Source organism: Apium graveolens, chromosome 9, assembly GCF_009905375.1.
Source record: "Apium graveolens cultivar Ventura chromosome 9, ASM990537v1, whole genome shotgun sequence".
Classification (NCBI taxonomy): Eukaryota; Viridiplantae; Streptophyta; class Magnoliopsida; order Apiales; family Apiaceae; genus Apium; species Apium graveolens.
Window position 1 is genome coordinate 261,056,733 of NC_133655.1, and position 72,089 is coordinate 261,128,821.

The 72,089-nt window shown below is 36.5% G+C and overlaps 1 non-coding gene and 1 pseudogene across 1 annotated transcript; both read left to right on the forward strand.

Moving 5' to 3' along the window:
• The first annotated feature begins 22,465 nt into the window (after positions 1-22,465).
• On the forward strand, positions 22,466-22,572 carry LOC141688548 (small nucleolar RNA R71). The gene has a single exon (XR_012561983.1). It is a non-coding gene; the product is annotated as a small nucleolar RNA R71 (small nucleolar RNA).
• A 9,893-nt stretch (positions 22,573-32,465) lies between these two features.
• LOC141687688 (small nucleolar RNA R71) lies at positions 32,466-32,566 on the forward strand (annotated as a pseudogene).
• The last annotated feature ends 39,523 nt before the right edge of the window (positions 32,567-72,089 follow it).

The following is a 72,089-nucleotide window of genomic DNA, read 5'->3' on the forward strand; positions in this document are numbered from 1 at the left end:
TATACGTATACCCTACCACTCAGCATCCACTAATTAGATAGAAGCTGGAAGACACCAATTACGCTAAGACCCTATATATTTGTAAGATTTGAAAACATAACGGTTTAAGAGCAAGTTATCCATTGAGATCACATAGGGCAGCGTAAGATGGTTAAAATTACACTACAAATCATGCATGTCAAAAAATCCATAAACCTATGCTAGCATGGAAAGTTCTTGTTATTCCCTAACAATCTAACAAAGAATTACAGAAGGGGGGGTTAAATATAATTCTGGCAACTTTTTCAATTTTAAGAACAGTTCTAGTATGAATATATAACTGTGTTTGATTTGGCTATGGTGCAGAATGAAAGTATTGATGAAATCAAAACACAAAGCAATCAAATACAAGTATTTAAAAACTTTCTGGTGGATTGAACTTTTTCCACCAGAGATATATATTTATATGAGAGCTCTGTGATGTAATGTTTGCACACAGCTGCTTACAAGTTGAACTTACAAAGAACAGAGAAATTCTTTATAGATGTAGCTTTTTCTATTTCTCTGGTAATTGCTTAATTACTTCTATTATTGTTCTACTTGCTACAATTGGTTTATATATCACCATGTTACATAATAAAAAGACAAAACAAATAGAACAAAATGTTTCTAGTCTAATTTCATGCTTCTTTATTTATCTATCCAACATCTTTGAATATCTTTAGTTTAGCATGGAAATGGAAATGCTTCTTTGTTCTCTAAAACCTGCAAACAGGCTGCCACATTCCATTTGCATACACTCAACGCATGTGACTGTCAAGTCACTATCAACTGCTCTTTTGAATTTGTTCATCCGTTGAAACTCTAGTTGATCATCTGTTGAAACTCTGTGGGATCATCCGTTGAGACTTTGTTGGATCATCCGTTGAGAGTCTGGTTGATCATCCGTTGAGACTCTAGTTGATCACCCGTTGAAGCCTTGTGGAATATCCGTTGAGACTATCTTTATAGCTGTTAACTCCATTTCACTTATACAAGATTACAAGACATCTAATATTTACAGTTAGCCCCTATCTTGCATATCAATCTAGTAGTCAACATGACTTAAGAAATTCTACAAAATCTAATTTTTTAAGGCATTATAATATACATAAATGTGCTACTAAACTTATTATTACATAAGCTACACTTTCAACGGATGTTAAAGTGATCATCCGTTGAAAGCTACAAAATTACTAAATAAAATCTAATAAGTGTTTTGTTTAACTAATTATCAAGTACACAACATATTCCTAACAGTTCTAAACCTATATATCCACTTTCGCATTCAATAGAGATTAACAATACAACTTAGATGTTAGCTACGCATCCAAGAAGATTAAGCACAACCATACGAGGAAATCAACAATTCATCACACACTGAAAACCTTAAGGCATCAACTACTAAAATCCATAAATAAATCCGTGAGAATCCCACGATAACGATCAGTTCATAATCGAACGACTCGTCATGGTTTCTAATGAAAACATGATTGTAAAAAGGTTCTGAATACTACAAGAGAATATTAAAGTATTAAAGTTTAGAAAACAAATCCGAAACGAGCATCCAAAGTATCTCCTAATTAGAAGAATACAAAAATAAGATATAGAACTAGATCTTCTTCTTCTTAGCCGTCTTGTGCTCTCCACTTTTGGTTTTTCCAGAGTTCTTTTCTTCTTCTGATTGATATCTTATAGTATTTATACTTCCAGATTACTTTGACTGCACAAAACTTCAAATCAGAATCAAAACATGATTTCTTTCTGCTCGACCTAGCACGGGCGCGTTGAGTAACTGCCCAAGGCAGCGCGGGCACACTGGAATAGAGCGCGGGCGCGCTTGCTCTCTTCCGAAAATTTCCCGCTTTCTTTATTTCTCACTCTGCTCCTTTATCAAGCTTTCACCCTTCATTTCCTAATCTCATTCCACCATGGAAGCATAGAAAAGCCCAATCCTGCCTCCAATTATAGCTCTGCAAAGAGTCAACAAAAATGCATAAAAAACACCACATACTTGAGGTCAAGTCATCAACTTAAGCCGATATGAATCATTCTAAATAGATATAAAATCCACTTATCATACCCCCAAAATTAAATCGATGCTTGTCCTCAAGCATAAACAACTTGACAATTACTATCACAATGCATGAATGCAACTAAATGACAATGCTAGGATCCCCTCGGAGTAACCATCACCAGAACAATAAGTCAGTATCTTTAAAAATGCAATAACTTTAAACAGAGCTCGACTAAATCCCATATACTAACTTACAAGCACAGAAGCGTGAGTGTGTGCTTTTCTTATCAATATATACTCCCAACAATAGATCACAACCATATCCTATTCTTCACTGAAACAGTCACAAGCTTATAAGTAGAATGAATGCTAAACACATCACGACTCAAAAACACTTCCATCATCACTGGAGTTAGATAAGGATTCATGCTACAACACTAACACATCAACACCAATGCTTATTTAACCATTCAATGGATGAGGCCCCGAAAGACTTATGCAATAATATTCATGTAGCGAGCGTTATGTTAGCGGATCCTGGACTGAACAAGCCTTAGGTCACTATGCACAAAGTCCCCTAGAACTTAATTTCTCGAGTATTAAAGAGCTCACCTATGGTAAATTCTGCATAATCAGATACTAACACAAAATTTCCCCCCTTTTTTTTTTCTTCTGGAATGAGTGTGTTTCGCTCCATCGCATCCAACCCTAGACTACTCATAAATATGAGCGGCTACTAGCCTTTTTATGGCTAACTTTTATTAGCAACTAGCAATGAAATCCATGGTTTCCCCAAATTTATATTTTAGTGCTCCTTCGTCATCAAGGGAATAGCAAACATTCTAAATGTAAACAAATGATTGAATTTCAACAACCAAACCAGTATGGCCCTGATCTAGTCCAAAAGCAACCGATGAGACTTGTGAATAGGCTTTGCTTCTGGACATGCAAGTCAATTCATAAGAACTTAATCATCCCTCTATTTATTATCATCACACCCAAATCAACACCGACCTACCAACTGGAAATCGATCATCCTACGTGATCATGCTATATGCTATGCAAATGCAACTAATGGACTCACATAATATACATGAACAATTATGCAAACAATTATGGTCTATATGAATAGTAATGCAAGACTATGAATGAACTACCACTACACATGCAATATGATTCCTATATGAACACGACTCTACTACTAATAATCCTTAAATTACCATCCCTAAACTTAAAATATTCAATGACCCCATTGAAGGCAATATTAAGGATAGCAAGAGCATACCTAGCTATCGGCAGGATCACCTTCTTCGGGTGGAGAATCAGGCGGAAGATACACCAGTGGCTCCAAAAGCTGGCCAATAAACCTTGACACCACTGTCTCGAAAAGCATTACCTAGAGCCTGTGTTAAGCCCTCTGCAAAACAGCGGTGGATGTCATGCATGGCATCAATACACCGAGTCAACCGTCTATACTGAGCATCACCAAAAGCAGACCTATAAACTTCCTGCTGTGCACGAGAGGGATCCTATGTAGGAACAGGAGGATTTGGTCGACCACCCTCTATATCATCATACATGTATCCCAACCCCTTGTCATGGGGCACACTGCCGTACCATTCCTCCATCCTAGAAATCGTAGAGTGATCAATAGGAGCACTCGGCATATGCAACTGCTTATCCTCAAACCACCTAACTTCCACAGCTATGCACAATTTAGTAACAATAGAGGCATGAGGAATCGCCCCTATCATCCCACCTCACAGAAATCGAAGCATGTTCTGATGAATGAAATAACCAAGATCAATGTACTCCTTATTCAAAATCCCCCACAAGAGTATGGCTCGGTCCATATTGAACTCATGCAAATGCGAAGAAGGCAGAATATTAGCACATAAAAACAAATTTCATGCCCTCGCATACCTGTTCATGGCAGAAGCAGGGAAGGTGAGCGGCTCAGTTGTTCCAACCTTATATTTCTATGCCGTACCCGGAACACATAGATCCTCTAAGATATAGTCCAAATCCAAATCAACCCGAGTCTTGAGCGCCCAATCTTCAGCACCCCTAGCTTCGCAGGTTGATGCAAAATCCTACGAATAGCAGCTGGCCGATAATCCACAGTCAAACCCCGAACCATAGAAAATCCATTCTTCTCAGTCTTAGCATTGGCATAGAACTCCCGCACAATGCTTAATGGAACCGCATATGGTGCCTCACAAAAATCTCCCAACCTCTATCAACAATCATTTCCACTAACTTCCCATCCAGAGCCGTATACAAGAATCCCCTCTCCTTTGCCACCGATTTAGACATCAATCGAATAAATTCAACTTGTGCCTCCGGCGAAGTGAATTTGTTATCACCACCATCCATACTAGAGTCCTCTGTAGAAGAGGGATGCGTGCTACTACTACCAGCACATCTTGCTCTCTTAGGTGCCATAATCAAGCTATTAGTTGTGAATTGGGTGCAAAGAGTGGATGTAGAGCAAGGGTTTGTATGTATATAATGATGGGTAAGTATATAAGAATGTGTATATGTAGTAGAGATATGAAGGGAGGTTGCTGTAAAATATTGGGTAGGGTTAGGGTAAAATTTCGGGTAAAATGGGTAGCAATTGTTTGGTTTTTTTGTTTTTTTGTTTTTTTTTCTGAACAGCGGGCAGGCGCGGGCGCGCTGTAATAGGGCGCGGGCAAGCTGATCTTTTGCCAAATTTTTTTTCTTCACTTTTTTTATAAGCTATAATAATACAGAAATGCGTGGGTTGCCTCCCACGATGCGCTTGTTTTCCGTCTTTAGCTTGACATGACACTTCCAAAATCAAGTCGTACAAATAACGGCGATCACCTCTTCACGGTTCACTGTATCATCAAATTAATGCTTCAACCTCTGACCATTAACCTTAAATTCTTGGTCCGGAAGTTTATCAAAACTCTCCACTGTACCATGCAGAAACACAGTTTTGACTATGAACGGACCTGACCACCTTGACTTAAGCTTTTCTGGAAAAAGTCTGAGACGAGAATTGAAAAGTAGGACTTGCTGACCAGGCACAAATGACTTGTGCACTAACCTCCTATCATGCCATCTCTTAACCTTCTCCTTGTATAACTTATTGTTCTCGTAATCCTGAAGATGAAACTCATCGAGCTCATTAATTTGGAGCATTCTCCTTTCTCCAGTAGTCGACATGTCAAGATTTAGTTTCTTCAAAGCCCAGTACGCTTTATGTTCTAACTCAGTAGACAGATGACACGTCTTACCATACACCAACTGGAAAGGGACATACCTAAAGGTGTCTTGTATGCTGCTTTATAGGCCCAAATGGCTTCATCTAGCTTCAATAACCAATCCTTCCTTGACGGACTCACCACCTTCTCCAATATTTGCTTGATTTCTCGATTAGAAACTTCAGCCTGTCCATTGGTCTGAGGATGATAAGCTGTGGCAACACGATGATTTACATGATACCTTTCCATTAATGCAGTAAATTTGTGATTGCAGAAATACATTCCCTCGTCACTGATTATTACTCGTGGAGTACCGAAACGTGTGAATATATTCTTATAGAGATAATTTATCACCACCTTAACATCATTGGTTGGCAAGGCCTTAACCTCAACCCATTTAGACACATAATCCACTGCTAGAAGAATATATTGATTGTTGCATGATGATATAAATGGTCCCATAAAGTCTATTCCCCACACGTCAAAAATCTCAACTTCAAGAAGCACGTTAAGAGGCATCTCATCCCTCTTGGACATATTCCCAACCCGTTGACAGCGATCACATCTCAAAATAAACTGATGAGCATCTTTAAATAAGGCAGGCCAGAAAATCCCCGCTTGAAGGATACGGGCAACGGTCTTCTCTCCACCATAATGGCCACCATACGCAGTGATGTGACAATCGCGCAAAATACCCTCCATTTCACTATACGGGATGCACCTCCTGATTATCTGATCTACCCCCTGTATGAACAAGAATGGCTCATCCCATCGATACCACTTCACTTCATGTAAAAACTTCTTCCTCTGAGCATAAGAAAATTCTGAGGGAATAACATTACTCACAAGATAGTTCACAATATCTGCAAACCACGATTCTTCTTTTTGCACCCCAAAAAGTTACTCATCGGGAAAAGATTCGTTGATTAATGTGTTATATGGTGAAACTTTACCTTGATTTTCCAAATATGATAGATGATCCGCTACCTGGTTTTCCGTACCTTTCATATCTTTGATTTCCAACTCGAATTCCTGAAGCAAGAGAATCCATCGAATCAAATGAGGTTTTAAATCTTTATTTGAGACCAAATATTTAATAGCTGCATGATCAGTGTAAACCGTCACTTTTGTCCCAAGCAAGTAGGATCTGAATTTCTCAAACCCGTAAACAACTGCCAAAATCTCTTTATCCGTAGTAGTGTAATTCAGCTGAGCATCATTGAAGGTTTTACTAGCATAGTAAACCATATGGAAAATATTCTTCTTTCTCTGATCGAGAACAGCTCTAAGTGTAAAGTCACTAGCATCACACATCATCTCAAAAGGCTCACCCCAATTAGGTGCAGTAATAATGGGTGCTGTTGTCAACTTCCTTTTTAAAATCTTGAAAGCAGCTAAACATTCTTCATCAAATTTGAAAGGAAAGTCCTTCTCCAACAAATTTCACAAGGGTTTAGAAATTTTGGAGAAGTCTTTAATAAATCGGCGATAAAAACCCGCATGACGAAGAAAACTATGGATTCCTTTAACCGAGATTGGTGGAGGAAGATTTTCAATAGTCTCCACTTTCGCCTTATCCACTTCCAGCTCTTTACTAGATACCTTGTGCCCAAGAATATTACCTTGTTGGACCATGAAGTAACATTTTTCCCAGTTAAGTATCAGATTGGTCTCAACACACCTTTTTAGCACCAAGCCCAGATTATGCAAATACTCATTATACGAAGATAAAAAATGGAAAAATCATCCATGAATAGCTCAACATTTATACCAATCATGTCAGAGAATATGACCATAATGCATCTCTGAAAAGTAGCAGGTGCACCACAGAGCCCAAAAGAAACTCGGTGGAAAGCGAAAGTGCCAAAATGACAAGTAAAAGTGGTCTTTTCTGATCTTCTGAGGCAATACAAATCTGATTATAACGTGAGTACCCATCCATAAGGCAATAATACTCATGACCAACCAACCTGTCAAGCATTTCATCGATGAATGGAAGCGGAAAATGATCTTTTCTGGTGGCTTTATTCAACTTCCGATAATTCATACATATTCTCCACCCTGTGACTGTCCGAGTAGGGATGAGCTCATTCTTCTCATTAGCTACAACTGTAATGCCTCCTTTCTTAGGCACACAGTGCACCGAGCTCACCCGTAAACTATCTGAAATAGGATAAATGATCCCTACATCCAGCCATTTAAGAATTTCTTTTTTCACCACCTCTTTGATGATAGGATTGAGTCTTCTCTGATGTTCAATGGTAGGTTTACTTCCTTCCTCAAGCAGAATTTTATGCTGGCAATAAAAAGGGCTGATTCCCTTGATATCTGCTATAGTCCATCTGATTGCTTATTTAAACTCTCATAAAATTCACAAAAGCTTGTCTTCATCACTAACTGACAGGTTAGACACAATAATAACAGGTAATGTAGATGCATCACCTAAAAATGCATACCTCAAGTGATCCGGCAGTGGTTTGAGCTCAAGTGTGGGAGATTCTTCAATAGACGGTTGAAGACGCTCCTGAGAATTTTTTAGTTCTGCTAATCCAAGAGACTAGAATGGCATATCCAACTTCCTCTTCCACGGAGATGCATTCAACTACTGAAGTTGCTCTGCTCCTTCTTCGTCTTCAATACCAGATTCCCTTGTTAAGGTTCCCTCTAAGGTTACTGACCTTAGAAATTGCTCAATCTCAGAATTCACTACAAAGTCGACTAGCTCTACCTTATAGCACTTCTCTTCATCTGTTGGGAATTTCATTGCATTGAACATATTAAAAGCGATATCCTGATCTTGAACCATCATTGTAAGCTATCTTTTTTACACATCGATCAAAGTTTGACCTGTACCTAAGAATTATCTTCCCAAGATAATAAGGATTTTCTTATCCTCCTCAAAGTCTAGAATGGCAAAGTTAGCAGGGAAGATGAGTTTATCCACTTTAACCAAGACATACTCCACTATACCTCTCAGATAAGTGACGGGCCGATCAACCAGTTGTAAGGAAATGTTTGTAGGTTTTGGATCAGGTAGACCAAGTTGCATGAATACAAATAATGGCATCAGATTGATATTAGCTCCCAAGTCGCACAAGCACTTGTCAAAAGATAACTTGCCAATAGTGCATGGTATCATGAAACTTCCCAGATATTTAAGTTTAGGAGGCAATTTCTGTTGCAGCACCGCACTACACTCTTCCGTTAAAGCAATGGTTTCCAGCTCCTCAATTTTAAACTTCCGAGATAGAATACCCTTCATGAACTTAGCATAGCTCGGCATCTGTTCTAGAGCTTCCACAAAAGGTATGTTAATACGTAATTTCTTGAAAACCTCCAGAAACTTGACAAACTGCTTGTCGATCTTCTGCTTATGAAGTCTTTTTGGATATGGCGGAGGCGGATATACCTGTTTGTTTTCCATATTCTGCTCAGGAGTATATTGTTCAGTAGAATTTTTGTTCGTATCCACTTCGCCATCCTTCTGATAAGCCTTATCCTCAAAATTTTCACTTTCTGGTTCGGGGAGAGCGCGGGCGTGCTGAGAGGTAGCACATATAACGACTCATGTATTTTTATATAATTTAAATGTGTAATTGTGGAAATTATTAAATAAATAAAATATGTGTATTGGTTTTGACCGCTATATGTTGTTTGATTATTGATGTGTGAATTATAATGTACCAGGTTATTCGTGTGATTAATTATGGAGTCGCATTGGATTGTGGTCATTTTCAAAAGTGAATTTGGTGCAAATTTATTTGCGTAAATACTTGGAGTGTCTCTAAAATTGTTTTTATGATTTTATAATTACATTAATTATTTTTAGAATTTTATAAAATTGAGAAATCAATATTTTATTAATTATTTATCTTTAAATGATTTTCTGATTACTTTTATTTGTAAAATCCATATTTAGTTCTAAAATTCTTCAAAAAATTATGAAACTCATATTTATTTAAGTTTGGAATATTCTGAGAATTTTAATTTTTTTTTGGAAATTTTCGGGATTAATTTTACCCGCGCGTTGTTTCATTTATTTGTTAAAAGCGGGTATAAAGTGCATTTTAGAAATTATTTTAAAATTACGAAATTTATGTTTCATTTAACTTCGGGATATTTATAATATTTTAAGACTACTTTCGTGATTTGCTGATTCTGTTTTAAGTGCAGCTCGATTCGTTATTTATGAAATGCGGGTATCTTGTGCGATAAAAAAAAATTATTATGAAAATTTTGGATTATCTACGATATTTTAAAACTAATTTGGTAATTTCTCAGATTAATTAACCCACAGAATTTGATCGTTAAATTGTAATTGTCGTGTTATTTACTGGATTTTTTTTAGATTAAGTAGTATCAGTCAAAATAGGAAATAAAAAGGGGATAACTATGTTTATTCTTATCCCTGTTCTTGCTTCTCTCGGGAACTCTCTCGAAAAATCTCCTTTTTCTTTTATCAAACTCTCTCTCGGCTTCATCAGAAATGGGAAGGGGGGGGAATTAATCTCTCCTGTGTTCTCAATTTTATCTCCCCATTTCTTTATTTCCCTGTGCTGCGATTACTGTGTTGCCCTGTTATTCTGGTGAGTTGTCGCCGATATGGCTTGGTGGCTTCCCTGGTGGTTTGATGTGTATGTATATACTTTTAAGTATATGTATTTGCGGTTCGTGAGTGCGGGTCTTCTGCTTGGTCTTTGCTGTTATGTGTTTTCTGCCATTGTTTTTCCGGTACCCTGTTCTGTTCCGGCCGTCACGGCCCTGGTTTAGTCGGGTGTTATTGTTTTACGCATGTGGTTGTGCTACTGTTGCCTTGCCTGGTTGCTCTCTGTTGATTTCTTTCCGGCCGCCGCCGGATTCTTTTCCGGTTAGGTGGCCCGTGGCTGTCGATATTGTACTATTGTTCGGTTGGGGATTGTTTTTATTTTAATTCCCTGCATACTAGTGATTAATTGATTTTCTTTGTGAAATAATAAAATTAATATTGTGCGGGAAATTAATGTTTAATCGGTGAAATTTATTTGGAAACCCGACGCGTATCGGGCACCGATAAATTTTACCGCCGTCAGCGATGAACATCGTTGAGCTGACGGTGGACAGTGATGATTTTGATCTGAGTCCTATTTTTATAAAACAAATAAATTTAAGTTGTAAAGTTATTTTCAGAATGAAGATATTTGATTAAAATGTAGCGGTTGTATCGAGGATTGAGATGCATAACTGGATTGCTTGTTTTGGTTGTGATTCGGTAGGATTGTAATTCTGGATTATTGTGGATTGTGGTGTATTGACGTCGATGATGTGTCGACGGATAGTCCGATAAACAAAGGGAACGCTGTCCGATTTCCAGAAAATCGAACTCCGTAAATTCAGGAACGTATCCGATGAATATCGGGACGTTGAGAAACTATATATGTATATGTGTATGTTTTATATACGAAACTTGATTGTACGATGTAATGAGATATTTTTCCAAATCGATAACCCTGATTTCGTAAAATAAAGAGTATATATATTTTCCGAAAATGAACACCGAACCGATCTTCGAGATTGTGAACCCTATTTGTTACATGTGTTGTTATTATATTCATAATTACGAGTCGTGTTTGAATATCATTGGGTAAGAATTAGTATCGAGGATATGTCAAAGCATACCTAGACATCTAACATAGGGTATTTCAACCCTGTAGGTTATAATCCGAAACCTAAAAGTGGACGATGGACTAGAGATGACCTAGTAGTCAGTCGACAAGGTCAGTAGAGTTTCAACAGAAAAACCTGAGTGTCGAAGTCGAATCTAATATGGACTAGTGATGGGACGATAAAGCCTGAGTGGCAGAGTCGGCTCAGAGTCGGTCGGTAATGGTTATAAAGCCCTGTAAGGCAAGTACTTCCGAACTTTTCTTCAAGATATATCGCAATTATTTTCGAACTATTTCATAACATGTCACTATTATTCAAAACAACTCCTGTTTTATACTGTAAGTGCTTTAAACTATTAAACCTTGAATCCTGATTTTCTTGATCTTGAGTCGTAAGCCTTATTCTTTGTAAACCATCCTTTGTTGATCCTCAGATACCAAATCACACAAATATGATACTACTCCCCAAATGTATAACTACCAAACACCAAACACTGAAACAAAATTTGTTTGAAAACACAGAAACTTTTATACTCCAACCACTCTTTAAAATATCAAAGAGTTATACCTTGAAAAACCATTATTTGTCTAATACCTGATCCTTTTACAGGCTGAAAACCGTTTCTCGTACATACCTTGATATACCCTTATGACACTTATGAATCGCATTACCCTTTTGTACAAATGCTTTATCAATGTTGATTATGATCTTGCTTATTGAATCACATTGTTTATTACGCTGAATTATTTTTGAATTGGATAGTTTACTTATGTGGACCAGATTCGTGGTCAGACCAGATTCGTGGTCGAATTAGGCCAATGTGTGCCTTGGATCCAGTTATTAGAGCAGTGTTGTGTGCTTTGCTCGGGGTTAGTGCATGACTGATCAACAGCCTAACCTTGGTTTTAAAACTTAAATCGAATATCCAATTCTAACGATTAGTTTAAAAGAAACTTGATTCATCTGAATTACATCCCTTGATCATTGTTTAACCTCAGTTATCATTATTATAACTTGTTGAGCTAGTTAGCTCACTCTTGCGAATATTTTTATGTACTCTACAGTTAAGAATGATACGGTTGATAGCGAGGTTTCCCAATTCAATGTATGAGCTAGGATTCCAGATTGAGTTGGATCGAGCTAGCTGGAGCTTATGGCGGTAGTGAGATTGTAAGATTGTAAGAATAATTTTATTATTAGTTGTAAGTTAAATTAGTTGGGATTTGGTACGTTGTAAGAAAAGTTAAAGTTGTGGCTTGTTTTCATACTGTAACCTATTGAGATCCTTGGTTATGTAAAGCAGGGTCATTGCAAATAATGTTTCTTATACAGGTTTATATATTGTGTATGTGTTGTGGACCCCAGACTTCTGACCCGGGTTTGGAGGACGCCACAGGTTGGTATCAGAGCTACATGTTATAAGTCACTGAAACAAGCCTAGATTGTCGGGATTGGGTAGAGGGTTAAGATTAGGAATAGGAAATAGAAAGATAAGACGTTGTGAGGTTGAGTGCGATGGTATAGTAGGTCTCCGGCACGGTTCGTGTTGCGATTCGGGATTCTCAGCTTGCGACGTGATTTCCAGACAACGGCAATGACAGATTTTGATTTCCCGGTGTTATTTGATCGTTTGGAGCTTTCCGTTTGAGGATCGTCATATTCTCTCAGATTGGATTTGCACCTTGTTCCTCCATCAGTATTAATGGCACTACCTTCCGTTATGACAGTTGCACCTCTTCAAGCTATTCTACACTATTCTACCACCTCTTGATCTGAGACTACCTATTTAAGAACCTCCATTCGTTTATTCTTATTTTACTGGACATTCGGTTGTGAGTGTATCTCTTCAGTTTACCCTACACCCTGTTCTATACCCTCAGTTTAAAACTTGTCCTATGAAGCAATTGTACCTATGAGGATGGATGTGGGAGTCGCAGTAAATGGTGAGTATGGAGATACAAATAAAGGTGAGAAGAAGTTTAGAAAGAAGATTCAAGTGTTTCGGAGGATAGCTGTTACCTGGTTACAAGAAGCTATTAGTGATTAGGCCACCCATGACTAGCCTGTGGAATAGAGTAAATAAGTGTTGAAAATAGTGAGTTAGAGAAGATTATGGATCTGGAGATTTCTTGGAATTAGATAATGGCGTTATGATAATGTGATATATATTTTAGTAAGATGATGTGACATTAGTTAACTTGTTGACTATTGGATAGTCTGTTCCACTTAACGATTGCAAAATTGTTAACGAGAGTATTACGAGTATGGGAGCCTTGATGTGAAGCTACGAATAAGATAACGTGCAACGACAATTGAAGTTTCGTCGATTAAGGAAGGTAAATGGACACGATGAAGGAGAAAAGGTAGATAGTAGTGAACGGACCTTTATGTGAATGTTTTTTTTAATTTGGTACCTTGTTATAGGTCGGAAGGACAACAACCAACTCAAATAGTAAGGACAACCAGAATTATGATCAAAATTTTTAACAAGTTTTCGAAAAAGATTTTTTTTCCCCTTATAAAATTTCTAAAAGTCTTTTTGAATAAAATAAGTTTTAAACCTTGGTTTTCAAGTTACTACTTGAGTTTCTTGTTTGTTAAAAGACTCGGATTACCCGGAAGGATGTTTGTTTCAGACCTAATATTGTTTATTTAGAGAACAAAGTAACCCATGATTATGAAGAAGCTGATTATTTCCAACGGTTTGACAAGGTTAATAACAGAATCCGCGTACGGAGTAATTATTCATCCAGTTGCAGAGACCATTAAAGCCTCAAGAATTCATTTATTTAAAAAGAGCCTGAGTGTGATCGAAGAAGATTGGGAAGATTTCCAGACTTTTCTAAAAGAAGAACATTATTAACAAAAGGATCGTTATGTTGAATGGTTCATGGTTATTCTAAATTAAAAAGAGGAAACCCGAAGTTATTTGATGAGAACGCTATTATGATCGAATTGTTAAAGTATTATACGTGTAGGTGCTATGTTAAAGATGCAAGACTTAGCAAGTAAGAATATACCATAATGCTTAATTTGCGAAGGCATTTCAACGTAATTTCTAAAGTTATTGTATAGAACAATGGGAATATGATCGAACAAGCTCGAAAGATGAATACAAGTGAAATGTGGATGGTGACAAATGGTATCGTTCCTGTCTTTAATATTACAGTGTATATTCCTTTTTGATTCTTAAATAAGTATGAACTTCTTTTCTTAAATAAACTCCTTATGATGATATCAAAAAGGAGGATATTGCATTCCTTTAAAATTTAATTGTTTCCCTCAAGTTTTGCTTTCTAATTGGGACAAACAGTGTTATGGTGAGACACTTTGTCAGAATGACGAAGAGTCGGGTGGGACGCCACCTAATCATGTGCTGTATGCCATATGGTATGAAAGACTGGCCATCTTAAGTACCAATGTGGTTGTCTTATTCATATTCAAATCCTTATTTCTTCTTTCTTTTCAACTCTAAATTTTGTTGAATGGTGAATCCTTCTAGTTGCTTTGTTGTACTGTCATTCTTTTCCAGAGTTTTTCAAACAAGAAATCAATGTATTATGGACCAAGCGGGCAAAGTTCCATCTACCTCTCACGCATGGAAAACAAACAAGGGCATATGGAAAGGATTGCAATCACTAGCCCCGGTAAAGGATCCACTAAGAGCCAAGGGAATCTACTCCAATAAGGAATGTGTCTCCGAGAATGAGAGTTTACGAATTGTCTGTAAAATATGTTATTCAGAATACAGACGTGATGACATGGATGATTATTGTGAATACCTTATAAATTAAAGTATTGAAAGATGTGAAAACAACTTGATTGTTTATTCCCCAAGGTATTGTTGATAAGATGATGTACCTCATTGAACTGATAAGATTATGATTAAAGGACTAGCAAATTCAAGAACATGTATTTGTTAAGTAAATGAGTACCAATGGTGAAAGTGAGATTTATGACAATAAGATGTAAGGATTTGATAATATTCTAAAGAATGGATTAACTATGGAAGCATGATGCCCAGACGAACCGTCGTGATAAAGAGATAGTCCTGAAGACGTTAAATGAGAATATGATGAGGCATAAAGGAAAATGAGGGGTAAGAATTCGTTAACGATAATTATGGTGATCAAGATGTGAGCACTATGGTGATTATGAGATAAATAAAAGTCAGAAGCAAACAAAATTTAAAGATTTCATAGCAATTAAGGAGTTTTAAGATATGTTTCCAGATGAGTTATCAATATTTCCTCCCAATAGAGAAATGAAGCTCGCCAAGTTTACCATTAAAGAGCAAGTATCTGTTGCCTCAAACCAATGATTTGTTTGATCAAACGAAGGAAGCAAAATACTTTTATAAGATTGATTTAAGACTTGGTATTTAACCAATTGAAGATTAAACCTATGGACATATCAAAGATAATTTTCAGAATTAAGTACTGTTGTTATAAAATGCTAGTAAGGTCACTTGGATTAATCAATATACCAGTAATATTTAAACTTGATGAACAGAAGCTTAAAGGAAGATCCGAATAAGTTGTATTTATGTTCCTTAAAGTCAAAGGAGAACCATGCAAAGTATTTAATGATAGCTGAGAAGTAAAAGAATAAAGAAGTTGTATGAAAAGTGTACAAGGTGAAAGTTTTGAGGGTAGAAAGCATAAATAGTCAGTGAGGAGGAGATCAAAGGAGATCCAGTAGAAATTAAGGTTACTATGAATAAAGAAAGACCAAAAGCACCAACAAAAGCAAGAAGTTTTATTATTGAAAGGTTATTATCAGAAATTTGTTTAAGATTCTTGAAGATTGCGATACCTTTGACGAAGCTTACTAGGAAAAGCGGGACGTTTATAGGAAATAGAGGAGTTTGAAGAAAGTTTTGTGAAGATAAAGGAGGGAATGGTTACAACACCAGCCTTATCACTTTGAAAGTATCAAGGAGATTTTGTAGTTTATAGTGACACTTCTCATAAGGGAATATGATGTGTGTTGATGCAGCACAATAAAGTTATTGTATATGCATCCAGATAACCGAAACCTTATGAGCAGAAGTATCCTACTCATCATTGGGACTAACAGTAATAATATTTGTTTTGAAAGATTGGGAGACATGATATGTATGAAGAAATGTGTAAGATCTATATGGACCATAAGAGTTTGAATTAGGTATTCATGAGGAAAAGCAAATTTAGTGGCAAGCGATAAGCAAAAAGGAAAGAACGAACATAGAGACTATACCTGAAGAATTAACTATAGGATTCTGGAAGTTGGAATTGGAAGTTAAAGTTCATAATCCAAAAGGAAGAAAAATGGACAGTGTGACCTTTCAGTTGAAGTTGTGAAGGGAAAGACAAGATGTCAAGAGAAGATATTGGATCACGATGTTAGTAGTTAGAAAAAGGAAATTTATGCGCCTAGGAGAATGATCACGATATCTCCAGATTTTTCTTCCAGCACTTGGATGCTACAAGTAGAAGAATTAAGAAATGAGACCCCACAGGGAATTCACAATATTAAGTATTTAAGTTATTGAAGAGATGCCAAGATATATGGAAATTTAAAGAAAAATAGTGATAACCAGGTATAAGAAGCGGATTTCAAAATAGATTGGGAAGTGTTAGACATGCCAAAGAATTAAAGCGAAGTATCGAAAACCTAATAAACAAGGCAGACCAAGGAGTGGTTTTATAAGAAGCGAATCATAAAATGTATTAGTGATGTTGTTGGAGAAAAGAAATAAAATTATGAGATTATGTACGAATTAGCGGGAGTTCAATGAATAAGAAGAAGTGAGACCCTATAAAATAATTGACTACTTACGAGACCTAATTCAAGCAATATATTATATCTCGAGGATTAACTTAATATCTGACCTGAGAAAATATCAGAGATTACGATTAAAGTGAGTTAAGAGCATTGCAAGCTCTGGTGATATTATGTGAAATGACAAGTGTATCAGGTGGCTATAAGGAATTAAGGAACATGGTGTATAAGGAGTACTTGGATAAGCAAACTGTATTTATTGATAACTTTCTCAGTTAATCAAAGAATAAGAAGGTCTGCGTGGAACGCCCAAGGATTTTTCTCCAAAGATCAGAAGGAAAGCAACTATACGTTGAGTCTTCAAGAATGAAATTTTGACTAAGGTTAACAAAAGATTCTGAAGTAATCCATTAACAACTACCTAAGCAAAGCCGTATGGTAACAGATGCCTTATGTCGACTGAAAGGATTGGATGTAATTAGGACCACCGAGGAGTTAATAAACAAATTGGAAAGAGTGAAGTTTGGAGTTTAAAATATTTAAAGGTAATAATACGTAAATATATGAGATTACTTTTCAGCCTTAACTGATGGAAAAGAGTAAGAGATATTTAAATGTTTAGAAACCAAGTTGAAAACGAGCACCGCCTATCATCCTTAAACGGAGAGTCAAAGTACGGAAGTGATTCAGGAAATATAAGATATGTTGAGAGATTTAGTTTTAAGGAAACACTGGAATGATCATTTATCATCAATGTCAGCTTTGGAATGCCATTTTATCAAGCCTCATGTGAACGCAAGTATAGGTCCCCATTTTATTGAGGTAAAGTGGGAGAAAGAAAGTTGTTAAATTCTAAGTTAATTCAGCACACCAAGAGCGTAGGGATATTGATTAAAGCAGCTCGGAGTAGACAAAGAAAGAAGGCGAAATTGTATCGAGAGAGAGTATGAGCATAGAAATAGAACCAGTAGTGTTAGTACAAGTTTCATCTTCAAAGAGACTAGATAAGTCTAAGTAGAAGGGACAGGTTAAGTCCTAAAAGTAGTGAACCATTCTCGAAGAATTGATAAATATAGATAAAGTTGTTCATGAATTGATGTTACCGTCGCAATAGTGTGTACATATAAGGTGTTTGGCCTGTCAAAGTTAAAGCGATAAGTATTTGATTTGAATTACGCGATTGGTTAGGAGCCAATGGGCTCTTGTCTAAGCTTATTCTGCATATAGTAATCGATCTACATTCTTGATCGTTAAAGACAAGTTATGAGAAATGAGTGTATATCTATAGCAAGTACGTTTGAAATCCTCAAGTAAAAGAGTCTATTTGGAAACTATAGTCAGATATGCTTGACAAATATCCTCACTTATTTAGCTAAACCATATTCTGAGGACATAATCTTTTTAAGGGGGGAAGGATATAACGACTCATGTATTTTTATATAATTTAAATATGTAATTGTGGAAATTATTAAATAAATAAAATATGTGTATTGGTTTTGACCGCTATGTATTGTTTGATTATTGACGTGTGAATTATAATGTACCGGGTTGTTCGTGTGATTAACTATGGAGTCGCATTGGATTGTGGTCATTTTTAAAAGTGAATTTGGTGCAAATTTATTTGCGTAAATACTTGGAGTGTCTTTAAAATTGTTTTTATGATTTTATAATTACATTAATTATTTTTAGAATTTTATAAAATTGAGAAATCAATATTTTACTAATTATTTATCTTTAAATGATTTTCTGATTACTTTTATTTGTAAAATCCATATTTAATTCTAAAATTATTCAAAAATTATGAAACTCATATTTATTTAAGTTTGGAATATTCTGAGAATTTTAATTTTTTTTGGAAATTTTCGGGATTAATTTTACCCGCGCGTTATTTCGTTTATCTGTTAAAAGCGGGTATAAAGTGCATTTTAGAAATTATTTTAAAATTATGAAATTTATGTTTGATTTAACTTCGGGATATTTATAATATTTTAAGACTACTTTCGTGATTTACTGATTCTGTTTTAAGTGCAGCTCGATTCGTTATTTGTGAAATGCGGGTATCTTGTGCGATAAAAAAAATTATTATGAAAAACTTTGGATTATCTACGATATTTTAAAACCAATTTGGCAATTTCTCAGATTAATTAACCCGCAGAATTTGATCGTTAAATTGTAATTGTCGTGTTATTTACTGGATTTTTTTAGATTAAGTAGTATCAGTCAAAATAGGAAATAAAAAGGGGATAACTATGTTTATTCTTATCCCTGTTCTTGCTTCTCTCGGGAACTCTCCCGAAAAATCTCCTTTTTCTTTTATCAAACTCTCTCTCGGCTTCATCAGAAATGGGAAAAGGGGGGGGGGAATTAATCTCTCCTGTGTTCTCAATTTCATCTCTCCATTTCTTTGTTTCCCTGTGCTGCGATTACTGTGTTGCCCTGTTATTCCGGCGAGTTGCCGCCGGTTTGTCTTGGTGGCATCCCTGGTGGTTTGATGTGTATGTATATACTTGTAAGTATATGTATATGCGGTTCGTGAGTGCAGGTCTTCTGCTTGGTCTTTGCTGTTAAGTGTTTTCTGCCATTGTTTTTCCGGTACCCTGTTCAGTTCCGGCCGTCACGGCCGTGGTTTAGTCGGGTGTTATTGTTTTACGCATGTGGTTGTGCTACTGTTGCCTTGCCCGGTTGCTGTATGTGGATTTCTTTCCGGCCGTCGCCAGATTCTTTTCCGGTTAGGTGGCCCGTGGCTGTCGATATTGTACTATTGTTCGGTTGGGGATTGTTTTTATTTTAATTCCCTGCATACTAGTGATTAATTGATTTTTTTGTGAAATAATAAAATTAATAATGTGCGGGAAATTAATGTTTAACGGTGAAATTTATTTGGAAACCCGACGCGTATCGGGCACCGATAAATTTTACCGCCGTCAGCGATGAACATCGTTGAGCTGACGGTGGACAGTGATGATTTTGATCTGAGTCCTATTTTTATAAAACAAATAAATTTAAGTTGTAAAGTTATTTTCAGAATGAAGATATTTGATTAAAACGTAGCGGTTGTATCGATAATTGAGATGCATAACTCGATTGCTTGTTTTGGTTGTGATTCGGTAGGATTGTGATTCTGGATTATTGTGGATTGTAGTGTATTGACGTCGATGATGTGTCGACGGGTATTCCGATAAACAAAGGGAACGCTGTCCGATTTCCAGAAAATCGAACTCCGTAAATTCAGGAACGTATCCGATGAATATCGGGATGTCGAGAAACTATATATGTATATGTGTATGTTTTATATACGAAACTTGATTGTACGATATAATGAGATATTTTTCCAAATTGATAACCCTGATTTCGTAAAATAAAGAGTATATATATTTTCCAAAAATGAACACCGAACCGATCTTCGAGATTGTGAACCCTATTTGTTACGTGTGTTGTTATAATATTCATAATTATGAGTCGGGTTTGAATATCGTTGGGTAAGAATTAGTATCGAGGATATGTCAAGCATACCTAGACATCTAATATAGGGTATTTCAACCCTGTAGGTTATAATCAGAAACCTGAAAGTGGACGATGGACTAGAGATGACCTAGTAGTCAGTCGACGAGCTCAGTAGAGTTTCTACAGAAAAACCTGAGTGTCGAAGTCGAATCTAATATGGACTAGTGATGGGACGATAAAGCCTGAGCGGCAGAGTCGGCTCAGAGTCGGTCGGTAATGGTTATAAAGCCCTGTAAGGCAAGTACTTCCGAACTTTTCTTCAAGATATATCGTAATTATTTTCAAACTGTTTCATAACATGTCACTATTATTCAAAACAACTCCTATTTTATACTGTAAGTGCTTTAAACTATTAAACCTTAAATCGTGATTTTCTTGATCTTGAGTCGTAAGCCTTATTCTTTGTAAACCATCCTTTGTTGATCCTCAGATACCAAATCACACAAATATGATACTACTCCCCAAATGTATAACTACCAAACACCAAACACTGAAACAAAATTTGTTTGAAAACACAGAAACTTTTATACTCCAATCACTTTTTAAAACATCAAAGAGTTATACCTTGAAAAACCATTATTTGTCTAATACCTGATCCTTTTACAGGCTGAAAACCGTTTCTCGTACATACCTTGATATACCCTTATGACACTCATGAATCGCATTACGCTTTTGTACAAATGCTTTATCAATGTTGATTATGATCTTGCTTATTGAATTACATTATTTATTACACTGAATTATTTTAGAATTGGATATTTTTCTTATGTGGACCAGATTCGTGGTTAGACCAGATTCGTGGTTGAATTAGGCCAATGTGTGCCTTGGATCCAGTAATTAGAGCAGTGTTGTGTGCTTTGCTCGGGATTAGTGCATGACTGATCAGCAGCCTAACCTTGGTTTTAAAGCTTAAAATGAATATCCAATTCTAATGATTAGTAAAGAAACTTGATTCATCTGAATTACATCCCTTGATCATTATTTAATCTCAGTTATCGTTATTATAACTTGCTGAGCTAGTTAGCTCACTCTTGCGAATATTTTTATGTACTCTACAGTTAAGAAGGATACGGTTGATAGCGAGGTTTCCCAGTTCATTGTACGAGCTAGGATTCCAGATTGAGTTGGATCGAGCTAGCAGGAGCTTATGGCGGTAGTGAGATTGTAAGATTGTAAGAATAATTTTATTATTAGTTGTAAGTTAAATTAGTTGGGATTTGGTACGTTGTAAGAAAAGTTAAAGTTGTGGCTTGTTTTCATACTTTAACCTGTTGAGATCCTTGGTTATGTAAAGCAGGGTCATTGCAAATAATGTTTCTTATACAGGTTTATATATTGTGTATGTGTTGTGGACCCCAAACTTCTGACCCGGGTTTGGAGGACGGCACAGCACGGGGCTGAGAGGTAGCACGGGCGCGCTGACCTTCTGCCCGTGCATTTCTCCGTTTTGCTCAGCTGATGATTTTTGATGGTTAACGACTTTTACAGATCTCAAAGTGATTGCTTTCAACTTTTCTTTGACTTCCCTCTTGCCTGGGTTAGCCTCCGTATCACTAGGAAGAGTTCCTTGTGGTCTATTCAACAATGCATTAACAATTTGTCCTATTTGACTCTCCAAAGTTTTGATCAAAACCGCTTGGCTTTTACACATTAGCCTCAATTCTTCCAATTCTGATTTTTCATTAGCAGACTGACTAGCACTTCCATGAGATTGTTGTTGCATTCCCGGTGGCTGAATTTGTTGCCATGGTGCATACTATTATTGAAAACTAGGGGGGTTGAATGACTTGGCTCCAAACTGCTGGTAAGGCTGTTGTGGATGTTGCATACCACTCTGATTATTGCTCCAGCTGAAATTAGGATGGTTTCAGTTATTGGGATGATAAGTGGCATGATTTTGTTGCTGTGGTCTCCGAAAATTTCTCACAAGCCTTGTAGACTCACTAGTTATAGCACATTGATCCGTCGCATGTGCACCCGCACAAAGCTCACAAAAACTTTTATCTGATGAACTCTATAGTTGGTTAGAGAATCCAGTTTCATAGTTAATGCCTTTAGTTGAGCTGCTATAGCCGTAGCTGTATCCACTTCCAGAATTCCTACTACCTTGCCTTGTGGTAGTCTTTGAGTTGGATTCTGATATTCATTAGCAGCCATCATTTCAATTAGCTCATAAGCTTCCTCATAGCTCTTAGCCCATAAGGCTCCACCTGATGCTGCATCTAGCATGGGTCTTGACTGTGCTCCCAACCTATTATAGAAGCAATTGATTACCATCCAATCAGGCATTCCATGATGAAGACACTTCCTAAGCATCTCCTTGTAGCGCTCCCAAGCTTCACATAAAGATTCTCCCGACATCTGTGCAAATTGAGTAAGAGCATTCCTGATTGCAGCTGTTTTTGCCATATGGAAGAATTTAGTAAGAAACTTTTGAGAAAGATCCTCCCATGTTGCAATCAAACCTGATGGTAGAGAGTGCAACCAGCTCTTAGATTTATCCCTCAGAGAAAATAGGAAAAGTCTCAGTTTTGCAGCATCCTCAGAAACACCGTTGAACTTGAAGGTGTCGCAGATCTCGATGAAATCCCTAATGTGCATATTGGGATCTTCCGTTGGAGCACCCCTAACTGGACTAAATTATGTACCATCTGAATCATGCCAGCTTGATTTCAAAGGTATTAGCTATAATGGTTGCTCTAACAATGCTAGACTGAATGTCATTGATTTTCGATTGAGAATAATCCTTCAATGCTTTCGTTTCTGCTGCTGGTTCTCCCATTGCAATGATCACTTCCGTTTCCACTTCTTCTAGTATGTCCTTACGAGATTGAGAACATGTTCGCATACACGCTCGCTCGAATACCTTAAACACATAAGCAAAGTAAAATTGGTAAGAGAAATAATCCGAGTCAGTGAACTTTAACGACCACTGATGACAAGCACATAAACTAAATTTAACATCGAGTCCCCGACAGCGGCGCCAAAAACTTGTTCGCATAAAAACACGCAAGCGTACGCGGTCATAAGTAGTATAAGATTAAGTTTAGTTCATTCCCACAAAGACTAGTTTAATTCAGAATGTGCACTTATGCAACAATGTGTGATTATTATTCACTGCTAAGACATGTATCAAGTTGAGTTTAATTATCTAATAAGAATTATGCTAGAATGAATTAACTAAGAGATTAAAATCAAGTTACTTATGTGAAATAAAACATGGGATTCCAACTTCATTAAATACTTTATTAAGAGTTTATGCCTTTAATTATAGTATATGACGGTTATGATAACTAATCAGACAACATAAAATTAGTACACACTATCTTTCGATATACGTATACCCTACCCCACAACACCCACTAATTAGATAGAAGCTAGAAGACACCAATTATGCTAAGACCCTATATGTCTATAAGATTTGAAAATATAACGGTTTAAGAGCAATTTATCCATTGAGATCACACAGGAAAGCGTAAGATGGTTAAAATTACACTACAAATCATGCATGTCAAAACATCCATAAACCTATGCTAGCATGGCAAGTTCTAAACCTCTATATCCACTTTCGCATTCAATAGAGATTAATAATATAACTTAGATGTTAGCTACGCAACCAAGAAGATTAAGCACAACCATACGAGGAAATCAACAATTCATCACACACCGAAAACCTTAAGGCAATCAACTACTAAAATCCATAAATAAATCCGTTAGAATCCCACAATAACGATTAGTTAATAATCGAACGGCTCGTCATCATGGGTTCTAATGGAAACATGATAGTAAAAAGTTCTGAATACTACAAGAGAATATTAAAGTATTAAAGTTTAGAAAACAAATCCGAAACGAGCATCCAAAGTATCGCCTAATTAGAAGAATATAAAAATAAGATGTAGAACTAGATCTTCTTCTTCTTAGATATCTTGTGCTCTCCATTTTTGGTTTTTCCAGAGTTCTTTTTTTCTTCTGATTGATATCTTATGGTATTTATACTACCATTTTACTTTGACAGCATAAAACTTCAAATCAGAATCAAAATAGGATTTCTTTTTGCACGACCTAGCGCGGGCGCGCTGAGTAACTACCCAAGGCAGCACGGCCGTGCTGGAATAGAGCGCGGGCGCGCTGGAATAGAGCGCGGGCGCGCTGGAATAGAGCGCGGGCGCGCTGGAATAGAGCGCGGGCGCGCTGGAATAGAGCGCGGGCGCGCTGGAATAGAGCGCGGGCGCGCTGGAATAGAGCGCGGGCGCGCTGGAATAGAGCGCGGGCGCGCTTGCTCTCTGCCGAAAATTTTCTGCTTTCTTTATTTCTCGTTCTGCTCCTTTGGCACACTTTCTCCCTTCATTTCCTGATCTCATTCCACCATAGAAGCATAGAAAAGCCCAATCTTGCCTCCAATTATAGCTCTGCAAAGACTCAATAAAAATGCATCAAAAACACCACATACTTGAGGTCAAGTCATCAACTTAAGCCGATATGAAGCGTTCTAAATAGATATAAAATCCACTTATCAATTATTCAGATTTTTTATAAACTTTTGATATATTTTGAAGCATTTTCAATTTTAATTATCGAGAATTTGAATAGCTAATAATTAATTATTTGAGCCTTGTCTTAAACATTAACCATGCATAAATCAGATTCTCAAATGGAATGTTATTTGTTTTTTCAAGACAAGTCAAAGATGATTTTTGGTTTTCATGATATCATATATAACTTTTTTTGGTCATTTTTTTATTATTTTGGAAATTGAGAGAGAAAAATAAAAGTAAGGTAGATTATATACATGGATCGATGGTTACGTGGTAGCTTTCTTATTCAAAGCTTTCACAAAAATTTTGAAGATTTCTTATTTAAGGCTTTCACAAAACCTTCGAATTAAGATGCTAAACTAAAATGGCAAATTGGGAGAGATAGGAGAGAGAGAGATAGAGTTGAGAACCAATGGGAGTTGAGACAGGTTTTGTCACTACAAGGTTTTGTGACTGCATAAGTTGCTTCAACTCTGTAGTTTAAGGATGAGCCAATAATACTAGTATGTTGATTGCGTGACACTCTTGGCAAATTACTAGGTTGAAGAAATTGGGGTATTTTGGAATGAAGAGTTCTGAACTTCTGAGTACTATCATATATATCAAGAAGCTTTTATGATCAAATTATTTTGGGATACATGCAGTACACCCACTTTTACAAACACTTTTACTAATATCTCTTGGGGCATGATCCGGCCTACGAATCAGTTCTGCATGGGTCATCAACCTACAAAATCCCATGCATACATACTAAAAAATTCTTTTAATTTTGAACCACCAACTCGCGAATACTGTACCTTGGGTAAATTAAATAAAAAAAATAAAATTTTACGATCAATATTTACAAAGTAAGATTAAGTTACATGTGTGTGTCACCATGTAAATTATCGCACATTGCATTTCTTATTAAATTACGATGGTTTCAATTATTTATATGATAAATATCTGATTTATGTACATGTATAATCATTATCAACATCTACTGATACACTTGATTACTTAAATACATGTATTTATAATTATTCAAAAATTAAAATTATGTACTAAATAAATTGCAATAATTTATACATGGTATTCACATTATCACTGACAAACAATCCATATCAATTTTTTATGCAACCGAGTATCAATCATGGTTGTAACATAAAAATAAATTATATTGTATAGACTTATTATTGATATTTTATGATGTTAGGAGCAATTGATGGTATCAAGCAGAAACTATCAGAAGTTCACATCAGAACTTATATCAACGGATGATGATGATGTCAACGGATGATGTAATCAGTATTTATCATATTAGTTGATCTTCGATAAGGAAAAGGAAACAGGAACTCAAGGCGGTGAAGGACTTTATCTCAGAAGCATTGTATTAGGTTTCCTTGTTGTTAATAGAATATGATTCCTTCTACATTGTGTAGTTGTGCTCTATATAAAGCACATATTAGGTTCATGCTATATGCATTGTGACATTGTTATATCTTTCGCATAACCTAGCAGCTCTCAAGGATAATTGTTCATCCTTTCGAGAGAGTACGTTTGTAACAAGTTTTTATCTATAAATTTAAAAACCGTTGATTCTGTTGAAGCCTTTTGAATTGATTGTAATAACTGTATTCACCCCCCTCTACAGTTGATTAAGGGCTTAACAACTGGTATCAGAGTTTGCTGTTAACATATAAACAATTTAAGATCTGAAAATCAATCTACAATGGGAGACAAAGAAGAAGAAACACAGAATCTAAAACCACCACCCCAGCCACATCACAGATAAATAACAACATGAGTAGGTATGAAGCAATCAAGGTGCCTATCCTGAAGATACATGAATATCCAATCTGGAAAGTCGGGATGGCCATGTGTTTGGAAGCCACAAATCCTGAATATCTAAACAGGATCTATGATGGTCCTCATAAACCAATGAAAGCAGCTGTTTCACTTGCAGGAGAACCAGAGAAGATGATAGACAAAGACAAGAAGGACTATACTCCTGAAAATCTCTCATTTATCATGAAGGAGGCTAAGGTCAGACACATCCTGCACATCAGTCTTGATAGTGTTATGTCCAATAGAGTTATTGGATATAAGACTGCCAAAAAGATATGAGATGCTTTTGAAGTAAAGTTTCAAGGTACAACTGCTATCAAGAAGAACATAAGGACACTACTTACTCAAGAATATGAGCACTTTGACTCAAGGGACATTGAGTCCTTAACTGAGATCTATGACATATTTCAGAAGTTGCTGAATGACTTATCCCTTGTCAACAAAGAATATGATTTGGAGGACTCAAACTTGAAGTTCCAACTTGCTCTCCCTGAAAAGTGGGACTTTAAAGTCACATCATAAGGGATAACTATGAACTTGATGACACACCTCTAGATAAGATCTATGTAATTATGAAAACTCATGAACTAGAGATAGAACAAAGAAGCAAGATGAAAGGATCTAAATATAGACCAATTGCACTCAAGGTTGAAGAGAAGCCAAAGGAGAAAGATAGGAGAAAAAGCTACTCCAAAGGGAAAGCCATGATTGCAAAGTCAGATACTGAATCATCAAATTCTGATGATGACTCAAATACTGATAATAAATCAGATACTGACAGCGATCATAACAACAATGAAGACATAGATCAAATGGCTGCCCTACTGGTTAAAAGCTTTAAGAAGATTGTCAGAATTGACCAAATCCACCTTAAAGCACTTTTCCTTATCAGTAGGGAACTTCATGGCATTGAAAATATTGAATGTTACATCCTAATCCAGCACTCGCATAGTGAGTTCACCTTTCTGCACATCAATCAAGGTATGACCAGTAGCCAAGAAAGGTCTTGCCAAGATTGTGGCGCCCTCCAAACCCGGGTCAGAAGTTTGGGGTCCACTCACACACACACCTTATTTATAACCTGCTAATAACAATAATAAAGATAATAGTAATATGTAGTGACCCTACTTATCGACAACCACAGATCGCAACAGGTTAAAGTATGTACAAGCCACACACACACACTTTATATTACAACGTCCAAATCCCAACTATTCAAACTCAGAACTGAATATTAAATATTAATACAAACTTTTACAAACTTAAACTATCTCAAAAGCTGTCTGCTAGCTTAACTCGATCAACCTGGACCCCTAGCTCTCACACTGGATTGGGGATCCTCGCTACCAACTGGTTCCTTCTTAACTGGAAAAGAACATAAACAATATCGCACAAATGAGCTAACTAGCTCATCAAGTCACAATGACAAGACTGAGAATAATGATCATCAAGTGAAAAGAATTAAGGTATCAAGTGAACAATGATTAATGATTTAGAATTGGATATTATATTTTTATTTTAAGAACCAAGGTTAGGCTGCTGATCAGTCACGCACTAACCCCGAGCAAGGCACACATCTCTGCTCTAATTACTGGATCCAAGGCACACATTGGCCTAACTTGACCACCAATCTGGTATGACCATGAATCTGGTCCACAATTTTATAAAATAATCCAATTCTAACATAATAACAGAATAATTAATGTAAAGCAATAAGCAAAATCATAAGCAATGTTGGATGTTCAATAACGAGATGGTTTTAATCTTCACAAAGGAACAGTATGGTAATTTCAAAGAATGGCTGTTAGGTAATGAAAGAATTGGATAACAAAGGAATCAACATTTCAAGGTTACAAGGATTTGGTCTTTCAAAGCATAAGGTACAATGGTTTGAGTATGTAAACAATTTGATTCAGTGTTTAACATTTAGTTTGTATGTATTTGTGGAGTAGTATCGTATATCTGTGATTCATATTCGGGTATACAACAATCAATGGTTCAGAAAGAATAAGGTTTAGGGTTCAGTGCTTCAAAGCACTTGCAATATAAAACAAGACTATTAATCATCTACAATATATCTCGAGAAAGTTCAGAACACTTGCCTGGCACTAGCTTGCTAAACTGCACTAATTTCCAATCACAACTGTCTTACTCCTTGACTATCTGCTTCCCTTTCCTAAGCCTTGCCTCTTCTGCTCACATATTATAAACATCTATCAATACTCACCTTGCACGATTCTATTCGGTATACAGTTCTATCTATCCTTCGTTTTACCCAAATCCGATTAATGGACTGAAAGTTACGCTATGAACAAGTAAACACCGAACATATAGACCGACAGTTAAACAACAAGTCACATATAACACGTAACACGTCAAACAATCAATGATATATCATTTATAAAGGAGTCTCGGGTTATACACAGGCTTTTGGGTATTTAATATGATTTTTAAAACATTTTTCGGAATTAAAACGGGTCACTGGATTAATTTCGAAGCAATAAACAAGGTTTGGTTGGCCAAATCTGGCTTCAAAACAATTTTATAATAATTATCGAGCCTTGAAAACAATTTAAAACAATATTTTAAGGCTCAAAACTATTTTTCAGAATTTTTAAATTATTTTTAAATAATTAAATCTAATTAAATAATTAATTAACATCAATTAATAATTAATTAAATCAATTAATCAATTATTTTTTGAATTAATTGACCAAATAATCAATTAATTATTAACTAAAATTAATTATCTAATTAATTCATATTTATTTTTGAATTAAAAATAATATTTGGAATTAATATAATAATTTTTGGAATTTTCAGAAATAAAAAAATGAATTTTTATAATTATAATAAATAGGAAATATGATTTTTAAACATTTTATAAACAGGAATCCTTTTTTTTGAAAACTTTGCAAACTACAGGGACTAAACTTCACCATCTTCAAAAATACAGGGACCTAACTGCAATTTTACCACCCCTCGCCGGAAAACAGTCGGGGTTCGCCGGAGAATTCGTTCCCGGAATCCTCCCATCATCAAAAACTCCAGAATTAATCTACAATTCACAAGGAATTTAACCATACCATTCAGTCACACAGATAACCCCTGAGTTGGCCGGAAAATGGCCAGGAACTTCGTCGGTTTCCGGCGAGCTCGACATAAACTTAAAAACACAACTCCCTTCAATTCAGGAATCCTCTGTTAACGAGCTATACACCAATCGATTGCAAATTTCATAAGGAACACAACCCACTATATTTCAACAGCTAATAACCCCTAGAACAAAAAACCCTAATTTTCAATTAAGAACATTCATACGGGTCATAAACCCTAATTTTAAAATTCGAAAATTAAACTCAATTTTGAACATGTTATTGAACTCCAAATCAGTCATATGACATATGAAAATCATCAGGAAAACAAGCTCTACAACATGCAAGCATCAAATCATTCAAACAATCATCCGAACAAAAATTCATATTTTTTATCAAAATAATTCAAATATAAATAAAATTACAAAAAATAAACCTTTGATACTGTAGTGATATGAAGCACAGATTCTGATAGTACATTTTAAGAGCTTTGATTTGAGTACTCGAGCTTCACCAACGGATTCCGGTAACACCTTGAAATTGAGGTTTGATTCTTGGTAGGTTTTATGAAATTAGGGTTTTTCTCTGGAAAATTCTATAATTACTGTTTGCAAATGATTTTTGGTACGAAATAAAATACGGTAAAGGCTATTTATAATTACGGAAAATTAGTATCCCGTTGGATCATTCCGGATACAAAATGGTACGTTTATTTATAAAAACCGATCCAAACGGTATCGGTTTTCAGGATAATTATCCAAATCAGTACAATTTGTACTGCGGTCTTGGTCTCAGCGCCTGGTTACACGTATTACGAGGTGATAATTGTAATAGTTTAATAAAAAGATCCCGTTTATCAGAAATACGAGTTTTATTGATTTACCGAAACGAATAATGTATCGAAAATATTGCGCCGGGACCCACGCAGGACAAATCGTACGCCGGATCGAAAAAGTCGAAACATGGAAAATGCTCTGAATATTGCAATTAGGTTAGGAAGGAGTTCTCGGAAGAGTTTCGGGTTATAAAAACGTAAAAACGGGTGACGTCGGTGGTTCCCGATTATATAAAATAGTTTATAAATACTCGGAAAAAGATTTTATAAAATCCATATATTTCCTATCAAATCATAAATCAACATAAAAATAAATAAGAAGATATGACAATTATCTATACTTTATTTTGGACATATAAAATTAAAATACTCAATTGATATTATTTTTAAACATCCAAATACATATACCACTTAACAATTAATTCACAGAATAAATACTGAACATGCATAATATTTATTTATTAGTAAAAATAATTACACGATATATCCCAGATATTAAAAAGATTATGGTAATCTTCATATCCTCCTCGAAATCAAGAATTACAAAGTCAGTAGGAAATATGAGTTTATCAACCTTGACCAAGACATCCTCCACAATGCCTCATGGATATGTAATAGATCGATCGGCCAACTACAAGGTCATATAAGTAGGCTTTGTATCAGGTAAATCCAACTTTTTGAAGGTAGATAAAGGCATCAGATTGATGCTAGCTCCCAAATCATATAAACACTTGTCGAATGACAAGTTTCCAATAGTGCAAGAAAATAGTGAAGCTTCCAGGATCCTTAAGCTTTGGAGGCAACTTCTGTTGCAGCACATCACTACATTCCTCCGTTAGAGCTACGGTCTCTAAAGCATCAAGCTTCACCTTCCGAGAGAGAATACCTTTCATAAACTTCGCATAACTAGGCATTTGATCAAGAGCTTCAGCGAAAGGTATGTTGATATGAAGTTTCTTGAACACCTCCGAAAACTTCTCAAATTGCTTATCCAGCTTTTTCTTCTATAGCCTCTTAGGAAAAGGGGGTGGAGGACAGATCTGTTTCTCCCCTGTATTACCCTCAGGACGAGTGTGTTCCATAGTAGTCTTCCTTGGTTCCACTTCTACTTCCTTCTGCACTTTTTCTTCAGTTACAACTTCAGGTTTAGGAACTTGAGTTGTCTCAGGAGTTACAACTTTCCCAGACCTTAAGGTGATTGCCTTGACTTGCTCCTTAACTTCCCTCTTACCAACTTTCCCAGACTTTAAGGTGATTGCCTTGACTTGCTCCTTAACTTCCCTCTTACCTGGCACTTCAGTGTCACTAGGGAGTGTACCAGGTTGACAATTTTGCAAGGCATTGACAATCTGCCCAATTTGATTCTCTAAGGTCTTGATCAAGACTGTTTGGATGTTGCACATGAGGCTCAACTCCTCCAATTCAGATTTTTCATTAGATTATTACAGCTGGAGTTGTTGTATTGCATATTAAAGTTGCTAAAAACCAGGAGGGTTGTATTGCCTTGCTGCATGCTGCTGATACGACTGATGTACCGCATTCTGAGTATTGCTCCAACTGAAGTTAGGATGATTGCGGTTGTTGGGATGATAGGTGGCTGGAATAGGCTGCTGCGACCTCTAAAAGTTGCTCACAAATTGAACTGATTCACTAGAAATAACACACTGCTCCGTCTCATGGGCACTAGCACAAAGCTCATAGACACTAGTGATCTGATTAACTCCATGATTAGCCAAAGAATCCACCTTCATCATCAAAGCCTTAAGCTGGGTAGCTATAGTAGTAGTTGCATCCACTTCCAGAATTCCTGCTACTTTGCCCTGAGTCATCCTCTGAGTTGGGTTCTAGTATTCATTAGCAGCCATCAGTTCAATCAATTCATAAGCTTCATCATAGCTTTTATCCCATAAGGCTCCTCCTGATGTTGCATCAAGTATAAGTCTAGAAATAGGACCCAACCCATTATAGAAGCAGTTAATGACCATCCAGTCAGGCATTCCGTGATGAGGACACTTCCTTAGCATCTCTTTGTAACGATCCCAAGCTTCACACAAAGATTCTCCCGATTGCTGCGAGAATTAAGAGCATTCTGAATTGTAGCAGTCTTGGCCATATGAAAGAACTTAGTACAGAATTTTTGAGCGAGTTCTTCCCAAGTAGTAATAGAGCCTGGTGGCAGAGAATGTAGCCAACACTTAGCTTTATCCATCAGAGAGAATGGGAAAAGCCTCAGTTTGATAGCATCTTCAGTAACGCCATTGAACTTAAAGGAGTCACAGATCTCGATGAAATCCCTAATATGCATGTTGGGATCTTCCATAGCAGAACCCCTAAACAGAACTGAATTCTGTATCATCTGAATCGTGTTCGACTTGATTTCAAAGGTGTTAGCCGAGATGGCTGGCCTGATAATGCTGGACTGAATATTATTGATCTTTGGCTTAGAATAGTCCATCAAAGCCTTAGGATTCACTACTTGATCTCCCATTATGACTAGAGCTTCTTCTTCAACTTTTTCCTCAAAAACTTCTTTAACCTTTTCTTCAGCAAGAACTTCTTCAACTTCTTCCTCAACAAGAACTTCTTCAACTTCTTCCTCTACTTTATCCAGTGTTCTCTTACGAGATCGAGAACGCGTAAGCATACACGCTCTCTAGAGTACCTGAAAAAGCAACAAGTAAATAATAAGTATAATGTCCTAGTCAGTGAACTTTAACGACTACTGATGATAAGCACGTAAACTAAAAATTAACACCGAGTCCCCGGCAGCGGCGCCAAAAACTTGTTAGGACGAAAACACGCGCTAATAATACACGCCAGTATACGCGTTCGTAAGTAATATATAATTTTTTCTATTTCATTCCCACAGAGACTGGTTTAGGTTAAATTCAATTTATGCGCTTATGCAACAATGATATGGTTATTATTCAATGCTAAGACGATTAACAATTTGGTTTTGTTTTATAACTAAGATTTAACTAACATGTAAATGACTAAGAGAATAAATATTGATTTACTATATGAGATAAACAAGGGATTCTAACTACATTACTACTTCATTCAAAATTATTTTTGTTAACCTTAGCATGCAATGGTGATGACACTAATCAGATAACACGAAACTAGTAATCGCCAACTTTAGTTGCATGAATACCCTACTACCAGACATCCACAAAAGAGAAAGAAGCTGAATAGACACCAAATATGTTGAGACCCTATATATCTATAGAATTTGACAATATAAAGATTTAATGAGCAAGTTATCTATCAAGATTACATAGGGCAAGCAAGATGGTTAAAACTACCTACGAATCATGCATAACAAATACATGAACCTATGCTAGCATGGCAAGTTCTAAACCTCTAAATTCACTTTTGCTTCAAAAGAGATTAACACGCTATCTTATAAGTTCGCGACACTCATAAGACGAATAAGCACAACCATGACTAGGTTATCAGACAATCACCACTTACTAAGATATCGAGCAAGTTAACTAATGAATTCCATAAGTAAATCTGCTAGAACCCCATGATAACGATTAGCCCATAATCGGACTCATCATCAACGTGAGTTCCGATGAAAGCATGGTATAATAAATGTAGTCTTTATACTGAATAAATAATAAAACAAAGTATGTAACAATAGTATAGGTTCAACAAACAAGAAAAGAGCATCCAAGATTACAACTTAGAACAAAGAATCACAAGAATAAACTAGGGTTTTCTTCGTCTTAGTTGAATTGTGCTATAAGTCTTCTTGTCGTCTTCTCCTTAAGCTCTGGTATGTCTTCTATTTCAAAAACGAGCATAAGTTATGTTTATATAGCTGTAGAATCAACCAGGGCTTCAAACTCTCAGAATCCAAGTAGAAACAGAATTCTGCCTTCCCGACCTGGCGCGAGCGCGCGCTTCACCAGCGCGAGCGCGCGCTTCACCAGCGCGGGCACGCGCTACTACAGTGTGGGCGCGCTAAGCTTCGCCAAAAATTCTGACTTTTATTTTCTTGCTGATTTGAGTTGGTCTTTCAAGGAGCAATGTTCTTGGACACACTCTTAGTAACAATTTAGCACCAAAACAATGCTAAATCTCCTGATTCCTTTATTTAAGCCTGAAATGCAAAAACACTACAAAACACATCAAATACACAAAATACTCGAGTACAAAACACCAATTTAAGCCTTTATAGGACATAATAAGTGGACATAAATGCCACTTAACATACACAAGGGGACTAAACAGATTTTTGAAACATCCACTCAACATGGTGTTTCTATTGAAAAGAGTATTCTCCCCAATGCATCCTGTAAAGAGTCTGCACAACCAACACTTGATCAAATTCAAGTGTATGGTAGAATAAATAAGGATGACACACACAGTGAGAGCACATCTATTGAAGCTCCCTCATCCATTCAGGGGGAGCTGCTAACACTCACTACTTAACAACAAATCTTAATCTCTCAAATTTCTTCTTCACATATAGCACTTGAATCCATTTCTCAAGTGCAAGCTCATTCAAGTGACTTGGTTCAAGAAACCTTGTTCACCACCCAGAAACTACAATTAGTTGGTGAGAGGCTACATGCTGGGGTAGACCTTGATGACACAAACACAAACATGGGGGATTCATCAGTTTTTATTGAAGTCCCCATGGAGATCCCAAATGCACCTTCATGTGCAAATTAATCTTCACAGACTGTTCCAGGAACAACTCCCCTCAAAATCATGGTTGAAATTGCTTTGACAAATGAAGCTGGGAGTACAATTTCCAATGATCCTGTCATAGAGGAGGCAAGAATAGCACGTTCAGGTGACAGTGTGGTGCAAGACACACAAGGGTTTGAGACTGGTGCACATGACAATAACCCAGTCAAATCCCCTCCAATTCAATTGGAGGTTCCACAACTTGTGTAGAACAACAACTTGTCATAACCACAGTTCCTACTGTGATTCAAACTGTGACTTCTGTGATAGGTGGTTCTGATCCAACTCCACAACCCTCAACCTCTCAATCTTAACAATCACACCTCATCTCCAACTAGCTACATCAAGCTGCACCCCAATCAAATCTTGAAGACTTCAGGGTGGATCAGCTTGTAGAACTTGCACAAATCTCTCAACAGTTGCTGACCTCAGATATGTCTAACCAGGACTATCAAGCCATTATGCTCTCCTATCAAACAGATGTCCAAGAGCAACAAGATAAGATTGTTAATGAAGATGAACAGGATGGCAACTGTGATGCTTGGCTGAAAAAGGACTACAATCTGGAGATGGAGGGTGTTTTAGCTAAGTTCAGGGAAGACTATTTGATTATTCTGGGCAGCAATGCTAAAACACTAACTCCTGGTGAAGTTTATGATGCTATTAATGAAGTTTACAAGGCTCAACTCAAAGCTTTCCATCTCTTTAGAAAAGCACTAAAACTCAAGCTGGTTGGTCATGAAGACAAAATAAGGATACTGCTACAAGAGCATGGAGATCAGTTTTGGCAGAATGGTTGATTGCAAGGGAGGAAAGAAGAGCAAGAAATGAAGCTGAATATGCGGAGAAAATGAGGAAGCATGATGAGGAGATTGATATGTACATTAAAAGATCATAAGAACTCAAGGCAAAAGGGATGAGCAGAATTTCCAAGGATGGAAGATTTCTAAATATCAAAGCTGGCACATTCTCAAGGTTTAGAATTGAGTTGTTAGATAATTATCCAAAGCATAACAGACTTGCACTTGTGGAAGCTCTAAGAGGGACACCAATTATAGAATAACTTGAAATTCTTGTTTTCTTAAAGGACCTCATTAGAAAAGAAAAAGAAGCACAAACAGTCTATGTCTGATGTATGTAATTATTTAAACTCAAAAAATCACCTGATGTATAAATGTTGTAATTATGTCATTTTTGTTATTAATTTTATATTCCTTTGTAACTTGGGGTTAGTCTTGTTAACAAGCATGAATTTGTGTTAAGCAATCTTCTCACAAATTGGGGGAGATTGTTGTGCAAGACATGCCTGAACAATAACAAGACTAATTCAAATTGACAACCCTAAGTAAGTTGTATGATAATCTATGTTTATATTATGTATTGAAATTCTTAATTCTATAAAAATGTTAAAGGGCATACTGGAGTTTTTTTCTGTAAACAGTGTCAAGCCTAAGAATTCTATCTGGAAGAAGATCAAGAAGATCATGCCTCAGAAGAATTATGAAGAAGCTTGGAGTTGAATAAATCTGTTTTAGGAAAAATATTCTAAGTCAAGATCTCTACAAGTCACATATTAAGTATTATAGAGAAGTCATTCGAGAACTTCAGAATGACTTATCACGAAGTCAGAAAAGCTACTAGAGAACTCAGAGATATCGACAAGCCAAATTGAAGACATGAAGATTGGAAATATCGACAAGCCATTCCTTCACTAGAGAACTCTAGAGATATCGATATATCAAAGTATCACTAGAGATCTTTGAGATATCGATAAGTCAAAATATCACTAGAGATCTCTGAGATATCGATAAGTCTATCTACCACTAGATAAATGAGAGATATCGATAAGACAAAGTGAAGACATGAAGTGAGAGATCTCAACAAGCTAAATTCTCTTATAGAGAACTCAAAGACTTCTACAAGTCAAAACAACTATAGAGTAATGAGATATCTCGATAAGCCATTATACTTATCGAGATGTCAAGTTTTCTATATACCAAACTGGAGATCTCGAGGTAAAACTCAAAGTACAAATTACAGACCAGTTCAATATCCAAGATTATCAATCAACAAACAATCCAATCAGTGTAATTGATAGGTCTACAAAAAGCAGCTTCGAGAGTACAAGATCAAAGGCCAAGATTAACTGACAAAGTAAAGACATAGGCGTGCAAGATTAGCAAAATACACTAAGCCAAAAATAGAAAGATTTGATTATCTAAAAATAGGGTTTAGTACATGCTGTTGCATGTTGTGTAATAACCAGTGTTTACTGGTCTATAAAGTAAACACTAGATGCTTTGTTATATGTAACAATTTAAATAAGAAAAATCTTATATTCTCTCAAGAAAAAAGCTAAGCTCTTTATCAACAAAGAGCCTATAATTTTGTAGCAAAACATTCCTTAATTTTAATATAAAATTAAGTGAGTTTTGAAAGATATGTGTTCTTTACTGTTACTTATTTAATTCCAGTTTTAACACATTTCACTACAAGGTTTAATTTACTTTGTTCACAACCATAAACAAATCAAGAAAAGCAGAAAAACACTAAAACACATTCACCCCCTCTATGTGTTACTCATTATCTAAAAACAAGTTAATGTAACTACTGACAAGAAGCTTAAAGGAAAAGAGTGAAGGGTTTTGAGCACGTAAATGCAATGGAAACAATAATTAAAAACATAAAAAACCAGAATTACCAAAATTTTTGAAATCCACCGCAGGATCTATGCGAAAATCAGATATTTAATTCGTAGATCAGAATATTTACCTTAAGAAGCTTTACAAATTGGTTGAATAATGAAGATCCAAAGATTGTTCAATTACCATGCATCCCGCTCTCGCGATCTACGCTCTATCGGTAGAGAACGGGAATTGAACTCTATGAGATCTAATCTCTCGTTATTCCTCAGTATTCACACGAATGCTTGAACTCAAGGATTGGATGTGTACTAGCACAAACTCGTTTCTTCTTGCCCTCTCCATCTTCTCTCTTGGTGGCTAGGGTTTTAATAAAAGTCTTTTCTTAAAAACCAGCCACGAGAGATATTATATAAGGAGTAAAAAAATTAATTATAACTCTTAACTAATTAGGAGTTCTTATTAATTCAAAATTTATATTTGTATAATAATTAAGTCACACATAATTATTTAACAACTGAATTTCATAATTAATATTAGTAAATTCGAATATCATTATTTATCTAATTAATCAAGTCATACTTAATTAATATTATAAATAATTCGAATTACTTTAATATAATTTAAATCCAATTTAAATTAAATAATTCTTGAAAGATTCTTTGTGTGTGACCCTATAGGTTATTATTACGTTGGCAATGAATTTTAAATCTAATTTAAAATCGTAAATAATGAGCGGCATCTAGTAATACATCATTACTACCCAAGTAATAATAATTCAATCGGTGATCGATTTAACCTTTCATGAATAATGTACACTATAATATAATCCCTTTAACCACATATTCTAGATTAAACTAGAAGCATGTAATGTGTCATCCTCATCATAGTTTAATCCAAGTTTTCTTAATCATTGAGTAGACTATCATATCAAATCAACATTTGAGCGTGGCCACGCATATCATAGTCTAGCTCACACAAGAGGCCAATAATATCACTCATAAAATTAGGAGGGTTAAATCCTTTGTAGATCATTCATATCTTTCATACGATTCATAATATACCCGAAATACACTTTTATCATTACCCGACAAATGTAACTTTTAATTTTATCAAAGTACATTATTTCTCGTATAAAAATATAATGATTTCTAGTCTAAGGACCATTACATCATTATCACAGTGAGAATTACTTATGACACAACAGATATGTAGAATCACATCGGGTCTGTCCAGCACCATGTACATTTACATCTTCCTGTGTTTTTGACTTTATTATCACTATACTTATGATCAATGAGATGTGATCATCAGTCAAAAAATACATCAATCTTAATGCATTATTATTGTCCCTTAATAATTATACTCGACCATGGACCTTTAGGAATATTGATACTATTCTCATAATCTCATTTCTAAGTCACGTACTTAGAGATATATAATTTATATCATATTCCAAGGACATTTATTAAGCTATCATTCATATCGCAGTAAATTAAGACACAATAAATTGTAAAGGGAATCACCGATAGAACATAAATATTAATAATCAAATGTCTTCAACTAAAACATTATATTGTTGTGTCTAGGGCACAAACACTAACAATCTCCCACTTGCACTAGATCCAATCACCCATATATTTAATACTCATAGAACTAGTACGACCATCGTGCTTCTGCTGCGACAAAGCCTTGGTCAGTGGGTCTGCAACATTATTAATAATATGGACATAATTCATGCATTTAGCGTGTTATTTTCAGTATTTCTAAACATGCTTAACAACTCAGTGAGTGTTCTGTCTATCTCATTCCTTTTGTTCTTAACAAACTAAGAATAGAAGTTGTTCAAAGATTGTTTGATCAAATCAAGCTGAGTCTCTAGATTATTCTTGAAACCCAAAATATCAAGGTATATATACCTATCATCTTTAAAACATCTGGTCCAACCGGATATCATTCTCCCATTAATGCAAAAGTATGGTGCCTTATTATTGTCAAATCTTTCTGACGAGCCTATCCTTTAAATATCCTTTGAAGGTGCTTAATCATATAATAAGCATCATTCTGCTGTTGTTGCTTCTAAAGCTCGGCACTCATAATTACAAGCATGAGACATGAAACATCAGTTACATAATCAATTTGCTTCTGGTAAGCATTTTGTTCAACACATATTTTATTCTCAGCTAGAAGAAATAAGGGAGGGGTTTGAGTGACATCCTTGAACCTGAGGATAATCATCAAGTTCCCATGTCAATTGAGGAAATTATTTCATGTCATCTTGTCCTTCTCAAGGACTATTACTTAGAGAAGTTATTTGTGTTATTTGTCATTTGATATCTACAATATTAAAGTGCATAAAATGACTTAATCTACAGATGATCATTAAATTATGTTCAAGTGATTATCCATAAATATATATTCACAGTATATATCTCCCACTATTTTTATCAAATTAATAGCCCTAACTATTAATTCGGAAAGAATATCTTCTATATCATTTCTAGTGAGCCAAGATCCGTATTTCACCATGCGTTAGGTCAGCTTTGGCTTTTCTCCTAAAATGTGATTATTTAGGTAGACAATATTAGTCAATTATATCAACTATATAGCTCTTGGATAGCTTGGTGGAACAACATTTATTCATATTTATCTAATAAATCTCGCCAAAGTCTATGCCTCTAAGTTCACAATCCTATTATGGTAACTTAGTTAAGTCAAACTATATAGTCAAAAAGTATATATACTTCAACACATCTCCCACGATAGATGGGACTACTTCACTTTGGCAAACCCAATCCTTTTCGATCTAGGGGTTAACGCATTGGACTCATTGGAAGACATCAGATCAACTTAATATTAACTTTAAGCTTTTGTTAATTTTAAAACGATCATGATCCCATCATAAAGAGATTCCCAATTTTTCCTGGAATAAAATACTTCAATTCAATATTTGTCAATGGTTTAATTTCCAGGTAGCGAGGGAGTCACAACGGTCTCGCTTAAAACCCACAACCTTACAAGTTCAATGAACTCGCTTTTGACAAAATTGCCTCATGTCAGAAACAAAAAAAAATTGTATTTTATTCCATGTTTAATAAACACGAGAATCTCATAATCATTTGTTCATTTTAAAATCTTGAGTTGTTACAGATTTTACCTTGTTTAGAAAGTATAGCATGAGTGTCGTATCTAATACATACATCCTTAATTTAATTAAGCATGCATCATTATAAACTACTCTACACATACATTCATCATATGAGCATATATATCTAAAGTGTGATAAATTAAATGTGGTTGGATATGGCTTCATCCTATGTGATCTTTATAAAGCTAATGACAAAGATCTAGATCAACCTAAGGTGGAAAATAAATACAGGCACACTATTACATGTCTTCTTTCTTGTATTGCTTCCTTGGATGGCCTTCATGTGGGATTACCCTTCCTTAATCTTCAAATCTTCACGTCTTCGTGTACATTATGAGAATGAAATATAAAACTAATCTAATGAACTTACAAGAAGAACTCGAGTTACTTTCGAGATTTAATAATTACAAGATCGATCGACATGTAAGCCGTATTAAAAAACCAAAACTATTAACCTAAGGTCATAAGCCATAACCATCCACCATGCTCAATTAACACATAAGAATATGTTAAAACACATAATATGATCTTAACATATCATACCCATCATGATCTAATCATAAAAACCAAATATGGCAAAAATCAGAAAATTCGAAATTAAATCTGATAACATTAAATCGCAGATTACAGGGCCTAAACGACGTCAGATGCCTTACAGATCAGTCGAGGATAGCTTTAGCTATTATTTTCATTCAACGCTTGATTCCATATGATATAGCGTATTTGTTCGCCAAAATCGGACACCAGGCACTGATTTCAGCAAATCCGCCGTATCCGATTCAATATATATACAGATTATATAATCATCATATGATTATACAACTCTGATGAATATCATATATTCAAAACATATACATACATACGCGTATATAAATATAACATGTAAAACATACAAAATCGCATACATAACAGTCATGGAATATTGTATACATGTTATCATCATAAAACTAGTACACACATAAATGAATTAAACACTTTTCACAAGTAGCTCTGATGCCATTGAAGGGTTTCGAGCACATAAACGCAACGGAAACAGTAATTAAAAATGTGAAAAACCAGAATTTTCGAAACCGCCGTAGGATCCATGCGAAAAAAAATATTTAATTCATAGATCAGGTTGTTTACCTTAAGAAGCTTTACAAATTGGTTGAATAATGGAGATCCAAATATTATTCAACCACCATGCATCCCGCTCTCGCGATCTACACTCTATCGGTATCCACACGAATGCTTGAACTCAATGATTGGATGTGTACTAGTACAAACTCATTTCTTCTTGCTCTCTCTATCTTCTCTCTTGGTGGCTAGGGTTTTAGTAAAAGTATTTTTCTTAAAAATCAGCCACAAGAGATATTATATAGAGAGTAGAAAAATGAATTATAACTCTTAACTAATTAGTTTTTATTATTAATTCAAAATTCCTATTTGTATAATAATTAAGTCACACTTAATTTATTAACAACTGAATTTCATAATTAATATTAGTAAATTCGAATATCATTATTTATCTAATTAATCATGTCATACTTAATTAATATTATAAATAATTAGAATAACTTTAATATAATTTAAATCCAATTTAAATTAAATATTCCTTCAAGCATTCTTTGTGTGTGACCCTATAGGTTATTATTACATTGTGATAGGGATAAATAAATCCTGATTTCAGGATTTATTTATCCCTATCATTTGCCCCCCAACTTTTGGGAAACCGTATAAGATTTCACGAAAGTTAAGTTCATTTATTCCCTTACAGGGTATCGTTTTGCTTAAAGTGTGGAGCGACCTACACGTTTACAACGATTTGCCTTGTACGCGGCTCCCGGGTTTGTTAAAAAACTTCCCTCCCTATATTCTTACCTTCTCCCTATTTTAAGAATTTTCTGGTATTTTTTCAGGAATTTTCCCTCTTTCCCAAAATTTTTCCAATTTTCTAGGAATTTTCCCTTAATTCTGGGATTTTTCCTTAATTTTCTGGATTTATTCCTTAATTTTCTGGATTTTCCCTTAATTTCTGGGATTTATCCTTAATTTTCTGGATTTATTCCTTAATTATGAAAATATTAACATTTTTCAGAAAATATTTTAAGGAATTTCCTTATTTTTTTGTATATTTTCAATTTTTTTTTAAACTTCCAGCCCTTTTTCGACCAGGATCATAGTCGAAATTTCGACCTGGATCCTAGTCGAAATTTGGGCCAGCCTTGCAATCCTGGTCAAAGGAGTTCGACTAGGATCCACGACCTGGAATTCGACCTGGATCCTAGTCGAACTTTCGACCTGGATCTAGGTCGAAAATTTGCCCTTGTTTCTATTTCTGGTCTTGAGGTTTCGACTAGGATTCACGACCTAGATTTCGACCAGGATCCTAGTCGAAACCTCGACCTGAATCTAGTTCGAAAATTCTCTGCTTTCTCTTGTTTCCTGGTCGATAGATTTCGACTAGGATTCACGACCTGGTTTTCGACCAGGATCCTAGTCGATTCTTCGACCTGGATTTTAGTCTAGGTTTCTAAACCCCATACTTGAAAAATGTTTTGTTTGATTCGACCTCATTCCTGGTCTAAGTTTCGACCTCAATCCAGTTATGTTATTCCCGTAATTTTCGGGTGTCTGTTCGAAGGATTTCGAGCAGAATTTATGACCTGAAATTCGACCTGAATTCTGGTTTTTTTTACCCGTTATTTTCGGGTGCCTGCTCGAAAGATTTCGAGCAGGATTTACGACCTGGATTTCGACCTGAATTCTGGTCTTCTAGGACTTCCATCTAATCCATTTTTTACAGGGCCTCAGTTTGGGCCTAGCCTTCTTTAGTGGGCCTTACATCTTTTAGGGCTTCTATTAGGGCATTGTATTTTTCCAAATTCTAATTGGATTTGGGCCTTCTTAATTCTTGCTGGGCTTTTCCCAAATCCTAATTTGATTTGGGCCTCCTAACTCTTATTGGGCCTCTTATTGATCTGGGCTTAATATACCAAAATACCCTGTTTAGAATTCTCTAGAATTCCTTGGAATATTCTGGAATGTTCCTTTTTCTGGGCTTTTTTCTTTGGGCCTCTATCCTTACTGGGCTTTTGTCCCTTCAACTTCACTTTTCCTCCTATATAAAGGAGTGAGGAGAGTCTACTGCTCCTCACTTTCTTATTTCTAAATTCCTCTTCTTTCTTCTCCTGCTAAGAATCTTAGAGCAATAACAGTAAGTCGGAGTATTAAAGCCTTTTTAAGAGCATTTCTTCAGGTAAAATTTCTCCCTTTACCCCTTGTGCTTATTTTTACATAGTGTGCGCTTTTAAGATCATCTCTTTATGTGCCCTTTTTTCAGATGGCTGATAAGAAAATGACTCGTTTGGCCAAGATGAACGTGGCTAGAAAGTCCAATGAATTCCCTATTCGATCAAGGTACACCTCCTTGATCGACATGATCAACACCCGAGGGGATGTGTACCCGTCTGATGCGCATCTGGACGCGCACGACCATATTAGTGCCTTGCGGGGTCCAAAAGAGCTGGAAAAGTTGAGCAGCTATTTCAAAATCAAGGAACCTTTCAAACTGGTTCTTGTAGGTCCGGCCGATAGGGCCTGCCAGTGGAAAAAGGACGCATTATGCGTCTACAGGGATACTCTAAGGGCAGGTATCAGACTCCCCTTTCACCCGTTCATTCCTCTTTTGCTAGCCGATGTGGGCATCAGCCCTTGCCAACTCCCCCCTAATTCTTGGAGGCTCATTCTGTGCTATTTGTCATAATGCGCCAAGCATGATGTCCCCACTTCTGCTGCTGTCTTCAGAAAGATTTTTCAGTTCAAGGACAACCCTGATAAGAATCCAGTTTGGGTTTCCATAAACCAGCGCCCTACTATTCCTCACATTGTGAATGGGAAGTCCATCCCTGACAATAACTTGGGGTGGAAGAAAGATTATTTGTTCGTCTTTTGGGAGGGTGGCGATTGGGGCACCCTATTTCGATCGTCTTTTGGGCTCGCCGTTGATGGGAGCCCAAACGATATAACTTTGTCTGAGGAGGAGGCCAGAGCTTTCAACCTCCTGATGCAAGATAATGGGACTTCCCTTTCTTGGGATCTTATCAGGGAGACCGTTCTTGTAGAACGCGGCCTTTCTCCCGTCCCTAAGAAAAGTAAGTTTCCTTCCTTATACATCTCTTTTTATTTCCTTCATTTTCTATTTTGCTGATTCCTCAACTTACTTTTCTCATTTGTTACAGTGGCTGAGAAAATTGAGGAGGCTACAAAGCCTAAAGACCTGGAGACAACCAGGATGAAGCGTGCTGGAAAGGTCTTTAAAGACCCGCGCCTTGGGGATCGCTTCCCCGAGTTCCTACTCCAAGCAGTGGAACCAGGAGAAGAAGGCCCCAACCAAGTTTTGCGCACCAAGCAGAGGCCAGGGGCTTATTTTCAACCTGCTTGGGGAATCCGAGGCAAGGATTCAATTGTTGGCAGCACGACGCTTGCCAAGGAATGGTCTAAGCATTCCATCTCCCTGGTGGACTATCAAGACTTTGTCCTTCAACATGACTTAGAGGGGAACGAGCTTTTCGGAGACCAGGCTTTGGCGACGGTACGTCTTTTTCCTTTGCCCTTCATAGTTGCCTTTTTGATTTTCTCGTCTCATACTTTTGCTGTGTTTCTTGTAGGCGAACGCCCATTTTCATGGGGCGATTCACCAAGCCAAGGCTTGGAAGGTTGGCCTGGAGGACGCTAACAAGAAATTGGAGGATGCCAACCAAAGAATAGAGGCCCTTGAAGCCCAACTTGCCTCTTCCACTTCTGACCTGGAAACGGCCCGGGCCGAAAATGTTATCCTGAAGGCTCAGAAGGATAAAGCCTTTGACGGCTGGATGGACACTCAGGAGTTCAAGAACTTAATGGTGGAGCACGATGCCCTCCTACACCCAGTTAGCTATAAAGAAGGCTGGGATGCTACTGTGGAGGCCATTCAGGATGATTTTCCCGAAGTCTTCGAACAGTCCTCCTTCCCTTGCCCTGTGCGAGTTCCAGCACTTGGTGGTGTTACAGACAAGCTCGCTGACCTGATCAAGGACGGCCCGTCGGGGAGCCAAGGCGAAAAGAGGAAAGAACTCGAGTCCAGCTCTGGAGAGGAGGAAACTTCTTCCAAAGAGGAGTCTGAGCCCGTTGCAAAGAAGGTCAGGGTGGAAGAGCCTCCAAGGGCTGCGCCTTAGAATCCAGCATCTCCCGCAGCATCCAAAGCGTCCGAAGGCAGTTCTGATGGAACCTCTACGGGGACTTCTGAGGGGACGACTGAGACGTCCGAGGAGACTTCAGATAGTGGTTCCGAAGAATCCCAGCCTTCCGAGGCCTAAGTTTTTTTATGCATTTCTTCTTTTTTTAGAAAATATCTGAACTTTGTAATCGACTTTTTGTATTTTGCCCAAATATCGTCATATTTCTCTCTTGATTTCTCAAACTCAAGTTTATAACTTGGTTTTATTTCTCACAATGCAATCAAATTTAATAAGCCAAGATTAAGTCAAAAATTTTATATTATAACTTGGTATTCTGGATTACATAAGACGGGTTCAACCCTGATAAACATATCTTCTATATAGAAAAACTGTAAACAAGCAAAGCTTCAAGGTGCTTTTAAACCTACTTGTCATACTGACAAGTGAAAATCGTGCTTTAACTATCTTACACATAATAAACCTTCAGGTTTTGTGCATGCCAAGTTCTCGGGACTTCAAAACCATCCATAGTCTACAACTTGTAGGTTCCTCTACCCTGAACGCTCTTGACTTTGTACGACCCTTCCCAATTTGGGGCAAGTTTCCCTTTCTGCCCTACACCAGAAGCTTCCACTTTCCTTAAAACCAAATCTCCTTGTTTGAAGAATCTTTCTTTAACCCTTAGGTTGTAATAGAACGAAGCTTTTTTCTGATATTCCACTATCTTCGCATGTGCCTCATCTCGTACTTCATCAATTAGATCCAGGGCTAACCTCTGCCCTTCTTCATTTTCCTCTACATTGAAGGCTTGAATCCTGGGGGAAGAATGTAATATCTCTGCAGGAACAACTACTTCTGCCCCATATGCCAACATGAAGGGAGTTGCTCCAGTCGTGACTCTACAGGTAGTCCTGTAGGCCCATAATATTGGAAGTATTTCATCCACCCAATTATTTCTTGACTTCTCGATCCTCTTCTTTAGTCCATCCAGGATTATTCGATTTGCTACCTCCGCTTTCCCATTGGCTTGCGGGTGAGTCACAGAGGTGAACCGTAACTCAATTTCATTTTCTTCCCAGTACTTCTTAAATTCCTCGTTGTTGAATTGTGTTCCATTGTCGGTGACTAGGATACGGGGAATTCCATACCGGCACATAATATTTTCCCACAGGAATTTTGCAACCTGCTTAGTTGTGATCTTGGCCAAGGGTTTGGCTTCAATCCACTTGGTGAAATAATCGATGGCTACAATCAGGAACTTTCTTTATGCCGTGGCCATGGGGAAAGGCCCCAGAATATCCATTCCCCATATAGCAAAGGGAATTGGCGAGTTTATAGAGGTCAGCATCTCGGGGGGTTGTCTAAAAACAGGTGCATGCTTCTGACAGCAATCACACTTCTTTACATACTCTTTGGCATCAGCCATCATTTCTGGCCAATAGAAGCCTAAACGGGTTATCTTATGAGCCAAGGCCCTGCCCCCCAAGTGTTGCCCACAAATACCTTCATGCACTTCTTCAAGAGCCAAGCGTGCTTCATCGGGCCTGAGACACCTTAAGTAAGGAACCATGAAAGATCTTTTGTACAGAATCCAATCTATCAAAGAGTACCTTAGTGCCCGAACAGCTAACTTCCGTGCTTCAATTGCATCATTTGGCAACCAACCGGTTTGAATGTGGGTTTAATGGGATCTATCCATGACGTCCCCAGGCCTATAGGAGCTACAAGCTTAACATCTATGCATCGTGTCTTCAAAACACGGAAGTACACACTTCCTGAACTTTCTTCTATCTCGGATGAAGCTAACTTTGGTAATGCATCTGCCTTAGCATTTTCCTCCCTTAGAATGTGCTCAACATGGCATTCATTGAATTGGGTCATCACAGCCCTTACTAAGCGGACATACTTAGCCATCGTATCATCCCTTGCCTCAAATTCTCCCTTTACCTGGGATATGATCAGCTTCGAGTCTTCGCGGACCTTTAAGTTTCTGACTCTAAGTGTCCCATCTAGGCCAAGGCCAGCTATCAGGGCTTCATATTCTGCCTCGTTGTTTGTGGTTGGGAAGTCTAATTTCATGGCATACTCAATCAAGAACCCATCAGGGCTTTGTAAAACTAATCCCGCTCCACCGGAGTTTATTTTTGATGCTCCATCAAAATAGAGAACCCAATATTCTTTTTCCTTATCATCCTTCTCTTTGTCCCCATTATCGACTTCCTTGTCTTGAGGTATGGTATCTTCCTGCCCCTCGACTTCTTGGTTGGGTATGGTACATTCCACCATGAATTCAGCTAGTGCCTGAGCTTTTATTTCCGTTCGTGGCTTATACTTGAGATCGAACTCTCCCAGCTCTATTGCCCACTTGATCAATCTCCTACTTGCCTTGGGACTGTGAATGATATTTCTCAGGGGCTGATTCGTTATCACCTCAATCTGATGAGCCTGAAAGTAAGGACGCAGCTTTCTCGAAGCCATTACCAAGGCTAGAGCAAATTTCTCAATAGTTGAATAATTTAACTCAGCACCATGCAGAATTTTGCTGACATAGTATACGGGTTTCTGGACTTTCAGTTCCTCCTTAACCAATACAGCGCTCAAGGCACTCTCTGAAACAGCCAAGTACAAGAATAAAACTTCATTCAAAACTGGCTTGGCCAACAACGGGGCCTGTGCCATATATTTCTTTAATTCTTCGAAAGCCTTCTGGTTTTCCTCACTCCATACAAAGTCCTTAATGTTTTTAGTGACTTAAAGAATGATAGGCACTTGTCTCCTGACTTAGAGATGAATCGTCCCAAAGCAGCAACCCTTCATGTGAGCTTCTGAACATCCTTGATAGTTTTTGGCGGTTCCATGTCCAGGATTGCCTTTATTTTATCGGGGTTAGCCTCGATCCCTCTCTTGGAGACCATTAATCCCAAAAATTTTCCAGACCCTACTCCGGAAGCACACTTTGTAGGATTTAACATCATCTTGTGGTACCTCAGGACCTCAAAAGCTTCCCATACTAGACTCTTGACTAACATGTCATCAACATAGACTTCCATAGTCTTACCAATAAGATCCTTAAAAATTTTATTTACCAACCTTTGATAGGTGGCTCCTGCATTCTTAAGACCAAAAGCCATAACAAGATAACAATAAACACCAAAGTCAGTGATGAATGATACCTTTGGAATGTCATCTTTGTGCATCTTAATCTGATTGTATCCGCTAAATCCATCCATGAAGATCAGCATCTCATGCCCAGCAGTGGCATCAATCAAAGTATCAATTCTTGGTAACGGAAAACAGTCTTTAGGGCACGCATCATTCAGATCAATGAAGTCTATACACATCCTCCATTTTCCATTAGTCTTCTTCACCATTACAAGGTTTGCCAACCACTCTGGAAATTGAATCTCCTCAATGAAACCAGCCTCCAAGAGCTTCTCCACTTCCTGTTTTATAGCTTCTTGCCTTTCTGGAGCAAAACTTCTTTCCTTTTGTTTTACCGTCCTCCGATTTGGGTCTACATTCAGCTTGTGAGTAATCAATTCCGGGTCTATACCAGGCATATCAGCTGCTGACCATGCAAAAACATCACTATTTTCTTGCAAAAACTTCACCAACTTCCCTTTAAGGGGCTCCTCTAATGTGGCTCCAATGAAAGTCATCCTCTCAGGATTCTCGGGGTCTAAAGGAATCAAAACCAGGTCTTCTGCTGGCTTTCCCCTTTTCTCATCATTTTCTTGGATATCCAGATCTTCAATAGGAAGAACCTGCCCCCCAACTCCATCTGCCCTCAAAGAGGCCACATAACAGCTTCTTGCCATTTTTTGATCTCCTCTTTCTTCTCCAATCCCATCTCGAGTTGGAAATTTCATAACTGAATGATAAGAAGAAGGGACTGCCTTAAAGGCATGTATCCCTGTTCTTCCCATGATAGCATTGTAGGTCGAACTAGCCTTCACCACCACAAAGTCCAACATCTGAGTTGCTTGCCTTGGTTCCTGTCCTATGGTTGTTGGCAACTTGATTATTCCTTCTACGGGGCATTCCACTCCTGCGAATCCATATATCGGCATGTCGGTTGGGGTCAATTGGGAGTCATTATATCCCATCCTTAAAAATGTGTCATGGAGCAAAATATCCACTGAAGCTCCATTATCCACAAGGACCCTTCTTACCGGGCTGCTCCCTATTTTCGGGGTTATGACCAACGGGTCATCATGGGGAAATTTCACACCCTCCAGATCTGAATCATCAAAAGACATTGTTACTCCTGTCCTAGCCCTCTTCGGGGCTTCCCCAATAATATGCATAACTTCTCGAGCATACGCTTTCCTGGAGTTCTTGGATAACCCTGCAGCAGTTGATCCTCCAAAAATTGTGTTGATCACAGGCCCTTGTGGACGCTCCTTCGGTCATCAAAGTTCCTTCTCACGTTGTTGTTTCTATCCCCTCCTTCTCCAGTATATTTGTTCAATCTTCCTTTTCGAATCAAAAACTCAATTTCGTCTTTCAATTGCCTACACTCATCGGCGTCATGGCCAACATCTTTGTGAAATCTGCAATACTTGCTTTTATCTAGCTTGGCGGGATCAGCCTTCAAGGGCTTAGGCCAATGAATATCTCTATCTTTCTCGATCTCCATCAAAATCTGGCTTCTAGGAGCATTCAGCTTAGCGTATTCAGTGAAATTTTGCCCAGGTCCTCCCTTCTTGGGGGTTGAATCAGAGTTTTGTTCGGTTCTAGGATACTTGTCATTAGCAATATACTCCAAATCAGTTTTCCGCTTCTTGCCTCCAGTGGGCTCATTACTTACTACGGTCTTCCTCATGCTTTCTTCAACCTTGATATACTTCCCTGCCCTATCCTGGAGCTGCAACATGCTTTCAGGGGGACGTTTGGCCAAGGACATCTTAAAAAACTCATCCCTAGTTCCTTGTTGCAGTGCTATCATGGCTACCTTATCATCAAGGTCTGGGACTTTTAAAGCCTCCTTTGTGAAACGATTCAGGTAATCTCTCAAGGATTCCTTTGTTCCCTGCACAATGCTCATAAGAGATGCTGAACTTTTCTCATGAACTCTCCCACTGATGAATTGCTTAATAAAAGCCTGACTTAATTCTCTGAATGACCCAATAGAGTTTGGGGGCAAGCGACTATACCACCTTTGAGCCATACCCGACAGGGTTTGAGGGAAGGCCCGACACTTATTAGCGTCATTCGCGGGTTGCAGCAGCAGTGCATTAGAGAATGTCCTAACATGATTAGTGGAATCTCCCGTGCCATAATAGGCTTTGATAGTTGGCATCTTGAACTTCCTTGAGATATGGGCATTCATTATCTCTTCAGTGAAGGGCGGAGTAGGATCATCAGGATCTCCAAGTGGAAGAAGATTGCCTGGATCAGTCCTTGGGACAACAACCCTTCTCTGTACCGGACCATCCAGTTCTATGACAGGAGGAGGATTTCTCCCCCTAGGAGGTACTGGGGGTCTGGTGCGCCTCCAAGTCGCGCCTCAGCCTTTGAATCTCAGCCTCATGAGCCCTGATACTTTCCTGCACTTCTTTGGGATTCGTCCCTTGGGTGCTTTGAGGACGTTGGCCTCCATCAGCCATCGGCTCTTTGCCAGCACGCCTCCTTCTTGGGGCTACTTCATCGTCCGAAGATTCAGAGTCTCTCTCAGTGTAAGGACCAGAAAATTCCCGATCCTCGGGGATAGGAGCCAAACCTCGTATGTAGGGGCGATTGCCCTCGTGCTTCACTTTACCCAGCATGTCCGCTTCCTCCAACCTCGGGGTAAAGGGGCATCCCATAAGGGGGGTTAGTAGTAACAATAGTTGAATATTCATACCCGACGGGTCAAGAATTCACAGGTATATGTACTTGTTGAACTTGAGGATTCGTACCTTGAATAGTCGGGGGAGTCGTCCCTTGTGGCTGAGGTTGAGTTGCCCCTATCTGGGCTTCCCCTTGAGTAGATGCATAAGTTGAGTGAGGGGGTATCTCCACAGTTGACGAAATCTCCTGGGTTGTCCCCGATGGTGTTCCTTCCTCCAGAGCTCTAATTGTTCTCCGTGTTCTCGCCATGGTTGTTGTTGTGCTTTCCCACAGACGGCGCCAAATGTTATGGATTAAAAACTAATATATATAATCGTTATATTTATTATTAAGGAACGTGAACTTCGAGGCTCGATTTGACTGCTCTTGTGTTTCGTGACTTAATCTGCCTTAACAAGATGCCTACGTACCTTGCTGATTGCCAAGGATCAAGTCAAAAAATGTAGTTCTGATTTGTGGGGTGAGGCCCCTTATATAGATGCTGGTGATCCTTGAATTGGACTTGATATAGGAGACTTGGTGGGCAAGTCTCATAATTAGAATGGACTTTGGAGTCCTAGATAGTAGGAAACTGATTCCTTATCCTTTTAGGTCCCCTTGAGGCTAATCTGCAAGGATTTATATCCTTATCGGGACTCTTCTCATTAGCTGATTTTTCCCTTATTATTGAGAAGAGTCCCGATAAGGATATAAATCCTTGCAGATTAGCCTCAAGGGGACCTAAAAGGATAAGGAATCAGTTTCCTACTATCTAGGACTCCAAAGTCCATTCTAATTATGAGACTTGCCCACCAAGTCTCCTATATCAAGTCCAATTCAAGGATCACCAGCATCTACATAAGGGGCCTCACCCCACAAAGCAGAACTACATTTTTTAACTTGATCCTTGGCAATCAGCAAGGTACGTAGACATCTTGTTAAGGTAGATTAAGTCACGAAACACAAGAGCAGTCAAATCGAGCCTCGAAGCTCACGTTCCTTAATAATAAATACAGCGATTATATATATTAGTTTTTAATCCATAACACATTGGCAACGGATTTTTAATCTAATTTAAAATCGTAAACAATGAGCGAGATCTAGTAATACATCATTGCTACCCAAGTAATAATAATTTAATCGGTGATCGATTTAACCTTTCGTGAATAATGTACAATATAATATAATTCCTTTAACCATATACTATAGATTAAACTAGAGGCATGTAATGTGTCATACTCATCATAGTTTAATCCAAGTTTCCTTGATCCATGAGTAGACTATCATATCAAATCAACATTTGAGTGTGGCCACGCATTTCATAGTCCAGCTCACATAAGAGGTCAATAATATCACTCCTAAAATTAGGAGGGTTAAATCCTTTATTAAATCATTCATATTTCTCATACGGTTCATAATATACCCGAAATACACTTTTATCATTACCCGATCAAATGTAAATTTTAATGTTATCAAAGTACATTAATTCTTGTATAAAAATATAATGATTTCATGTCTAAGGACCATTACATCATTATCACAGTGAGAATCACTTATGACACAACTGGCATGTAGAATCTCACATCGGGTCTGTCCAACACCATGTACATTTACATCTGCCTGTGTTTTTGACTTTAGTATCACCATACCTGTGATCAATGAGATGTGATCATCAGTCAACAAATACACCAGTCTTAATGCATTATTATTGTCACTTAATAATAATACTCGACTAGGGACCTTTAGGAATATCGATACTATTCTCATAATCTCATTTCTAAGTCACACATTTAGAGATATAGAATTCATATCATATTCCAAGGAAATTTTATTAATCTATCATTTATATCATAGTAAATTAAGACATAATAAATTATAAAGGGAATAACCGATAGAAAATAAATATTAATAATCAAATGTCTTAAACTAAAATATTATAATGCTGTCTCTAGGGCACAAAGACTAACAAAGAGAAGATAGGAGAGAAGTCAAATATTTCAAAGTCTAAACCCAAAGCTATTTCAGAAAAGAAGAAATCAGTATCTAAGGAAACTAAATCTCAAATACTGATAGATCCAATCTATACTGTAGTTCAAACTTATGATACCGAAGAAAAGTGTGAAGAAGAAGAAATCAGCCAAGCTCACCAAAGAAGGAAGATTTATGGAGCTGACTAGGATGATGAACTGAAATTAACCTCTGACATTGCTCAAGTTAAAGAAGCAGTTCAGAATGAAGAGTAAAGTCTGATATTTACTGAAGCAAGATTGAATATGCATACTTGATTCCTGCATTTAGATAGTTTTGACATCATCAATTAAAACTTGTCCATATTTCCATAATAAACAAGTTGGGGGAGATTGTTAGGAGCAATTGATTATATCAAGGAGAAACTATCAGAAATTCACATCAGAACTTATATCAATGGATGATGATGATGTCAATGGATGATGTAATCAGTATTTGTCACATCAGTTGATCTTCGATAAGGAAAAGGAAACATGAACTCAAGGCGGTGAAGGACTTTATCTCAGAAGCATTGTATTAGGTTTCCTTGTTGTTAATAGAATATTATTCCTTCTACATTGTGTAGTTGTGCTCTATATAAATCACATCGAGGGTCTTTCGGGAAACAACCTCTTCATTATGAAATTCAGAATGAGTGGAAGGCTGCGTACATCTTACCCTTCCCAGACCTTGTGTTAAGCGGGGTATACTGGGTATATTTGGTTTGGTTTAGTTTGGCATATTCTCACCGAGCTTGTAATTTATTTTACTAAATGTAGAATATGACGATATTTTTCGGCCGGGTCATGTAGTCAAATTTCGAGTATTTTTTGAATAATGGGCCAACATCTGATTTCAAATTCGAAATAAAATAAAATGCATTGACTAGTTATAATTTGAAATGATCTAAATATGTAATACCAATATAGATTATTTATATATAAGCATTCTATTTTCAATATTTTCTTTAAAAATTATATGTAAATATTTTAATTACTTTGTATAATAAAAAATATGTTAAAAATATATGATATGTATTTTTAAACTAAAAAATGAGTAATAAATAAGATAATAATCCATTTATGTACTATGCCAAACTTTATACCTGGAATTCAATTCTTTAAATTTAATTGTACAAATATTTAAATTACTATTTTTTGTGAAATTCAAGTAACTATATTTAAAGTTAAATAAAATATTCAACGAAAAGTTGTTAGGAATATGTTGTGTACTTGATGATAAGTTAAACAAAATACCTTAGTAAATTTAATTTAGTGTTTTTGTAACTTTCAACGAATGATCACTTTAACATCCATTGAGAGAGTAGCTTATGTATTAATAAGTCTTGTAACACATTTTTGCATTCTACTATATCTTAAATATCTAGAAGTTATGGGATATTCAAAGTCATGTTGACTACTAATTTGATATGCAAAATAGGTTGGCTAATTATAAATATTAGATGCCTTATAATTTTGCATAAGTAAAATAGAGTTAACTGCTATGAAAGAATTTCAACGGATGATTCTACAAGGTTTTGACGGATGACCCAAGTCACATTCAACGGATAATCTAATGAAGCTTCGACGGATGATTCAACACAGTTCCAACAGATGATCCAATAAAGTTTCAACGGATGTTATAATTCAAATTGCAGTTGATAGTGACTTGACAGTCACATGGGTTGATTAGATCTAAATCGAATGTGGCAGCCTATTTACAGGTTTTAGAGAACAAAGAAGCATAATTATTTCCATGCTAACTTGAAGATATTCAAGGATGCTGGATAGAGAAATGAAGAAGCATGTAATTAGACTAAGAAACTTTTGTCTTATTAATTTGTCTTTTTATCATGTAACCTAGTGATATATAAACCAAGGGTAGCAAGTAGAAAATACAAGAAGAAAGTAAGCAATCAACTAGAGAAATAGAAAAAGTTGTATCTATGAAGAATTTCTCTGTTCTTTGAAAGTTTTACTTGTAAGCAGCTGTGTGCACATCTTGCATCATAGAGTTCTCGATTATATATATATTTTTATATCTCTGGTGGAAAAGTTCAATCCACCAGAAAGTTTTTAAATACTTGTGTTTAATTACTTTATGTTTGATTTCTTCAATACTTTCATTCCGCACTTTAGCTAAATCAAACACAGTTATATATCTAAGATATAACAGTTCTTAAATTCGAAAGGAAGCTTGAATTACATTCAACCCCCTTCTGTAATTCATTGTTAGATTGTTTGGGAATAACAATTGGTATCAGAGCAAGCTCTTGAAGAACAAAGAGTTTAAAGATCACAACAACTAACAAGATGAGCAGAAAAGATGTTGGAGTAAAAATTCCATTTCTGGACAAAGACAACTATCACCACTGGAAGGTGAAAATGCACATGCATCTCCTCTATCAAGATGAAGAATATGTGAACTGCATTGAGAAAGGTCCTCATGCCCCTATGAGAGCTGCTACATGAAATGAGCCATCTATCACAAAGCCTAGAGCAGAATGGTGTGATCCAGATATTGAGCAAGTTCATAAGGATAAGAAGGCCATGGACATTTTGTTTAATGGTGTTTATGGTGACATGTTTGACAACATTATCAATTTTAAAACTGCTAAGGATGTCTGGGATATAATTCAAGTTATATGTGATGGAACTGAGCAAGTAAGGGAAAACAAGACACAACTCTTGATTCAACAATATGAGCATTTTCATAGTGAAGAAAGTGAGTCACTCACTGACATTTTTAGTAGGTTTCAAAAATAGCTAAATGCTCTAAAGCTGCATGGAAGAGTCTATCAGACAAAGGACTCAAACCTCAAGTTCCTCAGATCTCTACTAAAGGAATGGAAGCCTATGACAGTCTCACTAAGAAACTCTCAAGACTACAAGAAGTTTACCTTGGACAGATTGTATGGGATTCTAAAGACCTATGAGCTTGAAATAGAGCAAGATGAGAAGCTGGAGAAAGGAAGGAAGAAGGGAGGATCCATTGCATTGGTTGTTGAGCAAGAGAGAGAGAAAGAGATAAAGGTAGAAGCTGTGGAATCTACATCAAACCCTAGAGTTTGTGAAGGCAAAGGAAAAGGTCTGGTAGCTAAACGTGAAGACCATCTTAGTCAAGATGATATGGATGATATAGATGAGCATTTGGCTTTTCTATCCAGAAGGTTTGCCAAGATCAAATTCAAGAAGAATTTTGGAGCATCCAAGTCAAACATAAACATGGTTGACAAGTCAAAATTTAAATGTTTCAAGTGTGGCTTGAGTGGTCATTTTGTAAATGGGTGCAGAAAGCCTGATTCTGATAGAAAGAAGTTTGAGCCTGTTGATTACAAAAATAAATACTTTGAGTTGCTCAAACAAAAAGAAAGGGCCTTTATAACTCAGGAAAATAACTGGGCTGCTGATGGATTAGAGGAGGATGAGGATACAAGCTATGTCAATCTAGCACTTATGGCCAAATAAGATGAAACAGAGGTCAGTTCATCCAGTAATCAAGTAATCACTACTAATCTAACACACTTATCTAAAGTTGAGTGTAATGATTCTATAAATGACATATCTACTGAGTTATATCATCTGCGTGTTACCCTCAAATCACTCACCAAAACACTAAAATTAAAGAGAATTTTTTTTGTGAGTGAGAGAAACAGTGTGTTGAAAACTCAATTTGCTGAGTTTGAGAAACTGAAGTTGGAGTGCAAGATTGTAAAAGATGAACTGACTGAATCCTTAAAGAAAGAGGAAATTTTAAAAAAGGAACTTGAACGAGAACAGAAAGTAATTAAGTCATGGAAATCATCTAGAGATGTCCATGCTCAAATTACTAAAGTTCAAGGTATAGAATCTTTCAATGATGAAGCCTGGAAAAAGAGCAAGGAGAAATTGAATCCTCACTTGGAAGAAGGACTCTCAACGGATGTGGATTTTACGGATAATGAAGGTTATTCGTCGAATGACCAAATGAATTATTCGTCGAAAGACAAGGAACCACATTCGTCGAGTGAAAGAAAGCCCGTTAGCAAATCCCAACTAGCTAAGTTAAATGAGAAATATGGATCAGTTTCCAAGAACTTTATTCTAGGAGAAACAAGTCAAGTGAAAAAGAACAAGAGAGTCAATGCAGGGCATCTGTCAATCAAGCAATTGAATGACATATTGGATAAAATTGAAGTTAAAGCAGAATCAAAAAGGAACAATAGAAATGGGAAAGTAGGTATTAACAAACATAACAACTACACACCTGATAAATATGCACCTAGAAAAATCTGTGTGAAGTGTGGTAGTGTTAATCATTTGTCTGTTAATTGCAAACTTTCTATGCCTGCACCAATGTCTGCACCTTTTTCATTTCCTAACATGCCTACATTGCCTGTGAATGTTATGCCTGCACATAATTTGAATGCACAATTTGCTAATATGCCATTTGCACAAAATCCTTACAATGCTGTATTTAGTATGCCACAAATGCCATTTATATAACGACTCGTGTAATCTTTTTGAATTAGTTAATTGTACAATTATGGAAATTATTAAATAAATAAGATATGTGAGTTGATTTTGACCGCTATGTGTTGATTGATTATTATCCATATGTGATTTATGGCATATCGGGTTATTCGCGTAATTAATTGTTTTCACTTTTAAAAGTGGATTTAATGCAAATTTATGTTATAAATATTTGAAATGTCTTTAAAATTGTTTTTAAGGTTTTATAATTACAATAATTATTTTTGGAATTTTATAAAATTTAGAAATCAATATTTTATTAATTATTTATCTTTAAATGATTTTCTAATTGTTTTATTGGTAAAATCCATATTTAATTCTAAAACTCTTCAAAAATTATGAAACTCATATTTATTTAAGCTTGGAATATTCTGAGAATTTAAAAATTATTTTGGAAATTTTTGGGATTAATTTCACAAGCACGTTGTTTCGTTTAATTGATAAAAGCGGGTATAAAGTGCACTTCGAAAATTGTTCTAAAATTTTGAAAATTCTGTTTTTATAAATTTCGGGATATTTCTAGTATTTTAAGACTATTTTTGTAATTTTCTGAATCTGTTTTAAGTGCAGCTCAGTTCATTAATTGTGAAACCCGGGTAGGAGTTGCGTTTCAAACATGCTTTAAAAATTATGAAAATTTTATTTTATTAGTTTCGGGGTTTTTAGAAAATTTTAAGACCAATTTCGTAATTTTATAAATTTGTTTATGCGCAACTTGGTTCAATAAAATATAGAAAGCGGGACAAAAATCGGGGCATTCCGGAATTACGTGGCCAGGAAACTGATTCGTGTCACATTTTCACAAACTTATGTGACACCTGCTAGTTACTGATTGGTTAAAAAAAAAGAAAATAGAACACAAAATAAAAACACACAGCACAAATGAGAGATTAAGCAGAGAGAGAGCGGGGGTGGGGGTGCTTTCCCTTGTGGTTCCTTCCCTCTCGATTCTACTCTCTCTTCTGTCCTATCTCCCTTCCCTCTATTCCCCTCTCGCTCGACCTGTGGATGGCCCCGTATTATTCCGGTAAGATGCCACCGGTTCTCCTGGTGGTTTCTGTTGTGCGCATGTATATATACTTATATGTATGTATATGCTTGTGGTCTGGTTAGTGGGTTAGCTTCGTGGTAGATGCTTTGTGTTTGCCGTTTTTGGCTTTGCTGATTGCTGTTGATTCTTTCTTTCCGGTCACGCGCATGTGTGTGAGCCGGAGGTTGGTTCAAATTCCAGATTCTTTTTTTCACTGATGTATGTTGTAACTGATTCGATAATTACTATAAAAATTTATTCGCATATTATTCGAGAATTAATTGGCGAAGTTCGTGAGGAAACCCGACATATCCGGGTACCGACGAATTTTGCTGCCGTCAATAATGAATTACGATGAGTTGACGGTGGACTATGATGAATATTCTGAGTCCTACGAATTAAAAATATAGAATACGAGTAATAATTAGTAATTGTAGTTGATTTGAAATTTGAAAATTTATGGATTTCGACGGGTATTATTGGTATAAATCGGTGATTGGGATTCGTGAATTTGGATTGTGATTGGATTGTCATTGTAATTGTTGTGAATTGATTTGACGTCGGGATGTTCGATGGGTTAGCCGATAATCAAAGGAGATGCTGCCCGGTTTCCGGGAAAACCGAACTACGGAAATACGGGAGCGTATCCGAGGATTATCGGGACGTCGAGCAAGTATAAGTAAATACATATGCGTATGTTTTATACAGAACCTGATTGTATGTTGTGTTGTATGTTTTAACCAAAACACAGTAACCCTAATTTCGCAAAATGACGAGTATACGTATTTTCTGAAAATGAACACTGGATCGATTTCGAGAATATGAACCCTAATTGTTTTCTGTGTTATTCTAATATGAATAATTACGAGCCGGGTTTGAATATCTTTAGGTAAGAATTAGTATCGAGGATATGTCAAGCATACCTAGACGTCTAACGTAGGGTATTTCGACCCTGTAGGTTTTAGTCGGGAACCTGAAAGTGGACGATGGACTAAAGATATCCTAGTGGTCAGTCGACGAGCTCCGTAGAGTTCCAACAGGAAGACCTGAGTGTCGAAATCAAATCCAATGGGATCTAGTGATTGGATGTTAGAGCCTGAGCAGTAAAGTCGGCTCAGAGTTGATCAGTAATAGTTGTAAAGCCTTGTAAGGCAAGTATTTCTGAACTTTTCTTCAAAGATATATTACCAATATTTTCGAACTGTTTTATAACATGTCGCTATTATTCAAAATAACTCTTGTTTACATTACAAGTGCATTAAATTATTTACCCTTGAATCCCTGATTTTTCTTGATCTTGAGCCGTAAGCCTTGTTCTTTGTAAACCATCCTTTGTTGATCCTCAGACACCAAACCACACAAATATGATACTATTTCCCAAATGTTTAACTAACAAACACCAAGCACCAGAAGAAGATGGTTTGAAAACACAAAAACTTTTATACTCCAATCATTCTTAGTAACATCAAAGAACCATATCCTGAAAAATCATTACTGTTTTGATACTTGACCCTTGTACAAACTGAAAACCGTTTCTTATACATACCCTGATATACTCTTGAGATATCCATGAGTTTTCTTACATTTTTATGCAAATGTTTAACCATCATCGATTATGATCTTGTTTTATTGAATCATATTGTTATCATATTGAACTGCTTTAGGATTGGATAGTTTTTATATATGTGGACCAGATTCGTGGTCAGACCATACCAATGGTCAAGTTAGGCCAATGTGTGCCTTGGATCCAGTAATTAGAGTAGTGCTGTGTGCTTGCTCGGGGTTAGTGCGTGACTGATCAGCAGCCTAACCTTGGTTTTTAAAACTTAAAATGAATATCCAATTCTAATGAATAGTTAAAAAGAAACTTGATTCCTTTGAATCATCTCATTTGATCATGGTTTAACCTCAGTTATCGTTATCATGACTTGCTGAGCTAGATAGCTCACCCTTGCAATTCTTTTATATATTTTACAGTTGAAAAGAATATGGATGATAGTGAAGTTCCTCAGTCTAAAGTGCGGGCTAAGGTTCTAGTCGAGTTGGATCGAGCTAGCAGAAGTTTCATGCGGTAAAGAGATAGTCAGATTGTAAGAATGATTTTATTATCAATTATAAGTTAAATTAGTTGGGATTTGGTACGATGTAATAATTAAGGTTGTGGCTTGTTGTCATACTTTAACCTGTTGCGATCCGTAGTTTTGTGAAGCAGGGTCATTATAAATAATATTTCTTATACAGGTTGATATATTGTGTTTGTGTTATGGACCTCAAACTTCTGACCCGGGTTTGGAGGGTGCCACAGGTTGGTATCAGAGCTACAGGTTATAAGTCACTGAAACAAGCCTAGATTATCGGGATTGGGTAGAGGGTTAGGATTAGGAATAGGAAATTGAAAGATAAGACGTCGCGAGGATGAGTGCGATTACATAGTAAGTCTCCGGCACAGTTCGTATTGCGATTCGGGATTCTCAACTTGCGACGTAACTTCCAGATAACGGCAATGGCAGATCCTGATTTCCCGATGTCATTTGATCGTTTGGAGCTTTCCGTTTGAGGATCGTCATCTTCTCTCAAATTGGATTTGTACCTTGTTCCTCCATCAGTATTAATGATACTACCTTCTGTTATAACGGTTGCACTTCTTCAAGCTATTCTACGCTACTTTTCCATCTTTTGATATGAGATTACCTATTCAAGAACCTCCATCTGATTATTCTTCTTTCACTGGACATTCGGCTGTGAGCGTATCTCTTTAATTTACCCTACATCCTGTTCTATACCCCCAGTTTAGAACTTGTCCTATGAAGCAATTGTACCTACAAGGATGGATTCGAAAGCTACAGTAAATGGTGAGCCCTTGAGTTATAAATAGAGGTGAGACGAAGTTTAGAAATGAGATTTAAGTGTTTCAGAGGATAGCTGTTATCGGGTAAAAAGAAGCCCTTAGTGACTAAGCCACCCGTGAATAAGTATGGGATGAACTAGATGAATTTTGAAAGAGTAAGAGAGAAATGTATAAACCTGGGATTTTTGTGAAATTAAATGATGATGATATGATAAATGTGATATGTAAAGTAGTAATGTGATATGATACGAGCAAACTTTATTCTATGAAATAGACTTATTGACTATTGGATAGCCTATTTTACTTAACTACTGCAACGGTAATGTCGGGAGTATTACCAGTATGGAAGCTTTGATGTGAAGCTACGAATAAGATAACATGCAACGACAATTGAAGTTTTCGTCGATTAAGGAAGGCAAATGTACCCGATAAAGGAGAAAAGGTAGATTGGAGTGAACGAACTTTTATGTAATTGTTTCTTTAATATGGTACCTTGTTATAGGTCGGAAAGACAACAACCAACTTATACAGTAAGGACAACCAGGTTTGTGATTTTCTAAACTTTTAAAACAAGTTTTCAAAAAAGATTTTCCTTTACAAATTTCTAAAAGCCTTTTCGAATAAAATGATTTTTAAACATTGGTTGTCAATTTACTATTTAAGTTTCTTGTTTGTTAGAAAGCCTGGATTACCTGGAAGAATGCTGTTTCAAGACTTAGTATTGTTAATTTAGAGGACAAAGTGATCCGTGATTATGAAGAAGTTGGTTATTCTCAATAGAAAGGTACAAATATTGTTTGATAAGATTAACAACAGAATCAGTATACGGAGCAATTACTCATCCAACTACAGGATTATCCAAGTTCAAAGAATTCACTGATCTAACAGAAGTCTGAGTATGACTGAAGGAGATTGAGAAGATTTCCAGATTTCCTAAAAAAAAGAAGAATATTATTAACACAAGGATCAATATGTTGAATGCTTCGGGGTTATTCTAAATTGAAAAAGGAAACTCGAGGTTGTCTGGTAGGGACGTCATTATGATCGAGTTGTTAAAGTATTATATGTAGAGGTGTGATGCTAAAGACGCAAGACGTGACAAGTAAGAATCTACCATAATGCTTAATTTGCGAAGGCATTTCAACGTACTTTCTAAAAGTTATTATATGAAACAATGGAGATGTGATCGAACAAGCTCGAAAGATGAAAATAAGTGAAATGTGGATGGTGACCAATGGTATCGTTCTTGTCTTCAATATTACAGCGTATATTACCTTTCTGATTCCTAAATAAGTATGAACTTCTTTTCTTAAATAAACTCCTTGCTATGATATCGAAAAGGAGGATATTGCATTCCTTTCAAATTTAATTATTTCCCTCAATTTTTGCTTTTTGATTGGGACAAATAGTGTCATGGTAAGACACTTTGTCAGAATGACGAAGAGTCGGGTGGTACGCCACCTAATTATATGATGTATGCCATATGGTACGAAAGACTGGCCATCTTAAGTACCAATGTGGTTTTCTTATTCATATTCAAATCCTTGTTTCTTCTTTCTTTTCAACTCTAATTTTTGTTGGACTTTGAATCCTTCTAGTCGTTTCGTTGTACTATCGTTCTATGCAAGAGATTTTCAAACAGAAATCAACGTATCCTGAATTAAGCGGACAAAGTTCCATCTACGTCTTATGCATGGGAAGGAAATAAGGGCACCTGGCGAGGATTGCAAATCACTAGTCCCAGTGAAGAATCCACTAAGAATCAAGGGAATCTACTCCAATAAGGAATATGTTTTTAAGAACGAGAATACGCGATTTTCCTGTGAAATATGTTATTCAGAATACGGATGTAATGATATGGATGATCAAGGTGAATACCTTATGCGTTAAAGTATTAAAAGATGTGGGAGAAACTTAATTGTTTATCTCTCAAAGTTTTGTTGATAAGATGAATTACCCTGTTGAATTGATAAGATTGTGATTAAAGGATTAGCAAGTCAAGAACGTGTAGTTGTTAAATAAGTGAGTACCAATGTTAAAATTGAAATTCTTGATAATAAGTTGTGTAGAATTGATATCCTGGAAGGTAAAAAGATTTGATATTATTCTAAGGAAGGAATTGACTACTAAAGCGTGATGTCCAGGCAGACCGTCGTGACGAAAAGATAATTCTGAGGATGCCAAATGAGAAGGTGAGGAGGTTCAGAAGATGAAATAAGGTAACGAATTTGTTAATGATAATTGCGGTGATCAAGATATGAGCATTATGGTGATTATGGAATACATAAAAGTCGGAAGCAAACAAAGTTTGAAGATTTTATAGTAATTAAGGAGTTTCAAGATATTATTTTGTATGAGTTATCAACATTTCCTTCAATATAGAAATTGAGTTCGTGACTGACTTAGCACCTGAAATGAAGCCAGTGTCCAAGGCCCCACACAGAATGGCGCCAGTTAAAGTGAAGGAGTTAGCAGAGTAAATGCAAGAAATGCTAGAAGAAGAAGTGATTAGACCTAGGGTACCCCATAAGGTGCACCGGTATTAAATGTTAATAAAAAAGATGAGAGTATGTGATTATGCGTCGAATGGCAAGAGCTCAACAAGTTTACTATCAAGAACAAGTATCTGTTACCTTGACCCAATGATTTGTTTGATCAAACGGAGGAAGCAAATTACTTTTATAAGACTGATTTAAGACTTGATATTTCACCAATTGAAGACTAAACCTATGGATGTATCAAGGATAATTTTCAGAACTAAGTACTGTTCTCATATTATTATCTACATTAACCAATATACCAGTAATATTTGAACTGGATGGACAACACCTTTAAGGAATATCCGAGTAAGCTATAGTTGTGATACTTAAAGTTAATGGAGGACCATGCAAATCGTTTAATGATGACTGGGAAGTTGGAGAAGAAAGAAGTTGTATGAAATATAGTTCTTAGCATAGATAGCTAATGTAGAGAAGATCAAAAGAGATTCAGCAGAAGTTAAAATTACTATGAATGAAAAGAGACCAGAAACACCAACAAAAGTAAGAAGTTTTATCATGGGTCGGTTACTATTGGAAATTGGTGCAGGATTTCGTGAAAGTTGCAATATCTTGGACGAAGCTAACCAGGAAAAGCAAGAAGTTTTGTGAAGTGGAGAAGGATGAAGGGAAAGTTTTGCGGAGTTAAATGAAAGAATGGTTTCAGCACCTGTTTTATCAATTTAAAAGTATCAAGGAGGTTTGGTAATTGATAGTGATGCTTCTCATTAGGGAATAGGATGTGTGTTGATGCAGCACAATAGGGTTATTGTATATGCATCCAGACAATCGAAACCTTATGAGCAGAAGTATCCTACCCATAATTTGGGAATAACAGTAATAATATTCGTTTTGAAAGATTTGGGAAACATAATATGTATGGAGAAAGGTGTAAGATCTATACGGGCTATAAGAGGTTGAAGTATATATTCACGAGGAAAAGCAAAGATAGAGGAAAGCAATAACGGACACAGAGACTATACCAGAAGAATTTTCTATGGAATTTTAGAAGTTGAAATTGGGAATCAGAGTTTATAATCCAAACAAGAGCAATGATGAATAGTATGACCTTTCAGTCGAAGTTGTTAAGGGAAAGATAAGGAGATGTCAAAAGAAGATAATGGATCACGATGTTAGCAGTAGTGAGAGGAAATTCATGCGCCCAGGAGAATGACCACGATATCCCCAGATTCTCCTCCAGCATTTGGACGCTACAAGCAGAAGAATTAAGGAATGAGATCCCATAGGGAATTCACAATATCGAGTATTTAATCTATTGAAGAAATGCCAAGATATATAGAAACTTAAAGAAAAATAGTGATAACCAGATATAAGAAGGGAATTTTAAAATAGATTGGGAAGTGTTAGACATGCCAAAGAATTAAAGCGAAGTATTGGAGGCCTAATGGATAAGGAAGACCCAGGGAGTGGTTTTACAAGAAGTGAATCGTAAAAGGTACCAGTGATGTTCATGGAGAAAAAGAATGAAATTATAAGAGTATGTACTGATTATCGGGAGTTTAACAAAACCATGAATAAGAGAAGAAGTGAGACCCTATAAAGAATTGATTACTTATGAGACCTAATTTAAGAAGTGTGTTATGTATTGAGAATTAACTTAAGATCTGACCTGAGAAAATATCAGAGATTACGATCAAAGTGAGTTCAGAGCATTGCAAGCTCTGATGATATTATGTGAAATAACAAGTGTATCAGTTGTTTATAAGGAATTAAGGAACATGGTGTATAATGAGTACTTGGATAAGCAAATTGTATGTATTAATAACATCCTCAACTATTCAAAGAATAAGAAAGTTTGTGTGGAACGCCCAAGGATTTTCTCCAAAAATCAGAAGGAAAACAACTATACGTTGAGTCTTCAAGAATGAAATTTTGACTAGGGTTAACAAAAATTCTGAATTAATCCATTAACAACTACCTAAGCAAAGCTGTATGGTAACAGATGCATTATGCCAACTGGAAAGATTGGATGCAAATAAGACCACCGAGGAGTTAGTAAACGAATTGGAAAGAGTAAGAGATGTTTAAATGTTTGGAAACTAGGTTGAAAACGAGTACCGCCTATCATCCTTGAATAGAGAGTCAAAGTACGAAAGTGATTCAGGCAAGGTAAAATATGTTGAGAGGTGGAGTTTTAAGGAAACACTGGAACGATCATTTATCAGCAATGTCAGCTTTGGAATGCCACTGTATCAAGCTTCGTGTGAACGCAAGTGTAGGTCCCCATTTCTATTAGAATAAAGTGGGAGAAAGAAAGTTGTTAAATCCTAAGTTAAATCGGCACGCCAAGAGCGTAGTGCTATTAGTTGAAGCAGCTCGGAGTAGACAAAGAAAGAAAATGAAATTGTATTGAGAGAAAGTATGAGTATAGAGATAAGACCAGTAGTGTTAGTAAAAGTGTCGTCTTGAAAAAGGATTGGATAAGTTTGAGTAGAAGGGACAAGCTAAGTCCTAAAATTAGTGAACCATTCGAGGTATTGATAAATATAGATAAAATTGTTCATAAATGATATGACCGTCACACCCGTGTGTACACCTAATGTATTTTACTTGTTAATGTTAAAGTGATAAGTATTGAGTTTGAATTAAATGATTGATCAGGAGCTAATGGGGGCTCTTGTCCAAGTTATTCTGCATATAGTGGTCAATCCAAATTCTTGATTATCAAAGGCAAGTCCTTGGAAACGAGTGCATACCTATTGTGAGTACGTTTGAACCCTCGAATAGAAGGGTCTACTTAGGAATTAGAGTCAGATATGCTTGACAAATATCCTCACTTGTGTAACTAGACCAGATTCTGAGAACATAATCTTTTTAAGGGGGGAAGGATATAACGACTCGTGTAATCTTTTTGAATTAGTTAATTGTGCAATTATGGAAATTATTAAATAAATAAGATATGTGTGTTGATTTTGACCGCTATGTGTTGATTGCTCATTATCTATATATGATTTATGGTGTATCGGGTTATTCGAGTAATTAATTATGGAATTGTATTGAATTGTTTTCACTTTTAAAAGTGGATTTAATGCTAATTTATGTTATAAATATTTGAAATGTCTTTAAAATTGTTTTTAAGATTTTATAATTACAATAATTATTTTTGGGATTTTATAAAATTTAAAAATCAATATTTTATTAATTATTTATCTTTAAATGATTTTTTGATTTTTTTTATTGGTAAAATCCATATTTAATTCTAAAACTCTTCAAAAATTATGAAACTCATATTTATTTAAGCTTGGAATATTCTGAGAATTTTAAAATTATTTTGGAAATTTTTGGGATTAATTTCAACCGCACGTTGTTTCGTTTAATTGATAAAAGCGGGTATAAAGTGCACTTCGAAAATTGTTCTAAAATTTTTAAAATTCTGTTTTTATAAATTTCGGGATATTTGCAATATTTTAAGACTATTTTTGTAATTTTCTGAATCTATTTTAAGTGCAGCTCGGTTCGTTAATTGTGAAATCCGGGTACGAGTTGCGTTTCAAACATGCTTTAAAAATTATGAAAATTTTATTTTATTAGTTTCGGGGTTTTTAGAAAATTTTAAGACCGATTTTGTAATTTTATAAATTTGTTTATGCGCAATTTGGTTCAATAAAATATAGAAAGCGGGACAAAAATCGGGGCATTTCGGAATTACGTGACCAGGAAACTGATTCGTGTCACATTTTCACAAACTTATGTGACACCTACTAGTTACTGATTGGTTAAAAAAAAAAGAAAATAGAACACAAAATAAAAACACACAGCACAAATGAGAGATTAAGCAGAGAGAGAGCGGGGGTGGGGGTGCTTTCCCTGGTGGTTCCTTCCCTCTCGATTCTACTCTCTCTTCTGTCCTATCTCCCTTCCCTCTATTCCCCTCTCGCTCGACCTGTGGATGGCCCCATATTATTCCGGTAAGATGCCACCGGTTCTCCTGGTGGTTTCCGTTGTGCGCATGTATATATACTTATATGTATGTATATGCTTGTGGTCTGGTTAGTGGGTTAGCTTCGTGGTGGATGCTTTGTGTTTGCCGTTTTTGGCTTTGCTGATTGCTGTTGATTCTTTCTTTCCGGTCACGCGCATGTGCGTGAGCCGGAGGTTGGTTCAAATTCCAGATTCTTTTTTTCACTGATGTATGTTGTAACTGATTCGATAATTACTATAAAAATTTATTCGCATATTATTCGAGAATTAATTGGCGAAGTTCGTGAGGAAACCCGACATATCCGGGTACCGACGAATTTTGCTGCCGTCAACAATGAATTATGATGAGTTGACGGTGGACTATGATGAATATTCTGAGTCCTACGAATTAAAAATATAGAATACGAATAATAATTAGTAATTGTAGTTGATTTGAAATTTGAGAATTTATGGATTTTAACGGGTATTATTGGTATAAATCGGTGATTGGGATTCGTGAATTTGGATTGTGATTGGATTGTCATTGTAATTATTTTGAATTGATTTGACGTCGGGATGTTCGACGGGTTAGCCTATAATCAAAGGAGATGCTGCCCGGTTTCCGGGAAAACCGAACTACGGAAATACGGGAGCGTATCCGAGGATTATCGGGACATCGAACAAGTATAAGTAAATACATATACGTATGTTTTATACAGAACCTGATTGTATGTTGTGTTGTATGTTTTGACCAAAACACAGTAACCCTAATTTCGCAAAATGACGAGTATACGTATTTTCTGAAAATGAACACTGGATCAATTTCGAGAATATGAACCCTAATTGTTTTCTGTGTTATTCTAATATGAATAATTACGAGCCGGGTTTGAATATCATTAGGTAAGAATTAGTATCGAGCATATGTCAAGCATACCTAGACGTCTAACGTAGGGTATTTCGACTCTGTAGGTTATAGTCAGGAACCTGAAAGTGGACGATGGACTAAACATAACCTAGTGGTCAGTCGACGAGCTCCGTAGAGTTCCAACAGGAAGACCTGAGTGTCGAAATCGAATCCAATGTGATCTAGTGATTGGATGTTAGATCTTGAGCAGCAAAGTCGGCTCAGAGTTGATCAGTAATAGTTGTAAAGCCTAGTAAGGCAAGTATTTCTGAACTTTTCTTCAAAGATATATTACCAATGTTTTCGAACTGTTTTATAACATGTCGCTATTATTCAAAATAACTCTTGTTTATATTGCAAGTGTATTAAATTATTTACCCTTGAATCCCTGATTTTTCTTGATCTTGAGCCGTAAGCCTTGTTCTTTGTAAACCATCCTTTATTGATCCTCAGACACCAAACCACACAAATATGATACTATTTCCCAAATGTTTAGCTAGAAAACACCAAGCACCAGAAGAAGATGGTTTGAAAACACAGAAACTTTTATACTCCAATCATTCTTAGTAACATCAAAGAACCATATCCTGAAAAATCATTACTGTTTTAATACCTGACCCTTGTACAAACTGAAAACCGTTTCTTATACATACCCTGATATACTCTTGAGATATCCATGAGTTTTCTTATATTTTTATGCAAATGTTTAACCATCATCGATTATGATCTTGTTTTATTGAATCATATTGTTATCATATTGAACTGTTTTAGGATTGGATAGTTTTTATATATGTGGACCAGATTCGTGGTCAGACCATACCAATGGTCAAGTTAGGTCAATGTGTGCCTTGGATCCAGTAATTAGAGCAGTGTTATGTGCTTGCTCGGGGTTAGTGCGTGACTGATCAGCAGCCTAACCTTAGTTTTTAAAACTTAAAATGAATATCCAATTCTAATGAATAGTTTAAAAGAAACTTGATTCCTTTGAATCATCTCATTTGATCATGGTTTAACCTCAGTTATCGTTATCATGACTTGCTGAGCTAGATAGCTCACCCTTGCGATTCTTTTATATATTTTACAGTTGAAAAGAATATGGATGATAGTGAAGTTCCTCAATCTAAAGTGCGGGCTAAGGTTCCAGTCGAGTTGGATCGAGCTAGCAGAAGTTTCATGTGGTAAAGAGATAGTCAGATTGTAAGAATGATTTTATTATCAATTATAAGTTAAATTAGTTGGGATTTGGTATGATGTAATAATTAAGGTTGTGGCTTGTTGTCATACTTTAACCTGTTGCGATCCGTGGTTTCGTGAAGCAGGGCCATTATAAATAATATTTCTTATACAGGTTGATATATTGTGTTTGTGTTGTGGACCCCAAACTTCTGACCCGGGTTTGGAGGGCGCCATAATTTAGCATGCCTTACTAGAATTACATGTTTCCACATAACATGCCCTTCCATGTTAACCAGCCTATTCATGATAATTCTGTAATGATGAATGGTTTTAAAGGTCCTACTCAAATGACTAAGGATGAATCTCAGATACCTAAGTCAAATGAGGACAAGCCTAAGAAACCTAAGAAAAAGGCTAGTAAAGCAGGACCCAAGGAAACTTGGGTACCAAAATTAACTTGATTTGATTTTGATGTGTGCAGGGAAACAAAAAGAATATTTGGTATTTGAATAGTAGGTGGTCAAGGCACATGACTGGAGATTCCACCCTGCTCACTGAGTTCAAGGAGAGAGCTGGCACAAGTACTACTTTTGGAGATGACAACAAGGGTTATACTGTGGGATATGGCTTGATTTCTAAAGACAGTGTCATCATTGAGGAAGTTGCCCTAGTGGATGGACTCAAGCATAATCTGTTGAGTATCAGCTAGCTTTGTGACAAGGGCAACTCAATAACATTCAACTCTAAAGTTTGTGTTGTGACCAATAAGAAAATCAACAAAGTGGTTCTCACTGGAGTGAGAAAAGGAAATGTATATCTGGATGACTTCAACTTATCAAATGCAAAATATTTTACTTGTCACTTCAGCAAGGCAAGTAAAGATGAAAGTTGGCTATGGTACAAGAAGCTGTCCCTGTTAGGCATTCGAGCATAAAAACATAATGAAAAATAAAATTTTCGAATCCCTACCGCAGGATCTATGTATAATGAACGGATAATTACGGTTTTATCTTAAGAAGATTTACGTTAATGGAAAGATGGAGGTCTTGAATGATCACCACGTAGCCCGTCACTGGAATGATCTACGCCTTGAAGGTATTCACATGAATGATCGCCCGGAGGATGGGTGTGTACTAGCACGTTCTTGAGGCCGCCTTCTTGCTCTCTATATCTCTCTTCAAGCTT